Source organism: Rhipicephalus microplus, chromosome 7 (genome assembly GCF_043290135.1).
Source record: "Rhipicephalus microplus isolate Deutch F79 chromosome 7, USDA_Rmic, whole genome shotgun sequence".
Lineage (NCBI taxonomy): Eukaryota > Metazoa > Arthropoda > Arachnida > Ixodida > Ixodidae > Rhipicephalus > Rhipicephalus microplus.
This window is the reverse complement of record NC_134706.1, coordinates 117,067,731-117,119,028: the sequence shown is the minus strand read 5'-3', so window position 1 is coordinate 117,119,028 and position 51,298 is coordinate 117,067,731. Positions and strand designations below refer to the sequence as shown.

The 51,298-nt window shown below is 45.9% G+C and overlaps 1 pseudogene; it reads right to left on the bottom strand.

The window, feature by feature from the left end:
• Positions 1-46,023: 46,023 nt before the first annotated feature.
• LOC119179101 (uncharacterized) lies at positions 46,024-51,053 on the bottom strand (annotated as a pseudogene).
• Between the last annotated feature and the right edge of the window lie 245 nt (positions 51,054-51,298).

The following is a 51,298-nucleotide window of genomic DNA, read 5'->3' as shown; positions in this document are numbered from 1 at the left end:
ATGGGGCCCTTGCCACCCCTACCCTTGCTTCTGTTGATGATGACCGTTCCACTGCTCAATTAATCTTTCCTCTTCTTTCCACTTTTCTCCCTTTTTCCTTCCCCGCAGGCACTGCGCCGTGCTCCCGACCGGGTTGCAGAAATTAGGTGCCTTTTCTCATCTTCTAACCACTACCACCACCACGCAGTTGTCGCTCCGCCACCACGATGGCTATCTCAGATCCCGTCTTGGTATTTTTTCTCAGTTTGCACCAGCTGTACTTTATGGTTGTGTTGATGTCTTGGCTAACACTGCACAACGCGATGGCAGCAGTGGTTCTGTTGCGGCACAGCGCTCACCGCAGGCGTATCCGCAGCCAGACGCACCGTCCCCTGTTCACCCCTGGCTGGTCTCTCCAGGAATTCGCCGTGATTCATGGTTTGTAACGCCTTTCATTTGTGTAGCTGATGCTGTGGAAAATCCTTTGAAGCCCTACACGCGAGTCATTTTTGCAATAGTTGTGGCTTGTCGCTAATACGAATTAAGCGGCTCCCTGAACCTCGTTGAAAATTTTAAATTGAAAACAATAAGCAGTTTTTAAATGAAAATGGCTAAAGACCCTCATCAATTGTTGGAACAAAGTGTACAGTTCCACCACAATTAAGTGCACCGTGTTCCTCTTGCCTCATACGCTCACCCTGTTTGGCTAATCTGATTTCTGTTTCTTTTGAACTGGACAGTGAGATCCATACACGATGAATTTTTAATCTGAGGGCTTGTAATTTCAATTGGAATGCAATATACATTTTTGAGTAAAATTTCTATCGGCTTACGTAAAACGTCATACGGCCGCATACCACTTTGCCGTAATTTTACACCTCTATTTCTATTGTGCCTCGTTTATGCATAAAAATGAAAGTAATTTGCTATTTTTCAATATTTCCTTGCAGGATTGGAGTGTACAGCACCACCGACCATCGGGCGGTCCCCAGGCAGAAGGCTCATTTTGTCAAACCACTTCCACTTAGACGGCTCCCCGCCACTTTTGCAAAGGAGCAGGCGTTCCAGCGAATGCCAAAAAAGTCATTAGAAATTAAAGCGCCTGAAAACTTTTCGAATCAAAGCGAACAAGGAGGTACTTACAGCTGTGAAGCGTTTCTTCAAATTTTTCCAACAGGTCCTTATTTGCTCCCACGTCCACGTCAGGCCCTGTTCCTTCAAACATCTTTCCAGGTTCATGAATATGTCCTTATTTTTTTGCCGCTTGCTATCGAGCAAATCACTCAGTTTTTTCTCGTTGACTAAAGCTAGCAACGTCGTTATTGCATCATCTGTCCACATGGTGCGTGGAGCCCGCGAGGATGTCATCGTGCCTAGCAGGCGCGTACCGGCCGACAGAGAAAGAGCAGCGTCGGAGTGATGGGGACAGGGGAAGCGGAGACCGCGACGGGCGGGAGAGGTCACGAGCCGTCAACTCAGCGCGACCGGTTATACATGCCCTTTCTGAGCGCGGCGAGTTCGGTGAACCTACCCCCTGTCTCCGGGTCGTCGGGACTCGCCGCGACGACTCTCCGCCCCGACGCGTCCGCTTATACATGGGGAGGGCGAGTCCAGAAAACCTGTTTATTTCGACTCAACGCACCCTCGTCGGGTCAATGTAAACGGGCCTTATGTATCCAGCTTTTTCTTCAGGTGAACGGTTTTCACGGGAGATTATTGTGTGTGCTGCACATGTAGTGAGCAAGTGACCTGGAATAGGAGTATAACTAATTCTTGTTTACTCGGAACTCTATTTTCCGGGAAAAAAAGAAAAGCATTTGACACAAGTGCAAGGGAATCAAAAGAAGAACATTACTGCGAGAGAGACCGGGGTGGGGGTGGAGAGGAGTCTAACTGTAGAAAGCTGATTGGTCGACAGTTGTGCACAACCAAAAGGGGTGCTTAAAAGACTGTCACGACTGTCAACATTTTCACTAGAGTGGAATTTTTTTCGAGCATTTCGCTATGGACCATCGCCTCGTGGACGAGTTTCTCCGACGTCTAGGGCCACGGCGACGTACTCCACCAGTGATGCCTCGGACGGCCTCGCTCTTGCTCCAGTGTTGCACGTTGAGGGGAGGCTACCGCTGCTCCGAGCTGCTGAATATGGCGCTCGAAGCGGCTAATCATTGGGCGACCATTTTTCGGCGCTTCGACGTCCATGGAAAGGGCTACCTTTCTCGCCACAACCTGCAGGCAGCCCTGAGAGAAAATGGCTTCCATGTCACCGACGACTTGTTGGTTTGCCTGTGCCAGTTATACTCGTGCAACGGCTGGTTCTGCTTTGACGCGTTCATCAAGGTTTGCGCCGTCCTCGGAAGTGCGCGTTTCTGAAGTTGCCTCACCGCAGCTACACTCCAAAGGCCCTTTTCAGGGCCACCAAATCTCTGCTTTGGCTGAGTTCTCGTATCATGATCTGCCTCCGTGCTGCCCTCACAATATCTTCCTTAGCTTTCCTACACTCGGTTCTCTACTTCTCAAACAGTTGTTTGGAGTAAGTACGTACCGTGGCTCCGATATGCCGTGGCAGTTCATGTGACGCACATGGGTTTCTCGCTCCACCAGCTCTGCCCTGCTAATCACGCTGTCTCCTTCGCAGCTTCTCTATATTATATTTGCTGTTATGATTCCTGAAATTCACTCCCACGAAATGAGTGAAATACTTCAGCGGTTTTGTCACTGACCGCATGAAATATACTGAAACTTCTCCGGAGACATACTACGTTCCTGAAAATCAGTTAAACAAGACATTTTTGTGCTAGCGGGGCCCACTACGCCCACCGAACCATGTTGTGCCGAATCGCAAGTATTCAAATAAAGTTAGAAAGATAGTGAACAAAATTTGGAAAAACTGACGAAACTTTGTCATTGTACTGGGAAGATGTGACTGTTCTGAATAGCAGAATTTTTTTCTCATATTTCTGAGCCGATTGCAGTATTTTTGTTGGGTTGTCAGCGCGTGACGGCCTCAGGCGAGCGGCAGCCGGGACCCCAGAATAACCGAGGTGCACGCAGAGTGCAACAGTTCATTTCCTCTTTTTTTCCACCTCTCCTTTCATTCCACTTTCCCCTTCCACAAAACCGCTGATGCTTTGCCTCAGTCGGCAGCATTGTTCGCTTCTGGGGCTGTTCATACCGGTTCTAGGAACCAGAGGGGAAGATGAGCAAGTCGGAGAGAAGCAAGCGATGGCTGCCATTGCAGGCTTTCCCGTTTCGGGTGGCTTTGGCGTCACCAAACTTCACCTCCTGTAGTTCACGGCGTGCCCGCTAGACACGACAGTTTATGAAAACACATTACATTAACTATTTTCCTGGAGTTTCTTCCTGGAATGAAAGTTGGCTCTATTATTTCAGGACCCTATTTTTAAATTCGTTTGAATATCTTTGAGGCAAAAATTTTGTTCAGGATCTTTTAAGGCGCATTCTTGAGTGAAAAAAAAACGAAATTTTGTTAAAGAATTGCGTGCAACGCGTCCGGTGGGTAATTTCATTCATTGTGGGTTTGCGTGTGAAGAAGCGTAGGGGTCTATGTGGGACATACTCAGATGATTTTTGTTACCTTTAAACTGATTACACTAATATATATTTAACTACCAATTTTTAAATTATTAGCTGAAAACCCTAAATATGCCCACGGAGCTCTCGAACACTTTCAAAAACCATCGACTCAGTTGTTTTTGTATAATATACGGCCAAGCTGTTATTTTTTTTCTTTACGCACTGTAAGGAAGGCTCGAAAAAGCTGAAAAGCTGCGTCACGAACCGGGAGCGTGCTTTGTCGGTTTTTTATGAAGAGTGAAAAAAACAGCGTCACGCGTATCGTACGGAACGAAAATTGAGCCGGTGATTTCTCGAAGGGCTCCACAGCTCAGAGGTGATATTTTGGCTTTGAGCTAGTAAATAATTTTAAAAAAGTATTATACCGCTTAGCATTTTGATTTATTAGATCACTGTTTGGATAGTGACGCGAGCAGACGACATCGTCCTGTTCTTGGCAAAGTATGTTTGCATTACGAAATTTCTGTGGGGTGTCTTTCACCCAGTATTGTGTCACCAAGTATTTCCCGGGCGTGTATCACCCAGTGCCTCGATCGAGCAGCGAAGTTGTAAACAGTAATGAACTCCGGTTACGTTCAGTGCCTCGTACATATACTGATTTTCACTGCACGCTGAACTCTGACCAGACGTTGAGAACGAGCAACAAAAAATCACAGAATATCGATGGGGTGAATGATGATTAGTGGGTGAAGCTCCGGAGGGAATCATCGGTAAACCGGGACTCTTTCGCTTATTTGTACCAGTCGATCATAATTTAAAGACATGAGGAACGGTGTGAGTGTATGCAGTGCCGCTTGGGCCTCCCATTCTCGTACGGCATGCCCTCTTGGCGGCGGCGTCACGCAGCTTCACGATGCGCTTCTGCGTCACGGGCTCGCACATCGGGATTGTTTCTGCGAGCGCGCGCTGCCACCAACTTGCGCGCTCACCGCTCTGCAGCCCTGTCCATCTGGCGACACCGAGCACGTGCGAACAGCGAGCAAATTTATTACAACGCTCCCGCTAGCATACGTCACCGCGCTAAGTTGAACGATCGCCTTCCACCAATGACACGCGCCCTATGTGAAATCATTCCTATTATAACATCTCGTATCTTTCATCATAAGCTACAAGTACCACCATCTAGTTAAAACTGCAAGAACTAAACTAGAGTTACCTGCCTACTACAACTACATGGCTCATAGGATGTACAGACCCATGCCTTAAGGAGCTTCGCCCCTAAAGACAAAAAAAAAGCACCAAGAATGAGACTGGCTCAATTCATCCTAAGCGACATGATTGGCTGTTTCCCAAGAAAGAAATTTACTGTAAATCCTTCTCGCCTCTTCTGGCTGTCGTGCATTTCCATTGGGACTGCTTAAATAGACAAAATGTACTACTATACAACAAAAACTTGACGTCTGTGTACACGCATTTCAAAAGGGCAAACTCTGTGATACAGAATAACAGCTGCAGCCTGAATACGGGATGGTTCGTACATGGTCAACTAACATATATCAGATATCATTCGTTTATACAACATTAATGGAAACCAACAGATAATAGGTCAAGGAAGATACAGAGGACGTAGCACGAACCGTTTAAACTGCGCAGCAGTAATTACGATATATACGTGAAAAAAAGTATAGTGCACGAAAACACACTAACATGTTTCCTTCCGTAAAAAACAGCCAGGCAAATCCTAAACTAGGTTTCTTCATTTTCCGTCATCTATTTTACTCTTTTCACATTTGGATCGCGTTGACTACAATACAGGGAAAGCTGTACAATTCAAGCTCATTCTACATTCCCTCGATTCACCTGTTCGTTTTAATTGAGGTAACATTTTAAGCAGGCAAATATTTATATACAAAAGTAGGGAAAATGTTTTTCTAATAAAATGACCAGTTGTACCATTTACTATCGTCCTCAGTTTTTCTATCAACAATTTGAAATGTGTAAGTTGGCTAGGCGCCACACTGTATATAGGCTACCTTTAGTAAAAAAAAATAAACAGAAGTCGAATGCACTGCAGTAATTTCGCGGGCGTGTATCACCCAGTACCTCGATTGATCAGCAAAGTTGTTAAGAGGAATGAATTCTTGTTACGTTCAGTGCCTCGTACGGATACTAATTTTCACTGCATGGTGAACTCTTACCACGCACTGCTATCTCAGCGTACTTCGAAAAACCGCGCCAGTCGCCAGCCTTATACTAGAGAGTAAACAAGTACTCTGGTAGTTCAACAAGTGCTTCTCCCCCGTGGGGGTGAATTCAATGAACGAAGGGTGTTCCACGTGTCCACCCCGAAAGTGCATGACCTCCCGAAAACTCTCCTTCACAGCTGTGACGTCAGGCTTTCTACTTGCGTGCCCGGCCCTATATGGTGACGTTTTTTTTTTTTTTTTCATGAGAGGGCTTTATAGTTTCTGGAATTCCTGGTACGAAGAATGCTTCAGATAATCCTGGCGTGGTCCAGCAAGTGGAGGTCAGCGTGGCCAATTCTGGAACACACCTGTCACGAACTGCCTTTACCTGTATCTGCACATCGCTCCCGCACATGGTCAGACACTTGCCACTCACAAACGGAGTGTGATTGAGCGTGACCTTGTCTACCATGCATCCTGCATACGACTATTGAAAACGCTGATCCTTGTCCCCACAGCCCTAGGAAGAAAGTAGCACCTTTCTGTGTCTTGCTTAAAAGACTGCTAAAATATGCGACAGCCTCCCAATATAAGCAGCAGACAGCTGTCCAGGCGCATAATAAGCATTGTGGAAGCTACAGGTGTGATGTGACAAAAGCGAGAAGTTGGAGGATCGCCAGGCTGTAAATAGTTTTGATTCGCGGTATCATTCTCTAAGGTTCAGGCAGAAAAGCCAGGAAGGTTTTCATACAAAGTGACCATTGCGTTATCGAGAGAATTTTTACCAGGGCTACTATACGACGCGGAGTTAAATTTCAGTGTTTTGGTGAGTTATAGACACCTAGAGTGCGCTCGAACTTCCCGCATTTTTGGTATGTTTGTGCTGCCATCTATGAACACAGTAAGTTTAAATCGAAGTGTCCTTGGAGCTTATAAGCCTTCTTAAGGAGCTTCGCTCCTAAAAAGGAAACTGCCGTCTGAATAAGTGTGCGGCACGGGTCACCAAACGCGCATAGTTTGCGGTTGCGGTTGTTTCGAAATACAAGGTTTGGTGTGATGCGACATGTTTTATATAAAAACATTTCTCAGCTAGAAAGAATTCTATTACATCGCCATCAATTAGTCTTTCTTCTCCCCTTTCAACTCCCCCAGTGTAGAGTAGCATGCTAGAGCGAGCTATCGCTCAGGCTGACCTCTCCGCCTTTTTGTAAATAAACCTGTCTCTCTCACTCTCTCTGGACAAGAGCCGTTTTATACACAGAATACCCAGTGTTCCACTTGGTCAAAAATAAATAGGATACGCTTAGATTGATGACCAAATAAGCGGTCAAGTTTGGCTCTGACCATTACAATGCAATAAAATCTAAGCACCATTCGAGCACCCACCTGTTGTTCTCGCCTTGTTTTGAATTTTAGTATGATGGGTTCAGTCAAAACGATAAGCCCCGTAGCTCGTCTCAACACGGTAATAGTTGTAAATAATGTGTCAATTAACACGGACGAGAAGCCCCTCACTTCCATGGGAGGTAACCGGTATAGCACATTTTATTTGTGATTTGCACCGGTCTTGTGACACCCGAACATTCACTAACTTTTCCATGAAAATGACATGAAGAAATCCTTGTCCTGAGTGTACAACTTCCGTAAGACAGAGTGATAGATCGTGCACGATGTGCGATATCAAAGCCGAGTAATCAAGAAAAAGGAATTCTGCTATTTCGTGTTTGGAATAACTACTTCAGGAAGAGAATTTTCCGCGTGGTCATGATTGATTGATTGATATGTGGGGTTTGACGTCCCAAAACCACCATATGATTATTAGAGACGCCGTAGTGAAGGGCTCCGGAAATTTCGACCACCTGGTGTTCTTTAACGTGCGCCCAAATCTGAGCACACGGGCCTACAACATTTCCGCCTCCATCAGAAATGCAGCCGCCGCAGCCGGGATTTGATCCCGCGCTCTGCGGGTCAGCAGCCGAGTACCTTAGCCACTAGACTACCGTGGCGGGGCGCGTGGTCGTAAACCATGTCTGACAAGTCGCTAAGACACATTGGCAATTCTCTTATAATAGAAACAAAATAAATCATGCTATTCCAGTTGCCTATTGCTTCAATACCTGTAGATTTCGCTGCTTACCTTTGCGAATGATAGCCGAAATTTTGCAAACGCCATACAACTGGCAGACAAAATATTAAAAAAATTGACTAAAAAATTGGCTGTTATGCACGTCATTCCAATCATAGGCTCAAGCCCGGGCGCTCTTGGTGCCTAATCGGCTCAAGAAACTTGCCAAACCACTGCTGCAATCCACACAAACGCCACGGCACGACTCTAAAAAAGAAAACTTAGCAGGCTCTCAAGTGAACTTCAGCATCGCTTTTTGTGTGCCAGCACCTCCCTATGAACAGTACTAGTTTTGTCCCCACCTGTGGACAAGAAGAAATCCCGTAACAACATGTAATTAAATGTCGAACGAAAAATCGACAACAGTTTGCGAGCAACCAACAATTGCTATTATTGGTAAGAAATTACAAATGCAAGCTCACGCACTATCACATGGACGTGTGGTAGTCGCTGCGACAACAAAAGCAATCCGTGAGTGCAAAAACAGACTTAAATATACAGTCCAGTAACAACAATCATTGTATCATGAAAGAATGCTAGCCCTTGCTTTCCCTCCTAGAACGGGTCGAACTTATTTAATGCTTCTCCAACAGAAAGAGGTCCGGAAACGTGCGACACCGACCCTTCCGATACGTTCGCACTGTCACATATATTTCACCCCGAACTGATCAGAACGTTTTAGGACATCTCACAGTCTAATTTCCGCTCTATACTGCATCATTTCAGGTAAAGTTGAGCGCGCCAAAACGAAAAAAAAAAAACGACTGCAACTGCAACCGCACGAATACGATAGTTTTAGCGCGAGAACAAAACGACGACACAGAGACAAGAAGAAGACGAAGGACACGTTTTGTTTTCGCGCTATAACTATCGTCATGCCATACAAACTATGCCAACCTGCCACGCATGAATACCTTTCTTAGAAACGCGCTGCTTCGCACGCTCCAGTGGGTAGCCAGCCCGTAGACGGCATCGCCCGCTAGACAATAAGCCGGCGCCCACATTTAAAAATGTCTATACTCTAGAGGCCCTTTTTAGGGCTCCCAATCTCTGCTTTGCCTGAGCTAGGGTGGCTAGAATGGCCACCCTACCTGAGTTCTCGATTGACGATCTCTTTCCGTGCAACCTTCACCACGGTCGCTCGATCTCCCCCTAAGGTGCTGCCCGCCGAACGCTCCTCCCCGCCTGTGAGAGCGCTAGTTTCCTTTCAACTCACCGCAACAGCAATGGCGTTAGGTTTCGGCGACACTGGTGATTCTCCCAAAACTCCCTTCAAGTACAGTGAACTATCTTCATCGGTTGTTTCGGGTGCTTCTGATCAGTTATTTGTCGGGTACTCATGAATAGGCTGCATCCCTTTAGTTGGATTAGTGGCTGATGACCAAGTGACACATATCAGCGCAAAAAAAAAAGGATGAACACTAAAAAAAAAAGAGACTATCCCGGCCGCGAGTTTAGAAAAGTAAGCGGATAGACCCCCACCCACCCCCACAATGCATCGCGCCAGGCGGCTTCACGAGGCTCTCGAAAGCTGCGCGCTCATTGGTTTAGGCGTAATTTCGTCAGCAAACAGGACTGCGCCCATGATGACGCTGCAGCGTTCGTGTGTCGGGCGCGGGCACAACTAATGCAAACGCCGCGGCGAAGGCGAGAACAAAGTGGGCGCAAGCACGCGCACTGTCAAGCCGTCTACGATGAATGCGAAGACGGCGCCATCAAGTAGTTGGTGCTAACAATCCGCTACAGAAACGCTGTGCGCACGTCTGCGTCGACGCTGCCGAAAGACTCGTCGCTCCGTTTGCAACGATCGCCGATAGCATCGAGGTCGGCGAACATATGCGGGGAAAAATGGAAGATGATGATGTAAAGAGTTCATGCGTGGACTTTATAACAATAATCGTAACTCCTAAGTGTTCGTTGAAGCTCAAAGAGCGGGTGTCGGGGCACTTGAGTGCCTATATATCGCGCACGTCACTCGATCCGCCACACAACATAGGCTCAGCCAATGCATCCTCTCTGCTTTCACTTACTCTGACATATCTTCGGCTACTCGTACTGAATGCCACCGCTATTGATTTGGATAGCGATGCAAAATTTGAAGCACTAATATCTGTAGCAGTGCCTCGATAGACTTGCAAATGAATATTTTTCCAGACTCACTTTATTAACACGTGACGCAATTCCGTTCACACAAGGAGCGAAAGGCTGCGCTATTTTTAGGAGAGCAAGACGCGGGTGACCCTCAAGGCCAAATACTCTTCGAAATCTACTGTATGTTGTGCATAAAAAGAACCCGCCTGCAACAGGCATTTTTTTCTTGTTCATTTCACCGCGACGCATGACTGCAAAGTCGCGAAGTGTTCACAGCACGAGCACTGTCATACTACAAAACGCACGCAAGCTAGGGGTTCGCGAGTAGGAAATTTCAGACGTGAATTAAATGCGAATCCATTAGCGCTCTAATATAATCGAGCGCTCAAACCAGTTTAATACTTTCTGATAGTTGTCAAATAGTAAGGAAACCTTTCTAAAATAATCATAGAACATTTTCTTTGAATTAAGTATTCAGGAACTCTCAACAAATAACACTGCAAATAGGAAAAGCGATAAGCTTGTATAATGCTGCGGCCACAGCCTTCGAAATAATTTTCAACTGTATGCCGAAATACCGCAGCAACTACATTATTCAAGTTGAAACTTTGTTGCCAGCTTTATGTAAAATTGTGGCATAAAACCTAAACAATTTAGAACGGGGTACCATTCATTCATCTAAAGATTTATTGGAACAAGCAAAATTATCACAGTATACAACCTGGAACAGAGAGCATGTTAAAATCAAGTGTTAAAAGCGGTATCTAAAAGAACAATTTACGTAGGCAAAAGACTTGCTTGTGTTTTCGTGAAGCTGAATGCAGCCATAGTCCATATATTCAATGATGAAGACAGGAAATGTTTAGAGTATTATTGCAAGATGAGCTAGTTGGTATGAGTGCATCTTAACCTATTTTTAGCGAACACTGACACAGCGACAAAGAGAGGGAACAGCACCAGAGCTGGCGTTGTTCCCTCTTTTTGTTCGTGTGTCAGTGTGCACTAAAAATAAGTTATGAAGGAAATTATTATTGCGATGCAGCTCAAGCACAGTAAAAAAAGAGTGAAAGTGCAGCTTGCTGCAAAACTTTTTATCTTGTAAAAGTTACAGCATCAATGGTAATGTCAATATTTGGGCTATATTTATTGTGGTAATTCAGAGATTACAAGAAGAAAATAAACTTTCAGCTGTTCCTGTTTTGCTGCTTAAGGGTTGTCCCATAGGGGCCAATTTAATTCAATGTATTCACTATTTCGTATATGTATCATCCAATTCGGCTAGCGAACACTGTTTGATTCGTTATTCAAATATTCGCACGCCCCTAGTAGTGTTGTCATCACCAATGACCCGCCATCTTTTTGTGTGAAGGTGATTGTGCATGGGAAGCTCCAAAAGCTGATTCTCCTTTAATTTATGCATTTCACAATCCCAATCAACGATGACGATCGTTAAGGACAGTGTCGTTGGGGGTTCAGGAAGTTTAGACGACCTCCACGGAGTTCTTTAACGTGTGCCCAAATCTAAGTGCACAGGCGTGAAGTATTTATTCAGTTTTTAATAGTAGCCGCGAAGTGTCACACTGCTCCATCCACGATACTATCATTGTTGGACCCTGTTATAAATGCCAAGAATATCTTAGCGAACTTCGGCGACTTTGAGCGTATCTATCTATCTATCTATCTATCTATCTATCTATCTATATATCTATCTATCTATCTATCTATCCTTCTATCTATCTATCTATCTATCTAGCCGCTTCTGACTTTTAGCTCTCCTGGCCGTTTGGAAAGTGGGAGCTACAGCAAATTTGGTACGGCATTGCATGACAGTATCACGAGCATAATTCACTTGTCGTAACATGAAAATCATGACATCTATGTGATGAATGTCATAATTTACATGTCAAGGTCTCGCTGCTCCTGCGGTAGTTTTGTTCACATGACATGTCGTAAAACTGGTATAGTATGTCATGACTGCATGGCGAACATGAGTGACAGGCCCTCAAGTGGAAATTGTGACATACGTGTCACGTGAGAACATGACTACATGTTACGCTCAGGATGCGCTCGCGGTCGTTTCGCTGAATTTATATATCAACTTCGGTATTAGTTGACGTGAATGGACGACGAACAAAAATGCCAGGAACAAACATGGTAATCATGACATGGAAGCCATGTGCGGCATAATTTACTACCGCCTCATAACGTTGCGCTGATTTTAAGATGACATATCAACCTTCCACATTCTTGCTTTACATATAATCGATTCCCACTATTCGTGGGATCTGCCATTTTAGGGGCGAAGCTCCTTAGGGCGTGGGCTGTGCGTCCCCTGTAGCCTGAATGTAGCCACCTCTAGTTTAGTTCTTGCAGTGTTCACTAGATGGCGGTACCGTCCCCTGTATGTAGCCACCTCTAGTTTAGTTCTTGCAGTGTTCACTAGATGGCGGTACCGTCTCCTGTATGTAGCCACCTCTCGTTTAGTTCTTGTAGTGTTTACTAGATGGTGGTACTTGTAGCTTATGATGAAAAGATGCAAGATGTTATAAACTAGAAAGCGGTACTTGTAGTTGATGAAAGACGCGAGATCTTATAAAATAGGAATGATGTCACATATGGCGCGTATCATTGGTTGAAGGCAATCGTTCGATTTAGTGCGGCGACGTACGCTAGGGGGAGCGTTGTAATAAAATCCGTTCGCTGTTGCCGCGCGCTCGGAGTCGCCGGATGGATCTGCAAAGCGGAGAGAGCGCAAGGCGGCAGCAGCGCGCGCTCGCAGACAGAATCCCGATGACGGATGGATGCACGAACGAACGGACAGACGGATGGTCGGACTCACGGACAGATGCATGGACAGACGAACGGACAGATGGTCGGACGCATGAATGGACGCGCGGATGGTCGCGCGGATGGACAGAAGTACAGGTGGGCTGACGGACGCTTCGCCCCATTCATCATCATTCACTCCGGGGATATGCTGTGATTTTTTTTCATTGAAACATAAAGGAACGAAGGAAGAACTACAAGACAGAAAGGTTAGGAAGATAACTAGGCATATGCCTGGTTGACTACGCTAAGCTGGAAGATTTGGAAAGGTGTAGTACGATTTGCCAACATTGCTAACGGACCTAGCAGGGAACCACTCATGCCTAGAAGCGAAATAAATATTAAAAAAACTGGGAAAAACACCATGGGGACTAAGGAGATACACACAGGACGAGCGATGGTATCATGAACGTCTAACTCGGCGCCGTTTTGGATTCTTTTGCGATTCATAAGCGTAAGGTTGCCATATAGACCGCAGTTCGCCACCCCTTAAAGCATGGTGGTGTATCGAAAGATTCAATTGCGCGAAGGAGTTGGGCGGAATGGGAGACATGATATATTTATTTTGCCTTAACAAATTTATACTGGCACCGTGTTTTAATCCATATTGGCCTTTTGGCGTCAACCACAGCATAGAGTAAATCGTGAAAAATTGTAAACCTGGAGATGGATTTTTGGCAACCAAAATTGCAAAGCGTGACAACTGCACGAACTTCACACAGTATTGAGTAACAAATTATTAATAAATTCGTACCGCAAACAGCTACTTGCTCAAGTAAAATGTTTTCTAGCTCTAACTTCAAACAAGCGGGCATGTTCATGTAGCTTTATCGGCGTGTGTCTCCAATCATCCGAGGAAGGCTGCAGCTTCATCTATCTCCAAGAATGTTCAGTTGTTTTCCGCAACGCGGAGGAGGCCCTTGCAACATGCTTTATAAGGCAACGCGTACTAACGGGGAATGTACACTTGCTCATGCCATATTATTCTCAAGTCAACCCTGGTGCCTATTTTTCTGCGAAGCTACATTGAATGCATTTGCTCATGAAATTTCACTCTTATGTCCACCCATGCGCTTCTTCACGTGCGAACCTACAATGAATTAAATTACCTAGCAGCCACGTGACTGGTATTTCTGGTAGCGAATTTTTTTTTTCGCCCGAGCACGCGCCAGAAGGAACACAGAACAAACTTTTTGGCGCACAGATTTTAAACCAATTTGAAAGATTGGGTCCTCAAATAAATAGAAACAACCTTCATTCCATGTCGAAACACCGGGAAAATAATGAATTTAATGCGTTTTTCCAAACTTCCGCAGTCTAGCGGCAGCGCCATGAACTACAGAAGATGACGTCTGCTGACGCCAAACCCACACTAAAAGGGTAAGCCAAAAGTGGCAACAGAGGGTATTCGCTTGCGTCCCTCCGACTCGCACTTTTCGCCCTCAGGTTTCCAGAAACGGTATGAACAGCACCGGTTGCGAACAATGCTCTCGGCAGAGGCAGAACATCAGCGCCTTTGTGGAAGGAGGAAATAGAAATGAAAAGAAAGGCGGAGAAAAAGAAGAGGAGGGAATGAAGTCTTGCACTCTGCATGCGCCTCAGAAAATCTGACGTCATGGCTCCCGCTCGCGTGAGGCCACCGCGCGCTCCAAATCCATCAAAAATACAGCCAATGGTTCAAAAATGTCGGAAATCACCTTTGTTTATGGGAACGATTGAATTTTTCGCTCAAAATTACGACGATTTTTCTGTTTTATTTTTCTATTTTTTCTAATCCTTTTATTTTATCAAACGCTCACTTCAGATTCGGCACCAGGTGTATCGCTAGGCGTATATATAGCAGGCCACACTGGCAGAAAACTGTCTTCTCTAACGATAGTGTACTCCATTATAGTGTGTTAAATCCATTATAGTGTGTACAGGCACCCTCTCTCATCATGCATCGCGTGAAACGGCGCACTTGGACAAAAAAAAAAAACAGTTCTCAAGGCGGCGCCGCCGTAGCATGGGCTGGCAGGATTGTCAGCTCTGCGCCGCTCTGCCTTCTCGCGTGCTGTTCAGTGATGTGTAGCTTGTGTTTACGCCTGCTTAACGGAAGTTTTTCTAAGAATGTTTTTGCTGGCAATGTGACAGTGAGGCGATGCCGAGTCATCGGCGGCAACGACACTGCTTTGCGCCTAGGTGTGAAACAGGGTATACGTTTGGAAAAAAGGTGAGAAGCCGTCGCTTTTCGCTGCACCCAAAGACGAAGCACGAAGAAAGGTTTGGGAACAGAATTTACATCGAAAGGATGGGTCCTTGAACGAAAGCTGCTCTGTATGTGAGCTACACTTCCAGTCTTCATGTGCTCTCGGAGACGACATGCACGTTATAAACATCGAAGAAGTTCGCGTAGCACGTAGGAGACCAGAGCTAACGCTAGACACCGTGCCGATGTTACTGCCTAACGCTCCAAGCTACTTATCGAAGAAAGCTCCGCATCCAAGACCTCCGAGAAAGCTGAAGGAGTCGGCAGTCGATACTACCATCTCCAAGAAAACTGCAGCACCCTGTGTCGACGGTAAGGCCATTCATTAAGGTTCATCGATGGACCTTCTTGCTGACGACGAAACCGAGGTGGCGAACACTACTGGGAGTGCAGCTTTGCTGAAACGCTTACTCAAGCTTTGTTTACCTTGAATTTATATGAGCTCGATCGCACCGCATCTCCTGTCAAAAACAGGGGTAATTTACGTGATGTCACGACTTCATTCTTTCGTGAAGGGCATAAACCAGTCTCGAGAGGCAAAACGAAAAAAAAAGGGCTACACGCAAAAGTCAGTCGGTGTTCATAAGGGTGCCAGCATGATGGAATGATCGTGAACTGATAAATCCACGGAATGGCAACGAATTTGATCGGTGTTGCTGCTCACTGCAGTATGCGCGCTCGCAAATAAAGGCGTCCTTCTTACAGTTTGACAGTGGTGCCTAATGATGTTTCCTTTTGACAATAGAGTGCAATATCACGGCCACAGCAGCAGTATTTCAGCGGGCGCGAAATCGTTCAAAGACTCAAGATTGTCAAAATTATTCCTAAGTCGTCAGCTACGGTGTGCCTCTCAATCAAATGGCAGTGTTGTCACCTAAGCCACATAATTACAATTGCATGATGCAACTATCGACAAGAACGGTGCCGCACGCGTAACGGAGGAAGTCGAAGCTGTCGCAGTGTGCAGACTACGACTCGATATAGCATTAATATAACAAGAAACTTTCAGGTTTATAGATGCTCCTTCGATACCCTAATCTTCCTAATTTTTCATTCGTTCACCAACCGAGCTTTAAAAACTGCAGGCACTTTCCCCAGGGATCACTGCTTCACCGTCGTTTGTTGATACTTCATTTGGACCGTGTGTTGCGGCTTCGACATTTCATTTCGTTTTGAATGCAGTAGAAACAAACCCATTGGAAAGCTTTATGCGGACATGTCAGCAATTACGCATGCAAGCGCATATCACGCGATCGAATCCCGGCCGTGGCGGCTGCATTCTCGGTGGAGGAGCAAATACTGAGGTGCGTGTACTTAGATTTAGGTGCAAGTAAAAGCACCCCAGGTGGTCTAATTTCCGGAGCACTCCTCTATGGCATGTCTCATAATCGTATGATGGTTTCCGAACGCTAAGCCACTGCTATTACTAATATTAAAGCACAGAAGTGCATTAAAGGGAAAGCGTGAGGTGACAGCCCATGCTAAGGTGGCGCCATCTCGCGGCTGTCGATACGAACTGCGTCAGCCACGGCTCATTCCTGAACACACTGCCCCATATTCTAGTACACTATAGCCATATTCAGCAGTTCGGAGCAGTGGTAGCCTCCCCTCATGATGCAGCCCTGCAGCATGAGCGATGCCGTCCGAGGCATCGCTGATGGAGTACGTCGCCCTGTCCCTAGACGTCGGAGAAACTCGTCTACGAGCGACGGTCCATAGCAAAATGCTTGAAAAAACTTCCACTCGAGTGAAAATCCTGACTGTCACCGTCTTTTAGACACCCCTTTTGGTTGTGGGCGACTGTCAATGAACCACTTTTTTACACTTAGACTCGACTCCGCCCCCACCCCTGTCTCCCTCGCAATAATGTTCCCCTTTCGATTCTCTTGTATTAGGTGACCAGTAATAGAGCGAGGGATTGTGGGATACACCACCTGCTACCGGATTCCGGTTCGAGAAGAGTAGACGACGGCAAACCGCTTCGCAGCAAGCCTCAGATTATACGGGATTCGTGCGTTTTGTCGCCCGTTATCTTCGTCCTGATAAACCATAGTCGCTTGTTAAGCCGTTGGCTGCTCCAACTCGAGCGTGCTAGGCAAACGCAGGTATCAATTCTCATGTTATGAAGACAAAAACAAGGTGGGCAGCGACTGTCAAGAGAGCCACAGCGACAAGTAGCCTTTGCATATGGAACGTTGAAGCCAGAGTGTGCGAAAACCATTTTATCACAGGTACGTGTGTATTCCACACTAAAAGAAGCTTACGCATGAATTTGCTGCGAATATTATATGGAGAAACAAATTGTCGCGCAGGCGCGCCTAGCAAAAATAATATGGAAACGAGTGGGCAAAATCTACCTGCCATATAATATTAGCGCCAGCCATTGCACCCATATATATGACAAAAACGCGAAAGCTTCACTCAAGAGTAAGTTTATACGAAGCGCTGGACGAGTTCATTTGCGTTTCTCTTGGTCAAACTGTGCGCCAGGATGGCACCCAAAGGAAGAAGTGCGTTAAACAAGCGCAGGGTTTTGAGTATTCGGCACCGTCTATGTCTTAATGTATTGTTTTAGTGCCACCGTGCCGTGCAGTTGATTAAGATCAGTGTTTGAATAAGCATCTGGGTTCGCCTAAGAAATGCATGTTACAGCGCGCTGAAGGCTAGGAAAAAAAATATCACAACGCGTTCAATAAGTGTTGCGCTTCATGCCGATCGACTGACGATGTCGGCCGAAACAGCGATCCCAAAATGAACTCTCATCACACTGCTACAGTCATTTCCATCCCCTGAGATGTTTAAAATGGTGACTTTTTATCAGCAGTTCCGTATCAAACAAGTAAAACTGTTTTATGCATCGACTGTTCTGCCAGCCAAAGTGGCAGCACCCCCGAGCAGCATAAGAGCATTGCAGATCATTTTAGTGCGACAAAAAAGTTTCCGGACCGTTCATGGCTTTCGTAGCTTGTCATTGTCACAGTCATGGTTGGCAAAAAAAAACTTCTAAAGCACTGACAAGGTGCTTTTTTTTCAATGCAGCAGTACATGAATGCGCGCGTATCGCTGCTGACCCACGTGGTGCGTCAAACCGCAAGCGGTTGTATCCCACAGTTCCAAGCGATTTCTTATTTTACCGGTCACCTATTGTGTCTCATTCCTTTCTTCTCTTTTTTCCCGAAGGAGCAGTTCCGAGTAAACAAGGATTAGTTGTACTCCTACCCCAGGTCACTGGCTCACTACACGTGCAGCACAAACAATAAGCTTCCGTGAAAACCCTTCACCTGCAAGAAATAGCTGGCTGTATAGTCAGGTACCTCCCGCGTTTAGGAACAGCATTCCAAGCGCGGCTTTGCAAGGGTAACCATTCAGCAAATCAGCTATGGTTCCTGAAAAAATGTTATAGGCCTGTATTGTTGTAGAAGCAAGAGATAATGTAAAAAAACCATTTCAATGAGTATTCAAAAGAAGAAGAAATCAGTTGGGTTGAGCGACTGCCCGAACTAAAGGGTAACGTATATTTTCCCATGTTATTTCATTCGCATGTCTACCCCTACGCCTCTTTACATGTGAACCTACACTGAATGAGTTGCCCAGCGGTCACCTTGCAGGCAGTCATTGTAAGAAAATTCAGTTGTTTTTTTTTCACTCGAGGACGCACTTAGCCTCACTAAATGCTTATTTGCGTTAAGCGGGCGCGAACACAAGCAACAGGTCACTGAACAGCACGCGAGAAGCAGAGCGGCGCGGAGCTCACAATCCTGCTAGGATGGATGGATGGATTGATATGGCTGTACCCTTTAGATCAGGCGTTGGCTAACGCCATCAAGCCGTAATACTTAGTGGAAGAAAAACAATATTTTTTTTTCTTTTAAATGGTGAGGTTAAGGTGACGGTACCACCGTCGCCATCTTGCGAGTAGTTTCTGCTTGAGCCACCAGAAGACGCCACTAAGTCACGTTGGAGTTCGGGAGGCGCCTTCGTCGAGGTCGGACGTGTTCTTGGAGAGCTCCGGAATGACAGCTACAGATAAGTGTTTTTGCATGTTTCCAGCTTGCCTCTGTATGTAGCGTTATGAGAACGTAAGGCGCTAGCGTAAAGCTTGATTAGGTCTAGTACGGTGTACGGTTTTTTTTTTTTTTAGTATTCTGTACTGTGTCTTTTTTTTCTCCAGCCACCACGTGGCTGAGGCCTGCGCGTAGACCGACCACGTGCATGCGCAGGTGCTGTGAAGTGTAGCGTATTTATTTATTATTGTGGTTCTTTTTGGCTTAGACCAGTGTATTTTAGTACAGTTTTCTAACACGTGGGCATCGGTAAACTGAGCTAGCCATGGTCAAAAAGACCGTAAAGTGTTCAGAGTGCGGGATAGGGTTGAAGGTGGAAATTAGTGCGGAAGAGAAAGCAGAAGATGACGCCAAGTGTAGACAGTGCGAGATCGAGGAGAAAATGAAAAATATGATGGCGGTCCAGAGTGGGCTCATGGAGAAAATCGCAGAGCTGGAGAATGCATTGGCGAAGGAGCGAGAGAAAACGTCAGCCATGGAGGAAAGGCTCCGGGCAGCCGAGCAGGGCCTATCGAAGGTCGTGAAGGGGAACGAAGACGCAGGTGACGGCGGAAGCATTATGGCGACGACCCACCGTGCGGGAGAGATGAGGAAAACAGGCATGACAAAGGCAGATACATTGGCCACAGGGCCCAGCTACCGGGAAGTAGTTTTGAGGGAGGGAGGGAGCAAACCAGCAGCCGTGACTCACGCTAGTCACCTAGTCAGCAGCCAGGTGCAGGTTTCAGAAGGAATGTCTGAACAGGTCATCATCGCCGGTGACTCAAATTTAGTCCGATGCGCAGCTGCAATCAAAGAAAGGGTGAAAGGCGACAAGAGAGTTGCGATAGGGACGTTCCCAGGACAAACGCTGGGGACAGTAATGAGTCAAGCGGGTGAACAACTCGCAGCTAAAGCTAACAATCGCAACCTCGTTGTAATTGCGGGAGGGTTAAATGACGTCCTAAAAAAAGAATCGTCAGGACTAGCGACGACCTTGGCGAAAGGGGTGGATGACATGCGCACCGTGTCCCCCCAGGTGCAAATTGTAGTATGCACAGTACCGGAAGTACCAGTACGCAACATCAACCTGCAAAGAGCGGTAGTCGACGCAAACAAAGAGATATGGCGAATTAGTCGAGAGAAGGGTTTCGAGGTAGTGGATTTAAACAGGGAAGTGCACAGGTGGGGTGGATTCCAAAGAGACAAGATTCATTTCGATAAGAGGCTTGGACACGAGGTGGGCTGGCGACTGGCAGGACGCGCAGTAGCTTTTTTGGGGGGCTCACGGGCCCTTCGGAGTCCGGGATAGCTCGTAACAGGGAAAACAAACAGGAGGACGCTTTGACAGGTAGAATTGCAAAAAACCAGAAAAAAGGTAAAAGAAAAAGGAAAAAGGCGCGTGTTGCAATTAGTTACATAAACATGCAGGGTGGCAGAAAGAAGGCAAAATGGTTAGAGATTGAGGAGCAGTTAAACAAAGAACAGATAGGCGTGTATGCGGTTACAGAAACACACCTTAGAGACTTGGAAGAGCCACCACATATTAAGAATTATGTTTGGGAAGGGTGTAACAGGACCATATCGGAAAGGAAAGGTGGGGGTGTAGGAATGCTAATTCACCGCGGAGCCAAATGGGTTAGAGTGAAACAGACGTGTTCAGAGCACCTCTGGGTTCTGGGCACAGTAGGTGGAAAGGAAACGTGGCTAGGGGTAGCCTACTTGTGGACGGGGAATAACTGCAGAGAAAAGAATCAGGAGATAGTGGATTGCATGAGTGCGGATATTAAGGAATTTGGTAATGGGGCCGAAATCATCCTTCTAGGGGACATGAATGCCCACATACATGACCTTGACGGATATTCAGACACCAATGGGAAGTTATTACTAGATCTTTGCGAGCAACATAGTCTGGAGATAGTTAACACAGGGCCTAAATGTGACGGCCAGATCACATGGGAAGTCGGAAACAAGCAATCAAGTATTGATTATTGTCTCATGACTGAAGGAATTTACCACAAACTGACAGAAATGAGGATAGACGAGGAAGGCATTAACAGCTTGGGTAGTGATCATAAACGAATAACATTACAAATGGGATACGAAACTAAAAATACGAGCATGGAATCAAAGTCTGGCAGCTCGTATTTAAATGACAAACAAATAATAAATATAGCCGCAAGAGTCGAGAAAGAAGTAGGCGAAATACCAGGCAAGGACTGGGAGTATAGGGAGCTGTTACATCTAATGACGAAGGAGATAGGGAAAGAGAAGAAAACCGTTTGCTGGAAAGGAAAAAGGAAGCCAAAAAGTTGGTGGAACAAGGAAATCCGGGAGGCGATCGAGAAGCGACGCGAAGCATCACGGGAGCATAGAAAGGCAAAAAAGGAGAAGCGGCCGCAGGACGAAGTCAAAAAAATATGGGAAATATATTTGGAGAAAAAATCCCTTGTACAGAAATTGGTAGAGGCAAAAATTAAAGGTGAAAGTGAACGCTGGATGACAGAGATACACGAAAAAAAGGAGGCCGCGCCTAGGATTTTTTGGAGCCACATAAAGGCGCTAGGTAGGAAGTCTGTCACAACGCAACAACATATTCTAGATGAAGGAGGAAATCAATTGGAAGGGTACGAAGCGCTAGGTTACATCCAAAAGGTAACAGCCGATTCGTTTCAAAAGAGCGTCCAGGGGATCTCCCCAGTGAGTAAAAGTGTGGCGGAGAAAGCAACAGAGGAAGAGCTAGTACTAGATAATTTCAACTGGAAAAAGGCCGAAGGAAAAATTCCAAAGCGCACTGCCGCGGGTTTAGATGGGATTCCCGTTAGCCTCATTAACGAACTAGGACATAACACTAAAGAAGCATTGTTAAAAGCAGTAGAAAAAAGCTTAAAGGACGGACAAATACCGGACAGTTGGCGACAAAGTAGAATGAACTTAATCTATAAAGGCAAGGGAGAAAAGGACAAGATTCGCTCGTATAGACCACTAACCATTACATCGGTACTATACAGGTTGGCGATGCAAGCAGTAAAAATGAAAATAGAAACATGGGCCGAACATAACGATATTTTGGGAGAACTTCAGAACGGATTTCGAGTCGACAGGCGGTTAGACGATAACCTGTTTGTTCTCACTCAGTGTATAGAAATATCTAAAATAGAGAATAGGCCCTTGTACGTGGCTTTTCTAGACATCACTGGGGCATACGACAACGTTAATCAGGAAATTTTGTGGGATATATTGAAAGGAATGGGCATGGGCGACGACTGTATACAGCTTTTGAGGGAGATATACCGAGAAAATACAGTTTGCATAGAGTGGGAAGGAATGCGTAGCAAAGAGAACGTTGAGGTTAGCAGGGGTCTGAGACAGGGATGTCCTTTGTCCCCACTGTTATTCATGCTGTACATGGTGAGTATGGAAAAAGCGCTAGAAGGTAGCAACATTGGTTTTAATCTGTCACACAAACAGGGCGGCATGATGATTGAGCAGAAGCTTCCAGGTTTATTTTATGCGGACGATATCGTCTTATTTGCGGACAGTCGAGATGATATACAGCAGCTGGCGAATATATGCGGAAGGGAAGGTGAAGCTCTTGGACTAGGATTCAGTGTAACGAAGTGTGGTTTGATGGTATTCAATGATCCCTGTGATCAGACGGTGTCCATACAAGGCCAAGAAATACCGAGGGTAAGTGAATACAAGTACCTTGGAGTATGGGTAAATGAGAGTGATAGATACATGGAGGTACAGGAAAAAGCCTCGGCAGCAAAAGGAAAGAGGAATGCGGCAATAATGAAGCACAGAGCGTTGTGAGGATACAATAGGTATGAGGTGCTTCGAGGTCTGTGGAAGGGTGTAATGGTTCCAGGGCTTACTTTTGGGAACTCAGTGGTGTGCATGAGGGCAGAGGTGCAATCGGGGATGGATGTAAATCAAAGGACTGTGGGACGCCTCGCGTTGGGTGCTCACGGGAAGACGACAAACGAGGCTGTAAAGGGCGATATGGGGTGGGCAGGTTTTGAGGCGAGGGAAGCGCAGAGCAAAATAAGGTTCGAAGAAAGGCTAAGAAATATGAAGGAGAGTAGATGGGCAGAGAAGGTGTTCCGTTATTTGTATAGGAAGAGCGTGGACACACAGTGGAGAAAAAGAACTAGAAGACTCACTAGTAAATATACGGCTGGTATTGTGAGCCATATGTCAACAAAGAGCGTTAAGGGAAAAGTCAGGGAGGCGGAGAGGATTTACTGGATGGCAGCTATGGAGAAAAAACCGGCTTTGAGTAACTACCGAAAGGGCAAAAATGAAATAAGGAGGGAGGCATTTTACGATAATTCAAGGGGAAGCGCTTTACTGTTTGAAGCGAGATCGGGTTGCCTTAGAACGCGTTGTTATAAAGCAAGATTCAGTAAAGAAGAAGAACAATGCACATGCTGCGGGAAAGATAAGGAAACGGCGGAACATGTTCTGATTGAATGTGGAGATATCCACCCAGGTGTACGTTTGGGCACGAACCTACAGGAAGCCTTGGGTTTTAGGGACAACAATGGAAAGCTGAACACACCCGCGATTGAAATAAGTAAGAGACGGTTAGAGTATTGGTGGCAGAAAATTAGAGAGAAAGGACAAAAATAAATATTGGAAAAATAAAATATGGACAGTGTGCCGTAAATGGCAGAGAACTTAAGCTGAAAATTTACCTTTTTTCCATTAAGATAGAATTTATCGAAGTAGAGGCATTAGGCCAACATAAAAAAAAGGGAAAAAAGTTTTTTTTTTTTTTTTGTCGAGCCTGGTGGCATACTTGTCACCACCCCGTTATAAAGGGGACGCTCATAGCATCCATCCATCCATGGAAAAAAGGGATGAAAATGCACTCTCCGCTGTCGTAGCATGCAGTGGCGAAGAGCCTGTTCCTGCTGGAACTAATCCATTCTTTTCGGGGGTGCAGCTGCTCCCATATCTCCTTTGAAACGTTTCAAATGTGCGTGACGCCCTCCCCCCCCCCGCTCCCCAATAACAACAACAGCAACAAAAAAAGGCACGGACCCAAGAGCCTTTGTACTCCCGTGCAACTGTCCGGAAAAGAGGTGCTTCACTCTCTCCTGGTGACGTATAACTATTTACAATAGAAATAATGGTTTGGTTTCTGAACCGACTCTCTCTTCCTCACTAAAAAAGAGTAGAAAGAAAAAGAGTAGAAAAAGAGTAGTTCTCGAGGAAGTTCTTCAGTGGCCCTGAATACCGGCAGTGTTGGGTCGCGTGGAACAACGCCGACCTTGTGCACGTGCATTGTAATTTTAGATTTCTCCACTGTCAGCAGCTTTGGTTCGACTGTGAATGTAGCGTGGGTGTCGCGCATGGTCCGCTTGATACTTATGTCGCTACATTCAGAAGCTACCCAGGAAGCTCCTTTCCACTACTTCCTGGCTATCATTACACAAAGCCCCTTTTCCGTGCCTTGCAGTGAGCCAAAAATGGTGATTTTGTATGCATGAACGACAGAAGGGCTTTGCCTTTTTGCTAGCGAGAACACTATGAGCCTCATGCATCCCAAAACAGATGTATGGGGCGCAGCTGTAAACAGATGTATGGGGCGCAGGTGGCTATCAGTGGCGCCTCTATAGGCGGTGCACAAGGCGTATACACGAATGCGCTGCTCAGCTTTAGCGAAACATATGAGAGACAATTTTTTCATCTATAAAACGAGTCCTCCTAGCACCGCACCGAAGAGCGCAAGTCGTAACACAAATGCGAATTGCGTCCTTTTGGGAGTATTGAATAATAAAATGCGTAAGGGCTCTTTCTCAGCGAAACCCAACCTATCTGTATAGACCTAGAGTCGACACCCGAAACCTAGCTCAGCTTTTCCAAGAGGCTGTCCAATAAGGCACACGGAAGCGATTGTTCTTGTACTAAAATTATAATTTCATCCCGCAGGTTGGCTGCTAATGGCAAAGTCGGGCAACATTGGGCAATGTGCATTATTTTCAGCTGTCTAGATAGCAGCAACGTAAAGTAAGAGATAAATAAACAGAACGGATGGCTGGGAACGCTAGAGTTCACGCAGCCATCCGCACTTTTCGCTGCAGTCGGGGAAATATGGCTCGCTAACTAACGGCTTGCAAAAGAGTTACTGCGCATATGCGAGTAAGCTTGTTTTCCACACGAAAGCCTCAACCACAGACTAGCAGACGAATAATTTTTTTCCCATTTACCACTAATCCCTGTCTTTCCTTTCTTTCGTTTTCTCCCTTCTCTCAGGGGAAGAGGAAACTTACAATGAGGCGTGACATTCCTGAAGTACGTTTTGAGAAGTCTTGGTGCTGATCCTGCCCCTTCGTATGAATGTGGAGTGGTGAACACGTTTAGAGCGAGAAAAGCAGTCAGGGGAGCAGAAGTTTTACAGGTGTTTGCAAAGTGGGCGCCAGGTGCAACACCCTCTACGACGGAGTTGCCTTGTCGGCGCTTTCGGGAAACGGGAGACAGCATGAACGAATGGATTCGCAGCGCGCCGTTGAGTACACAACGAGCGCGTAGCAATGGGCATTTCTGAGAACGCGGCATCCGCTTCCGTCGTAGTGTGATGACGTCAAGAGGCCTCAGCTAGTCTAGAGGGTATTGGCCAGGGGTCGCTCACTATTTTGCAAAGGCCAACATAAAAAAAAGAAAAAAAGAAATATTTTTTTGTCGAGCCAGGTGGCACACTTGTCACCACCCCATTATAACGGGGACGCTCATATCATCCATCCATCCAACAAGGCTGTTGCAGTGGTGGCGCGCGACGCAGAGGTGGACAAAAATTGAAGGCGTGCAGACTAACTATACGAACTGGTACGGGGTGTGTACGCCTGTGGAGTGTTTTAGTTTATTTACTTGATAGGTGTTTTTTTTTTGTTCTCTGGTTAGGGCGAATTAATCTTGCCCGCCCGATACAAAGGGATCAGCCTCAAATCATCAGAGTCAATGGGCCTTTTTCAGGTCCGAACAGCGCCTCCAGTGGAGATCACCGAACTCGAAACTGGGAGTCCGTGGCCTCCGAAGTTATCCGCCACGGCCTGGTAGAAAAATCTCGTAGGCCTGGTATTTTTCCGGATAATTTGCAAACGACGCCAGGTGCCCTTCAGTTCGCACCTGTCGCCGCTCTGTGCAGCGTTTATAGAAGCTGTTTGGCTCTGTTACTCCCCCAAAAGATGGCGTCAAGTCACCACCACTTGCACCACTTCGCATGCGCAGGCTAGTCTCCCGAAAAAAAGTCCATTGTTATCCTAGTTCAACCGGCGTCACGTGAAATATTCAAACACACATACACTGCCAGACACTCGTCACCTCACTGCGATGGGAAAGTGCGCTTCAGATAATGTCCTACGGGCTTCAAAAATATGGGGAGGCAAGGTCCAGTTCTTTGTGTCCTTCAAAAACGCTTCTACAGTCACCTGAGTACAAAGGCGAGCAACCAAGCAATTCCTGGAATCTTTGGCACAATAGCCTAACCTGCTGGCTATGCGTTCCTGATGTACAGTGCAACACGCTTTATTCCCTTCTTCCTTTCTCTCTCTCCTCTTTCTTTTTCAGCAGGATTTAGCCAGTGAAGTCTAAAGAAGTCCATCCGTGTTTTGGCGGCTTAGTTATGTTTAGACGCGCCACTTTTGACGAACGTCGGAACTGACGTGAAACAACTTGATGTTTTTTTTTGACAGATGGCGCCACCATCAAAAAGTGTTTGCGAGCTTTATTATTTTTGAAAAATCTTTTGTTTCAAGCACCGCTTCGTAAAGTTAGTGAGTACTGGTGATTACAAGACACTACATGGTCCTGCTAATGTGCAATACTTGTTGTGAATTAGCCTACAAAAGACAAAAAAAAGGAAATTTGCACGAACCTGGCAAGCAGAAAAATGAGCTAAATTCACTGCTGTCCTACAAATGTTCTAATTAACTTACGACAATTTTCTCTTCATAGAAACCCAGGGAAAGGCTTGCTGATTTATTATTGAAGATTTCAGAGTTGCAGCTTGGATAGTTTTGTCCCTTCGTCAGTAATGCCTGACCAAGTAGCGCCATAAATTGCCGTATTGAAGGAGTAATAATTCAAGAACTGTTCATCAGAACACAAAACAACTTCGCGTACACCTAATGTACATTGTAGCCTGGAAACCCATTCAATATTGTTGTTCTGCACAAAATAGAAAAAAAGTTATTTACTCATAAACTTTCATTCTTTTGCCCATTTTTATTAGAGCGTGCATCAATTTCTAATTGCTTTACTGGCAATATCTCTTCATAGAAACCTTGCATAACGCTTCGTTAAAAGGCTCAGCAAATTTCATTTTGTTATGTTGGACAGTTTTGCTGCACTGGCAGTACAACGGAGGCTTGTACAGCAAAAACGCTGTTTTTTACTCACACTGTTTTAATTGCCATGAAATAACACTCCAGACTAGGCGAAAATACTAGTTGTCTTTAGAAAGCGGAGAACGTAAGCTTTCTAATGCAATAGAACTCATATTCTTCCATTGAGCAGAGCAAGCACAGTGAGCCAGTAAACAACGACTAAAATGTCGAGCTCTTGCCACTGGAGTGGGACCGCCACCTTAAGGACTAGTGGGTTGAGAGCGCCGTTAGCCAACCCTTAAAGCATATTGGTGCATCGAAAGATCCAATTGCGCGAATGAGTTGGGCGGACCGGGAGACATGATATATTTATTTTACCGTGATAAACTTGTACTGGCACCACGTTTTAATCTATATTGGCTTTTTAGCGTCAACCACTGCAGAGAGTGAATTGTGAAAAAAAAATGGTATAAACCTGGAAATGTATTTCCAGCAACCAAAGTTTCCAAAGCGCAACAACTGCATGAAGTTCACGCAGTAGCCCCGCCGCGGTGGTGTAGTGGCTAAAGTACACGGCTGCTGACCCACAGGTCGCGGGATCGAATCCCGGCTATGGAGGCTGCATTTCCGATGGAGGCGGAAATGTTGTAGGACCGTGTGCTCAGATTTGGGTGCACGTTAAAGATCTCCAGGTGGTCGAAATTTCTGGAGCCCTCCACTACGGCTTCTCTCATAATTAGGGCGTGGTTTTGGGATGTTAAACCCCACAAAATCAATCAATAAAAATCAATCAAGCTCAAGCAGTAAGGAGTAACAAATTAATAATAAAATCCTACCGCAAACAGCTGCTTGCTCGAGGAAAATGTCTTCTAGCTCCAACTCTATATAAAGCAGACATGTTCATGTAGTTTTATCAGCGTGTGCCTCCAATCATCCGAGCAAGGCTGCAGCTCCATCTATCTCTAAGAATGTTCGATTGTTTCCCGCAATGCTTAGGAGGCCCTTGCAACATGCTTTATAAGGCAATGCGTACTAAAGGCTAAAGTAAACTTGCTCATGCCATTTCATTCTCATGTCAACCCTGATGCCTATTTTTCTGCTAAGCTACAATAAATGAATTTGCTCATGAAATTTCATTCTCACGTCAACCCATACGCTTCTTTACGTGCGAATAAAACGAAAGTACCCAGGAGTCACGGGACTGCTATTTCTTGTAGCGAAATTCAAATAATTTTATTTTTCGCCTGAGCACGCCCCGAAAGGAACACAGAACAAACTTTTTGCCACCAAGGTTTTCAACCAAATTGAAAGATTAGGTCCTCAAATAAATAGAAACAACCTTCAATCCAGGTAGAAAAATCTGGAAAATAATAAATTTGATGTGCTTTTCAAAAACTTCCGCAGTCTAGTGGCAGTGCCATGAACTACCGAAGGTGAAGTATGCTGATGCCAAACGTACCCGCAAAGTGTAAGCCAAAAGTGCCAGCAGACGGCAGTCGCTTCCGTCTCTCCGACGACGGTAGAGGCATTAGGCCAACATAAAAAAAAAAGAAAAAAGGTTTTTTTTTGTCTTTTTTGTCGAGCCTGGTGGCATACTTGTCACCACCCCGTTATAAAGGGGACGCTCATAGCATCCATCCATCCATCCATCCGACTGGCTCATTTCGCCCTCTGGTTTCCAGAACCGGTATGAACAGCACCGGTTGCGAACAATGCTCTCGGCTGAGGCAGAACATCAGCGCTTTTGTGGAAGGGGAAAAGTGAAATGAAAGGAAAGGCGGAGAAAAAGAAGAAAGGGAAAGTATCTCTTGCACTCTGCATGCTCCTCGGGGAATCTGACGTCATGGCTCCCGCTCGCGTGAGGCCGCCGCGCGCTCAAAATCCATCAAAAATACAGCCAATGATTCAAAAATGTCGGAAATTAACTTTGTTTATCGGAACAATTGCATCTTCCGCTTACAATTACGACGATTTGTCAGTTTTTTACATTTTTGTAATCCTTTATCTTTATTAAACACTCACTTGCGATTCGGCACAAGGTGTATCGCTAGGCATATATATAGCAGGCCACACTGGCAGAAAAATGTCGTGGCTAACTCAGTTTCAGCAACGCAGTACTTCTCCGGAGAAGTTGCATTGCATTTCGTGCAGACAGTGATGAAGCTGCTGATGTATTTCACTGATTTCAGTATTCGTAATAGCAACAATAATATACAGAAGGTGTGAACGAGACTGCGGGCAAAGCAGTGTTTGGGAGGCGGAGCAATTAGACATGACATTTTTGAGCCAGCTTGGCCTGTTATGCTCACCGAACCATCTTCTGCCGAATCACAGCTAAACATTGAATGAGGTTACAACATGCTGGAGGAAAAAAAAAGAAAATTTAGCTACACACAGTGCATGCAACGTGACCACTGGGTAAAATATTTCATTGTAGGTTCACATGTAAAGAGGCTTTGGGGTCGACATGCGCATCACATGGCATGAGCAATTATGCATTCTCCTTTAGTTTGGATGTTCGCTCAACCTAACTGGTTTCTTAACCTTTTTTAAATATTTATTGAAACGGACCTTTCCCTAGCTCTACAACATCCCAAGCTCCTGCAACAATACAGACCTATTCAATTTTTTTTTCGAAGAACATAGCGCAATTGATAAATTATTTAGTTGCAAAGCCGCACTTGGAATGCTGTTCTTCAAGATGGGAAGCATACAGGATTGTCTATGCAGTTTTTCTGACAGGTGAAAGCCTTTAACCGAAGATTATTTTCCCGTACTGGTCATGTAGGAAACAACTCACCTGGCGAGGAGTACAACTTTTTTTACTAAAAACAGGTTTTGCAGGAAAGAATGAAAGGAACGAGAAACACGTGCAAGGAAATTCGAATGTGAACAATAATGAGGGAGAGACAGGGGTGGAGTAAAGTCTAACTGCAGAAAGGTGATTGGTTGACATTTGCGCCCAACCAACAGGGGTGCACAAAAATACGGTAGCCGTCAGGATTTTCACTCGAGTCGATTTTTTGTTCAAGCATTTCGCTATGGACCATCGCCTCGTAGACGAGTTTCTCCGACGTCTAGGGCCACGGCGACGTACTCCATCAGTGATGCCTCGGACGGCATCACTCTTGCTGCAGTGTTGCACATTGAGGGGAGGCTACCACTGCTCCGAGCTGCTGAATATGGCGCTCGAAGCGGCTAATCATTGGGCGACCATTTTTCGGTGCTTCGACGTCCATGGAAAGGGCTACCTTTCTCGCCACAACCTGCAGGCAGCCCTGAGAGAAAATGGCTTTCACGTCAACGACGACTTGTTGGCTTGCCTGTGCCAGTTATACTCCTGCAACGGCTGGTTCTGCTTTGACGCATTCATCAAGGTTTTCGCCGTCCTCGGAAGTGCGCGTTTCTGAAGTTGCCTGACCGCAGCTACACTCCAAAGGCCCTTTTCAGGGCCACCCAATTTCTTCTTTGGCTGAGATCTCCATTCATGATCTGCCTCCGTGCTGCCCTCACAAAGTGTTCCTTAGTATTCACCAAGCTTTCTTACATTTGGCTCTCTACTTCTCTCGTGGTTACTGGGGAGGAGGACATACCATGGGGCCGATATGCCGTTGCTGTCCATGTGACGTATATGGTTTGATTGCTCCGCCTCCTCACCACTGCTTAGCGCGCTGTCTCATTCGCATCTTTCGTATAATATTGTTCCTGTTATGATTACTGAAATCACTGAAATACATCAGCGGCTTCATCACTGCCTTCAGGAAATGCGATACAACTTCTGGTATTGCGTTTCTGAAACTCGGTTAGACTATAGTGTACTAGAATATGGGGTAGTGTGTTTAGAGAGGAGCCGTGGTTGTCAGTTTGTATCGACAGCCGCGAGATGGCGCCACCTTAGCATGTGCTGTCACTTCACGCTTTGCCTTTTATGCACTTCTGTGCTTTGATTTTAGAAATAGGAGGGTATTAACTTCCCAAAACCACCATACGAATATTGGAGACGCCATAGAGGAGTTCTCCGGAAATTAGACCCCCTGGGGTGTTTTAACTTGCACCTAGGTCTAAGTACACGCACCTCCGTATTTGCGCCTCCGCCGAAAATGCAGCCGCCGCGGCCGGGATTCAATCCCGTGACATGCGCTTGCATGCGTAATTGCTTACACGTCCGCGAAAACCTTTCTAATGGGTTTGTTTGTTCTGCGTTCAAAGCAAAATGAAATTTCAAAGCTGCAACACACGGTCCAAATGCAGGCAATAGCAAACTACGGCGAAGCAGTCATGCCTTGGTAAACTGCTTGGAGTTTTTTAAAGCTTGGTTGTTGAACGAATAAAAAATTGGGAAGATTGAGGTATCGAAGGAGCATCTAGAAACCCGGAATTTTCTTGTTATGTTGCTGCTATATCGAGTTGTAGTCTGCACACTGCGAGAGCTTCGACTTTCTTCGTTACGCGCGTGGCACCGTCCTTGTCGATAGTTGCATCATGCAATTCTAATTACACTCTAAGCCAAAAGGGAGCAACAGGGGTATAGGAGTTGCTCCTTTCAGGGAGCAATTGCATTGCCACTCCCATTACTCTCCTAAAAGGAGTAAGTGCAGAGGGAGGAACCGTTGCTCTCCTTTCAGTTCCTCCTTCGGGGGATGAACAGTTACTCCCTCCAGTTCCTCCGTGCAGACCAACAGTTACTCCCACCAGTTGCTCCCTGCGGACCAAACATTACTCCCACAGGTTGCTCTTCTAAGAGCAACAGTTACTCTTTACCGTTCCTCCCACGTGTTTGCAGTTACTCTCTGAAAACCAACTGCACATGCTTCCAGTTAATCCTTGGGGAAATGACTATTTATCTCAAGTATGTTTGTCACACGCTTAACACATGGCGAGAGCTCCTTGGAAGAGCACTACTTGGGTGCTTCTAACACAAAAAGTGGACAATATTGAAAGGAAAATAAATGCTTTATTGTTCTTTTTATGAGGCGACGTGTGAGCACACGTAAAAGTAGACTTCGCCACACCACAGCCAGCACTAAACAAGCACCATAATACATCAAAGGTTTTCTGCGTCATCCGTGGAAAAACAATCTTGAATTTCTAGCATAGGGCAGTCTGTGTCATCATTGGTGAGAGAAAGGCAACTTCTCCAATTCTGAAGAACTCAAGTTTCGCAGCTGGTGTTTACATCAGGCTAGCGCAGCGGAATGTCACCGCAGGCATATGTGAAGCATCTCATTGCTGCAAGAAAAAAATTAAAGTGTGAGGTTAAACATGCCAAAATCAATTCATAACAATGAGTCACACACACTGCAGCTGCGCTTACATTCTAGGATGTCTACTGCAAAACGAAATGTGAAAAAAAGGAAGGTTCGGCCAAACGTTACTTCGCAAGCCATATAAATGCTGATGTGGTAGATGCTCTTCACATGATGTCTCAGACAGCAATATTCTGGAAGATAATGTGCAGCACCTCAACAAGGCATACTTGTAGCAATTAAAGATACCCTTAGGTTCTGTTAACTTGTTTCCTATACACAGCTGAGTGACATTTCTATGAGCCCATTCACCAATGGGCATTCTAAATGAGATCATGTGTGTGGCAAATAGCATGTAGCATCTGCTCATGTTAAAATCACTTATTTAGCTCGTGCACATAGTTGCTCTCGATTCTACAGTTCTATCATACCCTGCTGCGTCTTGAATTGTGCAATACCTGTAGGCACAAGCCAAGCATGCAAAACCTGCTTGAAAGCAACCATTTGTAGAGGCTACATGATAATCTTCAGTATATTTCTTTGTACCTGACGCAAAGGGCTGGACAAAACTATTGACAAATAAATGTAGACCGTGCTACCTAAAAAAATGCTTTAAATTTAGTAAACTATAGGGTGCATTTGTTCACTCGGTTGACGAGTCACAGCCATGAGATATGTGAACGAAGCAATATATCTTAAGGCATGCACAGATATTCTGATTCTTTGTTTGACAGTGTCACAGATAGCTTGCCAATACGTATATATCTGAGAGCAACAAGATGTCAAGCTTTTATTAGTTCAACGTCTTGTTGGTTCACAGCCAAACAGGTTACGGCTCTGTTAGACAAATTGAAGTAAGCGCACCGCGGTTTCCAAAAAAAAAAAGCATTATTAGAAGTTAGCGCCCGGTGTGAATGTCTGCCTATTTATTTTGTACTTCCTTCTACATGTGCCACAAAGACATTTGTTGAGGATGTGCTACCAGTCAAGCCAAGATTGCATACTTGGTCAATGTGATGGAAATACAAACATTAGAAACACTGCCACCTCTAGTAAGAGCATAACACTTCAGTATCTTGGACTAGCAAGGAGGTGCACAAGAAAGTTAAGCCCACTCTTGCGGAACTTTGAACGCGAATATTTCAGAGTGGGGAAGCTGAACATGCTGTGGCACTTTTAAACCCATGAAACATCTGCAGAAAACAGGGTAAAGGCAAGTCAAGGAACGCTGTTATGAAGGCCTGCGCTTGGACAGCTTTGTGAATCTAGGCCCAAGTGTTATGCTTTGTGCAAGCCAAAATCCATGTAAATAGGGAAAGCGTACTTTTAGGAGTACCAGCGTAAACAAATCTTGGCAGTTGGCTTTTTAGTACAAACAGCGATCCCTGCAATGAAAACATAAACATTTTATCTTAACGGTAACAGTGTGACACACACACGGGCCAGCGGAGCCATGTCAAGTTGTCAGTGCCAGTGTAACCATGTGGAATGATGAACTATTCTCGGGCCAACACATGCACAGTTCGCCCCTAAAAAGCGATGCTTTCATATACGTAGTACAAAAAGTCTGCACTTACCAAAATTCACTTGCTTTCTGTACTTTAGCATCGTTGGGAGCATCTTTATCTGCAGTATAACCAAATTTGTGTCATATCCCTGAAAAAAAAAAGCAGTAAAAGACATGCATCAAATATTGTTTCATTTGGTAGCAGTGAAGTCAGGTTAAGAACAGCCAAGTCGGAATCAGCCTAATTATGTGCATGCGGCAAATCCCAAACGGCGTTATTGAGGTTGTCGAATTTTCATCGATTGGTATTAACGTCGATATGTGACTTTAACGGCATGCCAAGTTTTCACAGCGCATAAGGATTTCATGATGCAGAATAATGACCACGCTAACGAGAACATACAGCATTTATCATTGTCTCTTACAATATTCAGTTTTGCTAAGGTTTTGCATCACTAAAGAAATCTGAAAGATTCAGTCATTCCTCCTCCAATTGTTCTGTCCATATGTAAACTGCTCGCTTGATGGTGCGCTTATAAAATAGTACGTTAAGCGCAGAGGTGAAGCAAGTGATGCAGTGATGTGGGCAGACTTTTTTTTTAGACGTGCGGGGAGGGGGGGGGGGGGGTCCGCTTATCTGAATAGGCCGGGCAAGCGAATATGATCGTCAATTTGGGCTCCCTACGCCCGGCCTAAAAAAATTCTGTGCGCAACCGCCTGGCTATCCCAGTGAAGTGATGCGACAATGATTTGTTCACTTACTAATTTACATACACTTTACAGCTCTAAAAAATGCGGCCCAAGGCCCCAACACTCAGCCGTTAACACTACATAAAGCCGATGGTAGAAAAGTGCCAGTATGAATGCAGCTACAACCCCACCCCAATGTTTTTTTAAGCGAGATAGCGTTGCGGAAATGTACTTTTAACTGCAAAAGTACACTGGCACTGCAGTGGTGACAGGGGAAGCAAGAGGGTATGCAGGTGGTAATAGAGGTAATTTAGTCCGATACGGCTAGCAATGGATACGGTGAATAAGAGCAAATCATTTCTCTTTCAATAGCGCAACCACTCACCAATGTATTGTATGAGCATTAAATGTTGCTGGAAATGCCACTCACCTGCACGCTGATGCATGCACAGTCCTTTGTCCGACGAGCGAACAGGCTTGCAGATAGCTGAAGACGTGTTTACGATGTGTTTGTTCCACCCAGCAGCAAAATCCACAACTACTTCGCGCTTCATAAAGATAAATATACACTAACCTTCATCACGAATAAGTAGAAACGCAAATATGCGACACACACACACGATCAAAACATAGCTCACAAGCTCGCACGTCCATGTGCTCGACGACCACAGACCGTATGAATATGAGTAGTGCGAACGCGAACCTAGTTGCGCCGAAAAAAAAAACGTCGAGCAGTGGCAGCACAGGCGTCAGCGCAATGATTGCAGTGTGTTCTCCTAATACATTTATAAAAAAAACTGAGGTACACTAAAACTCATAATTAAATATAAAAAATTGAGTGCAATTTCTACTTAGTGCTAGTAAACATAAACACTGAATAAAAATTACTTTGTAACTTGCATCGTTTGCTACACTAGCGCCACACTTGTCGTGCGGGCGCAGATTTGTGATTCTGCCCTCAAACTACACGGTGAAGCGTGCTACTAAGTGTGTGGCTAATGAGAAGCGCGTCTGGGTCCACTTTTTTTTTCTTCTCCGATATATCGGGGGTGGGGGGGGAGGCTCCTTATGCACGTGTTTCGGTGCTTGATCGACTTTGACGCCCTTACTTCGTGGACGAACGGCGTGTCTAGGCTTTTTTTTATCGTTGTTTTGCACGTGTTTCGGCGTTCGGTCCGCTTTGACGTGCCAACTCTCCATTCTGCTGCTGCGTGTGTTAGGTAGTTGCCGTACTGTATTCTCAGGCCTTCTGTGTTCAGCCAGCGCTGCTATCTTATTATCTACGGATGCTAAAATAAATCACTGTTTTGGTTTGGTGAAGTTTGGCACACAGAACAAACAATAATCTGGCCCATGAATATCAATGTGGGCGGCATTGATTTGTGTGCGGTGTCCTGCCGGGGAGTAACCGTTGCGTGACGAGAGCATTTACAGCGATTCCTCCTTCCGTTGCTCCCTTACAAACTTAAGATGAATACAGTTGCTCCCCCATTCTCGAACAAGTCGGCCATCTTGTTCCGCTTGGTCTTTTCGGAGAGTGACAGTTGGTCTGAAGGAGTAAAAACAGCCGTTGCTCCCATTTCGGCCGTTTTTGGCTTAGAGTGTACGTGGCTTGGGTGACAACACTGCCATTTGATTGAAAGGCACGCCATAGCTGAAGCTGCTGCTGTGGCCGGGATATTGTACTGTACAGTCACAAGGAAAAACATGACTTGGCACCACTGTCAGACTGTAAGAAGAAACCCTTTATTTACGTGCGCGCATACTGCAGTGAGCAGCAGCACCGATGAAATTCGTCGCCATTCCATGGAATTATCAGTTCACGATCACTTCATCACGGTTGAACCCTTATAAACACCGACTGATTTTCGCGTGCAGCTTTTTTTTTCGTTTTGCCTCTAGAGACGTGTTGATACCTTTCACGAAAAAATGAAGTCGTGACAGCACGTAAATTACCACTCTTTTTGACACGAGATGCGATGCGATTGAGCTCATATATCTTCAAGGTAAACAAATATTGAGTAAGCGTTCCAGTAAAGCTGCAGTCCCTGTAGCCTTCGCCACCTCGGGTTTGTAGTCAGCAAGAAGGTCCATCGATGAACCTGAATCAGTGGCCTTAGCGTCAACACAGTGTGCTGAAGTTTTCTTGGAGATGGTAGATTCAACTGCCGTGTTCTTCCGCTATCATGGAGGACTTGGATGCGGTGCTATCTCCGATAAGTAGCTTGGAGCGTTACGCAGTAACATCGGCACGGCGTCTAGCGTTAGCTCTGGTCTCCTACGTGCTACGCGAACTTCTTAGTCGTTTATAACGTGCAAGTAGTCTCCGAGAACACATGAAGACTCGAAGTATAGCTCACATACAGAGTAGCTTTCGTTCAAGGTCCCATCCTTTCGATGTAAATTCTGTTCCCAAACCTTTCTCCGTGCTTCGTCTTTGGGTGCAGTGAAAAGCGATGGCTGCTCCCTTTTTTACCAAACGTATACCCTGTTTCGCACATAGGCGCAAAGCAGTGTCGTTGCCGCCGATGACTCCGCATCGCCTCACTGTCACATTGCCAGCAAAAACATTGCCAGAAAAACTTCTGTTAAGCGGGCGCGAACGCAAGCCACAGCTCACTGAACAGCACCCGAGAAAGCAGAGCGGCGCGGAACTGACCATCCTGCCAGCCCATGCTACGGCAGCGCCGCCTTGGTAACCGGTTTTTTGTCCACGTGCGCCGCTTCACGCGATGCATGGCGAGAGAGGGTGCCCGAACACATTACCCCATATTCTCGTACACTATAATTAGACAAGACATTTTTCTGCCAGAGTGGCCTGCTATATATGCGCCTAGCGATACACCTTGTGCCGAATCTCAAGTGAGTGTTTAATAAAGGTAAAGCATAACAAAAAAATGAAAAAAACTGACAAATCGTCGTAATTGTAAGCGGTACACGCAATCGTTCCGATAAAAAAGTTAATTTCCGATACTTTTGAACCATTGGCTATATTTTTGATGGATTGTGAGCGCGCGGCGGCCTAACCCGAGCGAGAGCCATGACGTCAGATTCCCCGAAGCGCATGCAGAGTGCAACAGTTTATTTCCTCCTCCTCCTCCCTTTTTTCCACCTTTCCTTTCATTGCACTTTCCCCCTTCCACAAAAGCGCTGATGCTTTGCCTCAGCCGAGAGCATTGTTCGCAACCGGTGCTGTTCATACCGGTTCTGGGAACCAGAGGGCGAAAAGAGCGTGTTGGATGGATGGATGGATGGATGGATGGATGGATGGATGGATGGATGCGGCTGTACCCTTTACATCGGGCGGCGGCTAACGCCACCTAGCCGTAATACTTAGTGAACTAACCACTATATTTATCTTCTTTTTTTTCCTTTAAATAGTAAAGTTGGACGGGTACTTTGCAGTGAAGGGTTTAATTTTCACTTCTGCCTTGACATTAGCCACCAATCAGATAACCTCCTAGTTAAGTCTACCCGCTTAAAGTCTATTTCACCTTTCCTGTCTTTAAACCCCAGTGCTTTGAAAAACTCTGCGCCATCATCCTGAACTTTAGGGTTAAGCCCTTTACAGAACATTATCAAGTGTTCGGCAGTTTCTTCTTCCTCTCCACACGCACTGCATATTGTGCCTACCCCTTCGTATTTGGCCCAATATGTCTTGGTTCGCCATACTCCCATCCTAGCCTCAAACAGTAGAGAACTACCCCGGGTATAGATCCTTTCCTTGGCAATTTCCTGCTTAAAAGTTAGATGGATCTCTAGTGCGGACTTCTTAATCATGCCCATTCTCCGCATGTCAGTCTCCGTTTCCTTCACTTTCTTCTTAACAGATAGGTCTTTTTGGTTTGGCCACCTGCTGTTTTCTAAGTATTTATCAGTCAATTTCCTGGTTCGCTTCCTTCATTTTGTATCAACATTGACTTAACTGCCAGATGGCGCTCTTGCCTAGGCACGTTAGGCAAGAGCGCCATCTGGCAGTTATCTTCGAAAATGAAGGCGTGAACGACCGCGGAAAAAGTTGCGCGCAAGTCACGGAGGTGATAAGGTGTAGAATGCATAGCGAAGTGAGGTCGCGTAATAAATATTGATGGTTTGCAGGAAAGTAACCAGAAATTTTTTTCAATGAGGGGGAGGGGGTTAACATTAACCCGACTTGGAGGGGAGGGGGAGCAAGCATCAGATTTTCTCTGAGGCGTGACTATCGGCCGTATTTTGAGCAGAATGTGTAACTGTATGTGAAAGTCAAGAGATCTCTCCTCCCCCCCCCTTGTGATGCGCACGCTCGTGAAGAGAGAACACTAAGTAAATGTAATCGCAGTAAATTACAGTAAGGGAAATGTACAGTGATCGTTGTGAACAAGGGCCTCGCCTCGCACCATTGAATGAACTATATATAGTCTTTGAAAATGCATCATTGCGATGACGCGCATATAGGTAACGTGGTTAACGTGGTTGCTTGGGCGAGTTGGTACGACATGATTCACATAAAAAACAGCGCCAATAACGAGAGACAAGAAAAAGAAGGAGACAGACAGCGGCACTGAACTTACAACAAGATTTATTTGCCAGAACCGCACAACATATACTTGGGCAGTATCTAACAAAAAAAGAAAATACAAAACAAACAAAACAGAATCCACCTAACAACCACATAGTCATCCCCACAACGCACCATGAGCTGCACGTGTGTTAACGTGCCGAAGGAAATCTATTTCTTTTAATGATAGCGCAATCGAAGGTCTGCTGACACATGCACTGCATATAGGAAAAGACATTGTTAATCGTGAATTTTTGTTAAGCGTATAGATTGCGTAGTCCTCGTCGGGGCGTAGTGCGTTTTAGAAGTCAAGGACGGCTATGCTTACAAAGAGAAAGGAAAGGTATACGCAGCACGTTTTCATACACCTATTGTTAATTTTTGGTTTGGCTTACTCTCCTGAACGAATAAGTTCTTACTGTCAACAGGTTGGCTGCTTGTCTAGGGGAATAATTTTTACGTTAAGCTCTATTTGTGAAGCAGCCCCAGCGCTGTTATACATTTTAGTCAACCTTTAGTTTTTACTTTACTACGCACATTCAAGTGTGCTTGCGATACGCCAAAGTATTTTTTGTGTAAATAATGCTGCACGTGGGCAACATGATATTGCACGCGTTATTTTTCGAGCAGACTTTCACGCAACCTTAGTTGACAATATAGTTGCACTGTGACTTTCAATAGCAAGGAACCACGTCAATCATAGAGGTTTTATCGTGTAATCAGGGAAGACAAGGTAATCATTGTGGGGAAATGTTCTTTTGCTCTCGATTGAAAATGCCCCCGGGATGACGCTATACCTACTTACATAGAAATAACTGGCTCACTGCGTATATGCGCGTGCATACATGTATGCATACATGTTTAGTACGTGCATACATGTCTAGTACGTGCATACACGTCTAGTCGTGCATACACGTACGTGCATACACGTCGTAGTACGTGCATACATGTCTGGTACGTGCATACATGTTTGCAGCACCTACACCTGCGCGAACTGGAACAGCCTGTACCACACAAAATATCGAGTGATTGGTTCACTAGTGATGGAAGAACTAACTCATGTCTAGTTCAGAGCAGAGTCAATCATAATCAATTTCCCAGAATGCGCGAACTCCGACGAGAACTGCCAGCGCTTGCAATGCGAGTTTACTTACGCATTATCTGTGCACCATCCGTGACTGTCGGTTGTCTGTTTCAGGCATTCTGATGCAAGGCGCTAGAATTTCACTACTGGCATCAACTCCATCGCGTTGATTCACATTTATGGTATGGCATCACAACACCACAGAAATTACCAGCCTTCCGTAGGGGTGCAATAACAAACGCGGGGTGTTTCACGCGCAGTGTAAGATACTGCTCTGTATTGAAAAACATTACCCAGCTGGGAGAAATTGCAGGAATGTACTCATGCTCTGCTCTTGTGACCTCACTAATACTAGAATGTATCAGAGCGTACACATTCGTTTTAACGCGACAGCGATAGAGAGCTCGTATCGCAGAAATTCCGCCTTGGGTGTCAGCCGCATTGGTTGTGAGCGAAAAATCGATTGTGCGTCTGTGACCGAAAAATCAAGTTAGCAATACCGCACCAGGAGGCCGCTACTTGTCCACGCGTGCGTGCTCGATTATTCTGAGAAAGGCACGCATTCGAAAACAAAAAAACGTGCTCAAGGTCACGAGGCGCTGTAGTTTTTTTGCTCCTGCAACCCCTCCCTGTTTTTTGTCCAGATTTTCGTTTTTGTAGTGACACCTGTCGAACAAAATGCGTAAAATAGGCCCTGAAACACTTTCTCGAGTAACCACGGAATGAATTCTATAAAAGAGCTTATTGCCTCACAAATTAAACGCCGCAAAAGTTTTAAGGATCCGTCCAGTGCAAGTGAAGTTACCAAGGTTTGTCGCATGCTGCAATTGCATTATCTCTTCTCTCGTCCCGAAAAGCGCCGGAAGCTAAGCATGGAGGGGTGGCAGGGCAAAGAAACGACCGCGCCTCATGACCTTGAGCTTTTTACTCTCTTAAAATGCGCGGCTTTTTATAGTGTGATCGCACGCGCACGTGTGGACTTGTACCGGACTCCCGCGGCTATCTCGGCAACTTGATTTTTCGGTCACAGACGCACAGACAATTTTCCGCTCACAATCAATGAGGCCGACGCCGCAGGTGGGTCTTCTGCGACACGAGCTGTTTAACGCTATCGTGTTAAAATGCTCCGGAAGTGCCACGTAATCACTCCGATCAGCCGGAGTAAAATAGCAGTAAAAATCTTGCGGCCGAGCCACGTACTTGCTTCTGTCTGCCGGAGTGGAATATCCGTTGAAAGTACTCCGGGTGCGCCACGCAATTTCTCTGGCCAACCAGAACCAGAACTTTGCTCCGGAGGTCCAGAGCAAAAATTACTTCGAATAGAGGGGACGCTCGAGAGCGAACGTTTTCCTCCGACATCCATGTTATTTTTTCTACAGTGTGGGTGAGCGTGACCTTACGAGCATCTGAAAGAAAGCGGAGTAAATGTATAAGGGATATGCACTGGGCGTCATCCACAAGTTGCGCTAACTTCGTTCCAGTAGCCGTTATCTTGGCGGTCTCGGTGGTTAGATGCGCTTACAGAAGGTGCGGTGACACTGTGGAGCTGTTTTTCTCTCTTTTATTGGTGCAACATGGGACTGCAATGAATTTAGGCGCATACGCATGTTAGTCAGGTATACCTGCACGATAGCGCTACCCAGAGAAAGTGCGTTTGTGAGACAGCGTGCCATGCACTAAACTTCAACACGCTGAACTGCTGCCGCGTGTCGTCTTCACCAACATAGAGGACTACCTTGTTCACGCGACAAGTTTTGTGTCACGTGGCGAACTAAAAGCTTACAAATCTGCGTAGGCTCGCAACTACTTCAGGGGCAGATGGGTGACACAAGCGCGTGTGAAGGTTTTGCGAAACACCACGATTATAATGGCAGCCGGCAGGGATGTCACCACACACTTAACGAAAATAACCTGAAATAACCTCGATTGCAAGGTAAACCTCTTGCCCTCGAGCGCACTACCTTTTTAGGTTTTTTGTTTTACCACCTGCCAGTCGAAGTAGAAATTTACTCTCGTGCTGAGTTTTTGAACTTAGAATTATTTACCTTACTTAGGTTTTGAGCGAGTATAGATAGAGTAAATTTTCACTGCCTTCAAAAGGTTCTTGAGGCGAGTTCTGGGAGTTATTTCAGGTGGTAAAAAAATAAAACTGGACGGGTGCATTCGTCCATAATCGACAAATTCATCAATTCTCACATGACGGCAGAATTGATGACATATAGATTAACATACAGACAAACACGCACACACAACAAATGCAGAATAAAACACGACTCGAACAGACTGCACGCATTTTTTTTCTTTATGGCAGGATACAAACTTTTGTAAAGTGGTACCGGTAAAACAATGTCGAGAAGGTCTCCAACAACCTTTTTCCTTTTACTCCCGCTAAGTATTCTTAGAAGTGTGGCAGCTTGGACTAGTTGGTATGGCATGACGATAGTTATAGCGCGAGAACAAAACGACCACAAAGAGACGTGAAGGACACGCAAGACACGAGTGTTAAGTATTCGCTGGAGAACCGTGCCAATAAAAAGGTGCATGCACCAACTACTTCTTTTAGATAACCATAAAGCGCCCCACGCACATAGTCAGTGGTGATAACGAATCAAGGTAAAACTATTCCAAGCCTCCGCTGAATAACTGAACGTAGACACGGGTCTCTTGTGTCTCGAAGAAACATAAAACGACTAACTATCTGTCTTAAGAACAAATGTGACAGACTGGGACCACCGAACCGAACACGACCAAAAAGATTAGTGCGACTAGACCATTCCCACACTGATCCCCGTGTAAATACTGCAAACACACGGTGCAGCTTCTGCACGTTTATACGCGAGCAATGTAAAACATTTAATGTGTACCAAAGTTTAGAGACATAGAAAAGATTACATATGGTGGCCCGCGTGAAAATTGAAAAGTCCCATCCTCTAACATTATCCAATTTTCACGCAATTCTGTGGCTTGCCGCCGCCAGTATGGCTCACTGTCACCATAAAATTCTAGTGGTACACCCAAATATTTTGCAGGCGGATTTACCCATGGCATGTTGGCAAAAACGTCTGGAGTGGAAGGCCAATCCTCATGCGAATATCCCAAGAACTTTTCCCAGTTTACCGAACTCCCACTGGCCGTACAGAACTGTTTCGCAACAAGGACGACTTCGTTAACACTTTCGCAATCTGAACAAAAAACTGCCACATCATCAGCATATGCCAGTAATTGCACTTCATTCATATGTAGTTTGACGTTTTCTAAAGCGGTTGTGCGTCTCCTGGAACAGCTTGCTAGTGTCCTATCTGACAACTATACCTCTCTTGAGCCACGTTGTACGAGACGGACACGTCTTTTCAGTAACAACGTCTATTTTATTTTGATGACCTGAGAGTTGAAAACAAAGCGCGTACACACAGTGCCCCGGAAGTGGCTAGAGTGAAAGAGAGAAGGGAGAAACAGAGAGGGGGGCATCACGTTGCTTGTAATGCTGCTCCGCGGGTATTTATGACCACGGGGTCGAACGATTCTCAGATGAAGTGCCAACCCAGTGAACGTGGCGCAGAGGTGGTGACGGGAGGAACACCGAAGAGGGGCCCTTGTGGCCAGCAGAGCGAGGCACAGCGAGGATATTAAGATTGTGCACTTCACTGAACACTGACTTGAGCCGCTCGAGTGTGATTGTATCGCATGCCTCATTGATTTCGATGACGACGTTAGCAGGCCAGTGCTCTAACACACGGAAGGACCCGAGGTGGTTTGGTTGAAGCGGCGCGCGCACAGAGCCGTACCGCACCAACACGTGTGTCACTGTTTTTTAGGTCCTGAGCGATGTACGCTGCACGTGGCTGGCTGCGTGTAGGCGGCGGACGAATCTGTCGAAAGGCGTCGTACACCTGGTACTCTGTATTCTGTTGCTGTTAGCTGGGTGGCACTGCCACTTTTTTTTCCGGAGAAATCGGCAGTCAGCTAGGCGAAGCGAAGTTCCGTAAACAAGCTCGGAAGTGGTGCAGGGCAGGTCCTCATTGACAGGCGATAGAATCCCGAGTAGCTTGAGCAGGATGCGGTCAACCCACCTGTCGGGGCAACAGTGTTCTGTGAGTACTGCTTTGAGGTGCTGGGGGAATCTCTCGACGAGGCCGTTTTTTTCGTGGATGGTATGACGCTGCGTGCAGGCGTGATATACCAAGAAGTTTTAGGAGCTCCGAAAAGAAGAAAGATTCAAACTGGCGACCTCGGTCCGATACAATCGTTGTCGGGCAGCCGAATCGGGATATTCAGGTAGATACGAAATCCGCTGCGATGGTAGCTGCAGGCATGTCAGGCATAGGAGTCGCTTGGGGCCAGCGGGTGAAACGATCTACACATGTCAGAAGCTAGCGATAGGCTTGACATGGGGGTAACGGGCCAACGATGCCAATATGCACAACGGCAAAACGTTCGTCGAGGTGTTAAAAGGTCTTTCATGGAGGAATGGGGTACCGTTGAACTTTGACGTGCTGACACGATGCACTCACGAACCCAATCCCTGATGTTGGCGTTCATGCCGGGCCAGACAAAGCGTGAAGAAACAAGCTTTTCGGAAGCGCGAGTTCCGGGGTGAGAAAGGCTGTGATCGGCGTCGAATATTTTACCGAAATGGTTGGTTAGCAATGGTCTTGGCATGCTTGTGGAGGTGTCACAAATAATTGGCGCATCTTCAAAAGTGACGAGTTGGAGCTGAAGTGATGTGGACGCTTTGCGTAGGTGTTCGATCTCAGAGTATTTAGATAGGGCTGCATGCAGATCCTAGAGTATGAATGGAAAGGATGTTGAGGTAGAGGTTTTGGAGCGACTGCGGGTGATGGCATACACGCGACTGAGAGCATCAGCTGAAGCGTTGGCAACACCGCTGATGTGGCGTATATCAGTTGAAAACTCCCAGATGAAGGTGAGCTAGTGCATTTCGCTCGGTGTGTATAGTGAGTCCCATCGGCCGATTGAATAGGCGAGAGATTTGTGATCAGTGAAAATTGTAAAAGAGCGGCCTTCAATTAGGTGTCGAAAATTGCACACGGCGAGCAAGATGGCGAGCAACTCACGGCCGAAAACGCTGTAGTTTCTTTGGACAGAGTTCATGAGCTTGGAGGAAAAAGCGAGGGGCTGCCACTGATTGTTCACTTTTTGCTGGAGTACGGCCCTAAGTGCAGAACGGGACGCATCTGTCATGAGCGCCAAGCTGTAACTGCGATTGTGGTGCGTCATCAGTGTGGCTTCAGCCAAAGCGTTCCTGATGGAGTTGAAAGCTTCTTCCACAGCGGTGTTCCATGGTAGTGCAGTTTCCGAGGGTTCGCCACAGAGTAAATTGTCGAGCGGCTCCAACAGCGTATGCACAGCTCTTAATACATCGGCGGTAGAAATTTACAAGCCCTAGAAACTGGCGCAGCTTGGCTATTGATGCAGGCTTGGGGAACTCGACAATTGCTTGCACTTTGTGAGGAAGGGGGCTAATGCCACTGCTGTCCTAGCGATGACCCAGAAAATCAAGAGATGACCCTCCGAACTGACTTTTTTGCAGTTTTCACAACGATTTCGTTGGCTGACAGGCCCTCGAAAAGTTAACGGTGATGTTGCAAGTGCTCCTCGTGGGATGATCTTGCCACCACCAGGTCGTCGACGTAGGCGAACACAAACGGCAGACCACGTATGACCATGTCAATGAACCCCTGGGGTGTTTGTGCAGCATTGCGGGGGTCAAATGTTATCCTCAAGATTTCTAAAAGCCCAAATGGGGTCGCAATCACCGTCTTTGGAACATCTCCTGCAGCGACAGGAATTTGGTGAAAGGCTTTGACTAAGTCGATTTTAGAGAACACTGCTGTGCCATGTATAGCTGATGTGAAATGCTGAATGTTAGGCAGGGGATACCGGTCGGGAATATCTCTTGCGTTCAAAGAACGGTAGTCTCCGCAGGGTTTCCGGTCACCTGACTTTTTGGGGACGAGGTGGAGAGAAGACGTCCAACTGCTCGATAATGGTCGTATAATTCCAAGTTCCTTCATGTGTTAAAACTCAGCCCTGGCTACTTTGAGCTTATCTGAAGCAAGTCGCCGTGGGCGAGCGAAAACAGGTGGGCCAGTAGGGATGACATTGTGGCGGACATCATGCTGCACACGTTTTTTTTTTCAGTCAGGCAGTTGCGTGATGTTTGGGAATTATCGAAGAAGTCGCGTGAAATGGTCATCGGTCACTATTGTAGTTGCGGCGATTATGTTCGATTCATGAGAAACAACACCACGGACAGAGAGCAGTGTAGTAGTGTTTAGCAGGCGTTGCCATTTAAGCTGACCAGCAGTGCATGGTGGTTTAATAAGTCGGCACCAATGAGAGCATGGCGTACGTCAGCGGCGATGAACAACCAACGAAACATGCGGCGCAAGCCTAGGTTCAGAAAAAGTGACCGCGATTTGTATACGGAGATCTTACTACCGTTGATAGCTTGCAGGTAGGAGATCGGAGGTTTCGTTGTTGGATTTTTGAGCCGGAATAAGGCTGAACTCTGCACCAGTGTCCACCAGGTACTGATGGCCTGTGAGTTTTTCCATGACGTGAAACAGGCGACTTTTGGATTGGCCTTGATCGGTCATCGCCGTCAATTGTCGGCCTCACTGTTTTCCTGCCACGAGCAAGGTTGGAGGCAGTGATGCGCCTCCTGTCCAAAACGGCGATGGTAATAAGATATCGCAGGTGGTAAGGGGGGGGGGGGGACTTAAAGCGTTGTGCGCGTCCATAACGCGGGGTGCTTCGGCTGCTATTTCGGTAACGTGGAGTGGCGTAATGACGCTCCGCGGTAGGCACAAACCACTTGTTCTGGGCAATCGCAAAGAGCGTCGATAGGACAAGCAGGGTGAGATGGTGTTTGTGGAGCGGCACTCACGTTTTTGAATGATGGCGTAACGTTGCACACAGACGGCCTGGCCACCTCCAAGACCTTGTCCGCCAGGCTGGCCAAACCGCTGAGGTCCAACGTGAGCGCAGTGGCTAGCACAATTTGCACATTGCCAGTAAGGCGCTGCAGAAACAGTTCTCACAAACAATTCTCGTCAGTAGTGGTGGTGTCAAAGAGCAAATTGTCTCATTAGTTGACGCATATGGCAAAGAAGCTCGCTGGGCCTGCGGTCGCCTAATTTTTCCGAGGAGAGCAGCTGATGTGTGCTGGAATGCTGTGATGCCGTCATTCGCTCCACCAGAGCAGCCTTGAAAGTGCTATACGGTGTGGTGGAGGGGTGTCCGAAAAGCACGTCGATACTTCGTCGGCAGCAGCTGGTGACAGCGCCGAAACAACGAGGTGGTACTTGCGTTGTTCCGTGCGCACGCCAGAAAGCACGAATTGTGACTCAGCTAGAATGAATCAGATCGAAGGGTTGCGGCCACAGTAAGCTGGTAGTCGGAGGGAGATCGCAGAGACGTCATGATCACCTTGCCAGTAGCTTCGGTGTTTAGGTCAGTCTCCTTGCTTAGCATGACTCTACTATACTTCGGCAGTGCCGCGAGGGACTACAGGTCACCACTTTGTAGAGCCAGGTTGTATGAGACGGACAGGTCTTTTCAGTAACAACGTCTACTTTGTTCTGACAACCAGAGAGCCGAAAATAGAGCCGGTTCACCCAGTGGACCAGAAGTGGCAAGAGTGGTAGAAACGAAGGAGAAACAGAGAGGAGAGGAGCACGTTGCTTGGAGTGCTGCTCCGCAGGTTTTTATGACCACGGGGTGCATGGTGGCGGCTGCGTCGCTACACCTCCAACTTCCGCTGCACACTCCGTAACGATACTCGTCAGATTATCATTGATTGCTTCAACGTAAAGGCTGGTTTACTCGATAAGAGCAGAGTATCTGTTCTGAAGCGAGCCTCTGAATTCCTGTAATTTCCTTCTCGGTGCTAGCTCGTTGACTGGCTTCTTGGGTATCCGTTTCTGTCGTTCCTTCTTCAAGTCTAGATGTATTCGAGACCTCATCATTTTAAGGTCACTGCATCGTGCCTTCCCAAGCATTTCCACATCCTGCACGATGCCTGGGTGTGCACTAGTTATAAAGTCTATTTAGTTCTTACTTTCACAATTAGGGCTCCTCAACGTCCACTTATGGTTCACTTGTTTTCAGTAGAAGGTATTCAAAATCAGGTAAATTATTGCGTTCTACAAATTCTTCTAACAACTTCCTTCTGGCATTTCTAGTACCAATACTATTATGCCCTACTGCCTCGTCTCCAGTCTGCTTTTTCCACAGCTTGGCATTGAAGTCGCCTATCAGTACGGTGTATGCTGTTTTTACCTTACTCATTGGCGATTCTGCCTCGTCATAGAAACTTTCTCCTAATACATCATGGCTGAATGTAGGCACGTAGGCCTTAACCACCTTCATCTTGTATCTCTTGTTGATTTTAATTACAATGCCTACCACCATTTCTATATTGCTATATAGTACTCGTTTATTCTAGCTGCTATACTTCTGTGCATAAGCAACCCCACCCCCAGTCTTCTTCTATCAGCCAAGCCACGATAACAAAGAACGTGTCCATTCTCTAACCCTGCAGAGACATCATCTGTCGTCCTAACCTCAATGAGCCCTACTACATCCCAGTTAACAATTTCTTGTTCATCAAATAGCACATCTAGACTTGCCTCTCTAGATAACATTCTAGCGTTAAACGTTGCGTAGTTCGGGTTCTATACCGGCCTGTCCGGACCCAGATATTCTTAGCCCCCTCTGCTGCGTTGCAGATCTGACCACCGCCGTGGTCAGTTGCTTCGCAGCCACAGGGGATTGAGGGTCGAGGGCTAGTTGGATATCTATGGGGGAATCGCCACATCAGGGTTTATATGGAATGCGCCCTTTGACTACTTCTCCGGTATAAATGTCTCCTGTCGGCTTGTATATTTGAAGAGGTCTGACTTGAAGAGCTTGCCGAGAAAAGCTAATGCAAATATGACTAGGCCTAACACATTTTTTGCTTTCTCCTCTCTGATAAATAATTTATTCAGTGTACACATCTTTTGTACCAAAGCGTCCCTCGATATGTTTAGTTTTCATGATCAAATAAAGTTATCATCAAGCGGCACACACGAAATTCGAGATACTCGTTATATGGACACCCGTTCCCCCTTCTTTCGTATCTCTCACATCTACCTGCGATTCAAGGATTGGTTGACAGTCAAAGTAATAATTTCCTTGGCATTAATACTGTATTCTGTGTTTAACCTCCAAAAGTGTGTTTAGCAAGAATTGTGAAACAGTGTGCGCGTAATGTTATCTATGCTCTAACATAATCTCACCAAGCTCGAAAGACTTGATTTTGACTTGCATTAAAGCTACACTATTCATATTCCACTGAGTGTCATCGTAAAATTCAAGGAAACAGTTTTCATCAATTGCAGCGAAAGGTACCGCGTGAAGGAAACGTTTGCATGTTCAAGTCACGAACGTTTATTGTTTGTTTGTTTGCTTGTTTGTTTGTTTGATTGTTTGTTTGTTTGTTTGTTTGTCAGTTTGTTTGTTTGTTTGTTTGTTTTGTTTGTTTTTTGTTTTTTTTTGTTTGTTTGTTTGTCTGTTTGTTTGTTTGTTTGTTTGTTTGTTTGTTTGTTTGTTTGTTTGTTTGTTTGTTTGTTTGTTTGTTTGTTTGTTTGTTTGTTTGTTTGTTTGTTTGTTTGTAAACGGCATATTCTAAAAGCTGGCGCCCGCACCATACAGTGAGAATTCCATCGTCAGAATGGTTTCGAGGCAATACCATACCAAGTAATCCCCACACTCGGTATAAACCGAGGTGGGTAGATTGCAGCACAACATAATCATTTGCAACTCTCGCTGCAATTCTGTTGCGAAAATATTTTTAAAAATTGTACTCAGGTCCTTCTTCAACGGTAGTAGCAGAAGCAATAAGTATATAATTCGAAACCAATTTGGAAACAATCAAGCTTTTTTTTTTCAGACAAGCCCTTTAGTCGTACCTTGCGCATTCCATACACTACGCAGCATCGTCTCTTTTCCTATATAAATGCTGGACCCAGGTCGACAAACAAAAAGCATTATACCTACTGTAGCCGAGCCCCCCGCCCCACTGAGGGCATTTCTTTTATTGCGATTACAATTATATGGACACTCTCGGCTAGATTTCGCCGCTGGCTTCGGCGTCAGTGTCATGCACCCTGTAGGTATACGTATCTTTATATATGAAAACGCAACAAAGAAAAAATCCATGAAAAAGACTCCAGCATACGGAATCGAACGTGGAACCTCCGCGTCGTCAATGCAAAGTGTTAACAACTGAGACACTTTCAATACAACTTATACACATGTACATATGCCACACATCACCCACCAGCGTGCATAAGGCTGGCTTTATTCATTTATGCAACGCTTTCAATGTGTCTAATAAACTAAGCATGTCATCGCTTGCCCCTCGGTTTCAAGCACTTTGTTTACCTCCTTTACCATTTGAACAAATTAGTCATTAGCCGATCGCGCTTGGGGCTCAGTATTTTGTACATCCATACGTGACCTCCATATGCTATGAAGACCACCGAGGGGTACCTCCTTCAACTTTGAAACGGCAAGCTATTTATATCTACCACTTACCACTGTTGGCGGGCATTTCGAGGGGAAGTATCGCGTTTTCAGCATCATCAACAGGATAACGCAATCAGCGCACGGTGACTCTCATCTCTCACGCGTATTTTGGCCCTTGGAGAGGAGGGGTGTGGACGATCTCTTGCACGCCTTATCTGCCGGTGGGAAGGATCATGCGTCTTGGCTGGGGTTGGGCTTAACTGGAACGGCTATGTTGTAATTACGGGGCGCACAAAGGTCCCTGCGATCATTGCGAAACCTCCGTTTGGG